Raw genomic sequence first — 72,089 nt, 5'->3', positions numbered from 1 at the left:
CCGAAGCTCCCACTCCCACCAACCAGGCCCAAGGTAGTACACAGTTCCAGGGCACACAGATCCCTTGTTCTTGTAATTCAACAGTGCTGTGTCCCGTTCAAGCATCTCACCCTTCCAGGCTCCCAGACCTCAGCTATGAAGCCCATGCATGCCCGAAAGATAGCAGGTAGAAGTTACCAAAGCATTCAGTCTCCTTGTTACCACTCACTTCTACACACACACACACACACACACACACACACACACACACACACACACACACACACACACACTCACACACACACACACACTCACACACACACACATCCAGACTGGTGACAGAAGACTCATCCATGCAGCACCTGCAATTTGCCAACTGATCACTCACCTGAGCACAGTCAGGCGGTACAAGGAGAAAGATGATCTCTCTCTCTGTCTCTCTGTCTCTCTCTGTCTCTCCGTCTTCAGGTGAAAGGATGATCAAGCACAGAAGACAAGGGTTCACACAGACAGGGGGGTCTATCTTCTGCATCCAAAGCCTCCCATCCCCAGAAAAAGGGAAAAGACCCCAGAAGGCAGGTGTGGACATGCTGCTCCCCACCAGGTTCCCACCAGGGAAAGGAAGGGTGCAGATGTGTGGCTGTGTGTCTCCCACTGCTCCAGGTCAGGGGCTCTGTGGCGTCCACTCCTCACCCAACCCTGCATCTCCCCATTTCCTGGGACACTAGACACTAGATATGGGGATGGGATCCTCGGGTCAACACCCACCCCCACTCCTGGGGTACATTTATGTCAGGGCGTGGGCCAGACTGTGGGGCCCAGAGGAGGCGCAGGTCCTGGTCAGGAGGGGGGGTGATATGGGGTCGCAGGGAGTGGGCCTGTGTGGCCACCACTCACATGTGCTGCTGGCAAAATCTGTTGGCAGCTGCTCCAGGTGGGGCGAACAGCAATGGCAGTGATATGGTTGACATCAGGCCCAGGAGCAGAGGACAAGGTTGCCAGGACCAGGTCAGGGCAACAAGCTGGCTAGAGGTGCACCATTGCACCATTGTCTGAGGAATCCAAGAGGCAACATGGGTTTTAGCCAGCAGCACCAGGTTTGAAATGCTGTGCCACAGGGAAGGGGAGGAGGGGGTTGGAGCACATGCGGGCACATGTTGGGCCTCAGCAAGGCATCTCCTCCTAGGCCTCGAGTCTCTTGCTCATCACTCAGCTACCTCTACCTCAACTGCTGGTAGTGGTGTCAACCAACAGACAGAATCCCAGCGCTAGTGGGTAGTATGGAATATGGGCATGGCCACCATTCTTGTATCCCATTGGTCAGAAAGAACCATGAAAGAATGAGGGTGTGGCTGGAATCCTGTGATGCAGGCAGAATGGGTGGAGTCAAGATGATGGCAGCCCCTTTCCCAGGTTCAATCCACTTGGGGACAAGAAGGTTACCTGCTTTAGCCAGATGGCTGGACAAATTGTTGTGTATGTCTGTTTGTTCCCAGTCCCAGACCTTGAACTCAGGATCTGGGCACAGTCTGTGAGCTGCTTTTGATCCAGGCTAGCCCTCTACCAATGGAGCTACATGGCTTTACTTCTGGTTTTGTTGGCACAATTTGGACAGGAGTCTCAAGGACTTTCCTGCCTAGGGTGACTTTGACCATGATCCTCCTATCACAGCCTTGGAACTATCAAGGAGGACTGCTGAGAGCATTTTTATATCATTAACATTTTGACAACTGAAACCTGTTAGGAACTTTAGCACTTTTGAAAAAAAATAGCCTTTGTGTCATCACAGTTCATTTGCATATGTCATTGTGATTTAATTCTCATATCCACACTATAAACTCATGGCAATTAAGATCTGACTTGCCACTGTGACATCACAAACCCTTTGTGACATCATCACCAATGTGACATCAGACTGTGGTTATGACACCTTCAGCTCATGGTGATATCACCAAGCTACACTGACATCATGGCATTATGACATTGCATTGCCATTTTGCTGTCATAGCCACATTGAGAATGTATATCCTATGATTTCATTCTATTTTAAATGTGGCATATCAGTTGATATCAGAAACATATTGTGACCTCATAACCATTGTAACATTATAAACCATGTGTGGCGTCATAACCAGTATGATATCACATTGTTGTTATGATATCTTTAGCTTATGGTGACATCACAAAATGACAATGACATTATAGCATTTGCCATTATGTCATTGTGACATCATAGTCACATTATGAATGCCTAATCTGTGATTTCATTGTATTTGAAATGTGGCATGTGGGTGGATATCAGAAACTCATTGTGATGTCATAACCTTTGTGACATTAATATCCCTTTGTGACATCAATTTGGCAATGTGACATCACAATGGCAATGTGATGCTACTAAGGCACCATGATATCACAATGGTGATGAACTCACAATGGGTTTCTGATATCAACCAACATGCCACATTAGATATAGAATCAAATAACATAAAGGGCAAACACAACGTGTCTATGATATCAGAATGACAATATAATGTTACAGTGCTATGATGTCATTGTAGTTTTACATGTCAAAATGAGCTGATGTTGTCATTATGGCAACATGATGTCACAATTATGATGATGTCAGAAAGAATTTTTTGGTATTTTAATGGTATGTCTGATGTCAGTTGTCATTAGTTCCCCATGAGGATATGGATACAAAAAATGTTCTGTGATGTCATAGAAGCCATGTGTGTTTTCAAAGGTGGTAAGAGGTCATAATAGCTTTGGATGGCACACTGTGATTCATAATATCACAATGGAAATGAGATGTCCCATTGGGTTTTTGATGAAGTCACAATGGTTTTGTGATGTCACAGTTTATAATATCAGAATGATATATCCAATTTCAATTACTCTTAATTCAATATGAGGATACCAGGTGATAAAAGAAGCTTCATAGTATGAGGTCATACTATTTGAAAACCCAATGGGACACTGATTTCACAATGACAATGTGATATCTCAACATCATGTTATAATAATGTTTTGATGTCACAATTGGTGACACCATACTGATGAAGAGGTCTCAATAGATTTGAGATGTCCCAAGGAGTTGGTGATGTCACAATGGCATGTGGGACCTCAGTTGTCCTACACCATGAGTATATGGGTTTGGGAAGGGATTCTGATGTCCCCAAAGTATATGTAGTCAAAAAGGTGAAGAACTAACAGTTCTGAGATGTCACAAAGTGACACAATTGTTATGATGTCCAGTGGTGTAATATCATGATGTTACACTGGATTTTAGATATCTCATGTCATATCTGAAATATGAAGTCAAACACAGATTTTCAACTCACAAAGGGCCTAAAATATCACAATGACAGGTCACAAATGTTGTGAGGACAGGAGAAGTATTTGATTTCACAGTGGGTTAGTGATATAACAAAGGTAATGTGGTATGACAAAGAGATTTTGATGTCACAAAGGTAATGAGTTCACAATAGTTTCCTGATATCAACCCACATGGCACATTTGAAATAGATTGAAATCAAAGAATGGCATTCACAATGGGTCTATGACATCAAAGTGACAATGTAATGACAAGGCAGCAATGTTTGATAAGATATGTACTCATTACCTTACTCATGTAACTCTAATCCCTCTGTACAATATATTTACAATAAAAACATACAGAAGAAAAGAAAAGAAACAAATGGTATAGTGTCATTGGGGTTTGGTGTTATCACAATGAGATGATGGTGTCATGATGACAATGTGATTTCACAGCTGTAATTATTGCACAAAGTATTTGTGATGATACAATGCTATGTGTGATCAAAATTTTCACTATGAGAATATGGGTACACAAAGGGTCTGTGAGGCCACAGAGGTCATGTGTTTTTTTAAATGTGCTAAGACTTCACAATTGCTTTGTGATGTCACAATGTGATTGTGAAGGCACAACAATAATGTGATGTCACAATGTGTTCGTGATGTAACAGTGGTGATGAGATCACAATGAGTTTGTGATGTCACTATGAGTTTGTATTATTACAAAGACATGTCCAATTTCAATTTCTACTAGTTCACAATGAGGATACAATTTCAAAGTAAGAATCTTAAGATCCAAAGACCATGAGTTTTTAGTCATAACTTGTGTGATATGCTGCCCTTAGGATATTTTAGGCCATTAGTAAGCTTATATTCTGTTTTCAAACTCATAATAATTCAGGTATGATATATGATATCAGAAATTGACTCTGAAAGTATGAATATTGTGACATCCCATTGATAGACATCCAGACCATGGTGTCACATTGTGAACTCACAAATCTGTTAGGATTTCATCACATTTGTGCCAACACATGACTTTGGTGACTACACAGTCCCTTTGTGAAATCATATCCTCATTGTGAATTAATGATATTTGAGAATCGACATGCCATTGTGACATTTCCAACCAATTGTGACAGAACAAACCTATTAGAGTAGAAACACATTGTGATCTATTAGCCATTGTGGTAGCACAATCTCTTTGTGACCCTACATTTCCATAGTAATATCACTAATCCACTGTGAAATTCCAATTCTCTCATACTCAATCCAGGTATGAAATGTGATACCCGAATCCAGTGTGACATTTAGATCATGGTGACATCACACTGATAGATGATATGAGCATTTGTCACATTCTGATAACACGCACATTAGGACTTCATCACTTTTGAGACAACGCATGCCTTTGGAGACATCACAGTCCCTTTGTGAGCACATATACTCATTGTGAGTTGACAATTGAGATCACATATTTGTCATTTTGATGTCACCAACCCATTGTGACATCACCTCTTATAAACTCATTACTAGTGTGGCATCACCAATTGTGGTATCAAAATATTTTTAAGTCATCATATTGCAACATCACATTGCCATAGTGATATCACTGTTTCATTGTGTTTTCAATAACCTAGTATGTCTTCATAGCATTTTAGAAAATTCAGGGCCTTTTATATTTGTCTTCTTCTGTGAACTCTTATCCTCATTGTGAAATAGTAGCAACTGAAATTGGGCATGTGATTGTGAGATGTGACTTCACAAAACTTTGATTTCATCACCAGTGTGACATCACAAACCCATTGTGAGCTTTCATAGATATTTGACATCACTATCACATTGTAGAATCCCAAACTTATTAGGACCTCTTAGCACCTTTGAAAAACAAATGGCCTTTTTGACATCACAGTCCCTTTGTGTAACTATACCCTCATTATGAACTGACAATTGATATCAGACATGCCATTTTAACATCATGAACACTTTGTGACAGCACCAGTGTGACATAACATTCTCATTATAACAACATCAACTACTTTTGACATCAGAAAACTATGACAAGATAGTATTATGAGATCACATTGTCATTGTGATGTTATAAACAGATTGTGAATGCCTGTTTTTATTCTTTTTTGTTGTTGTAGTTGGTCATGGGACTTGAACTCTGGGCTTGGGTGCTGTCCCTACTCTACAGCTCTAGGCGAGCACACTATCACTCAAGCAACAGCACCACTTCTCATTTTCTAGTGGTTTTTATTGGAGATAAGAGGCTCATGGACTTTCCAGCCTGAGGTGACTTTGAACTGCAATCCTCAGATCTCAGCCTCCTGAGTAGCTGGGATTACAGGCATGAGCCACCCGTGCCAGGCTTTGCATTCTATTTAAAATTTGACATGTGTGTTGATAGCAGAAACATAATGTGACCTCATAACCGTTGTAGCATCATAAATCAGCAGTGACATCAAATTGTCATTATGACACCATCAGCTCATTGTGACATCACCAAATGACAATGGCATCATAGCATGATAAATCACAGTGACATCGTTATGTCATAGACATAACAGTGTGAAGGCTTATTCTGTGAATTCATTCTATTTCAGAAACCCATTTGACGATATAACCATTGTGATATCACAATCCTTTGTGACATCACATTGCCATTGTGACATCATTAACCTGCTGTGCCATCACAAACCAGTCCTGTCCTTATAAGTTTTGTGACATTGTCATATGTTAGACCCTTTGTGAGCTCATAACCTGTTTTCAATCTCATATTTCTTATAGGACATGTGATATCAGAAATCCCCTGTGACATCATACTGCCAGATATCATGGCCATTGTGTCACATTGTGACATCACAAACCTGTGAGAACGGCATCACATTTGTGACAACACATGCCTTTGGAGACATTACAGTCCCTTTTTGAACTCATATATTCATTTCCAAATAATGACCATTGAGATCTGCCATCTGACATCATGAACCCAATGTGGCATCACAAACTTATTGTGACCTCATCACGAGAATGGCATCAAGAAATAATTCTAGTATCAAAGCATTATTTTGACATTGTATTGTTGTTGTGATATCACTGTCCCATTGTGTTTTTACAAACCTATATGGCCACATCACATCTTAGAATATTCATGGCCTTTGAGACTTCAAGCTCTTTCTGTGAACTTGTGTACTTATGACCTCTAAGACAAGGAGAAAAACCATGTAGTCACATTTAATATAATAAAACAATTTACAATAGCAAGAGGACTGTGATTACCTTATGCCGGCCTGGATAGCCAGGTCCAAAAGCAGCCTTGACCACCAAACCTGAGACCTCCAATGGGCAGCCCCACCCTTTCTTAATTGGTCTGCAAACCACCGGCCAAAAAATTATGATCTCCGAATCTCCAAACCTCAATGGGCAAGGCTTTTTACTTTTTCATTCCTTCCTCCTTCACTACAGACCTGTCCTTCCTTCCTGGTCGTTCCCTTTTTCCCTTCCACCATTTCCTTATTCTCTTTAGGTCTCTCCAGTCTCCACAGGCCTGCTCTACTCTGACCCAGTGACCACTTGCCAAACTTCTGCTCTCCTTCATCTTCCTCTCTTCTCAGGTTTTTTCCTTCCTGTTGTCTCATCACTTTCTTCCATCCAGGTAGCTCCTATTTTATCCCCACTTCCAATTCTCTGAAAATGCAACCTATATATAGCTTGTACCCCTCCTCACTCTAACGGGTCTCCTGCCTAACAATTTTTAATCGTCTCTTCCCAATCTGCCCAATGCTCAATCACTTCTTGACAGCTCACCATGTGAGGCCTGACACCTCCACCTTTGGCGGCATTCACCACATTCTCCTGTGGGCCAGGCCAAGAATTTACAATGATTATAGGCTCCCACAGATAATTCTGGCAACACTGGTTATTACAGTATTCTAATAATGAATTAGAAGAAATTGAAGTTGTATATGTCATTGTTATATTAAAACTTGATGAGATATCATTAATGCATTGTGACCTCATCACAGCGGTGACATCACAAACTCATTGTGATATCACATTGCCATTGTGCCACCATGATCATATTGAGATCATATGACCTCAGAATCTTTGAAAACATGGCCTTTGTGTCATCACAGGCCCTTTGTGTACCCATATCCTCATTTTGAGCTGAGATCAGACATGCCATTTTAACATCGCAAAACTTTTGTGACATCATCACCAGTGTAACATTACATTGTCATTATGACACCATCAGACCATTGTGACATCATAAAACAACAATGACTTCATAGCATTATGACATCACATACTCATTGTGATGTCACAGATACATTGGAATGCCTATTCTGTGATTTCATTCTATTGCAAATGTGGCAGGTGGGTTGATATCAGAAATAGATTGTGACAACCTAACCATTATGACATCACAATACCTTGATGACACCACATTGCCATTATGATATCACTAACCCACTGTGACATCACAAAACTGTCCTATCCTCATAAATGTTTTGACATGCTGCCAGTGTGATCTCTGGCCTCCCTGAGCTAATAATTGTTTAATTCATAATATATCAGGTATGACATGTGATATCAGAAATCCAGTGTGACATCACAACTACTGTGACAACACATTGCCAGATGTCATGAACATTGAGTCACATTGTGACATCATAAACCTGTTAAGACTCATTACACTTGTGCCAACATATGCCTTCGAATACATCATTATCCCTTGTGAACTTATATATTCATTGTCAATTAGAGACCTAGCATGAGATTATGACATCACCATCCCATTGTGAAATCACAAATCTATATGACCTCATCACCTATATGGCATTACCAACTATTTGTGACTTCAAAACAATACTATCTCATGTAATGGTAACTTTATATTGCCAATGGGATATCTCTGTCCCAACGCATTTCCACCAATCTATTATGTACTCATAATATTTTACAAAATTCATGGCCTTTCTGACTTCTAGCTCCTTATGTGAACAACTATCTTCATTGTGACATCACTATCGAAGTGTGACCTTATCCCCACTGTGACATCACAAACCCATTGTGGCATCATAGTTCCACAGTGATATCACGATCACCTTGTGATATACCAAACCTGTTGTGACCTATTAGCACCTTTGAAAAAGCAAATACTGTCTGTGACATCACAGTCCCTTTGGGTAATTATATCCTCATTGCGAGCAAAGGACAACTGATATCAGACAGGCCGTTTTACCATTACAAATGCTTTGTGACATCATCTCCAGAGTGAGATCACATTGTTGTTAGGATAACATCAGCCCATTGTGATATCCCAAAATGACAATGACATCATAACATTATGACATCACATTTTCATTGTGAGGTCATAGAGACAATGTGCTTGCCTGTTCTGTGATTTCATTCTATCTCAAATGTGGCATATAGTTTGATTTCAGAAACCCATTGCGACCACATCACCATTGTGACAATACAATCCCTTTGAGACCTCATATTGACATTGTGATATCATTAATGCAATGTAACATCACAAACCTGCCTTGTCCTCATAAATTTTGTAACAAGCGACTACCTTGACCTGGGCTGGATGCACAGAGCTAAATTCAGCCTCAACCATAAAACCTCAGAACTCCAAACAGAAGCCCCGGCATTTGTTAACTGGTCTGCAAACAACCATCCCCCAAAATAATGATCTCCAAAACTCCACACTTCAAAGGACAAGGCTTTTTCCGTGCTCTTCATCCTCCTTCTCTCCAGACTTGTCCTACATTTCAGGTCTTTTCATTTTCTCCTTCCACCATTCCCTTCTTCTCTTCAGGCTGCTCTACTCTTGACAGTCCTGCCCTGCCATATCCAGGTGGCCAGCTGCCATCCTTCACCTCCTGCTCTCCCTCAATTTCCTCTACTCCCAGGTCTTTACCTTCCTACTGGCTCATCACTTCTTTCCTTCCAGTCCTTTCCCCTTTTTCTCTCCCCTTCTGTTGCTCTGAACCTGCAGCCTATATATAAGCTGGGCCCTTCCCCCACTGTGATGTTTTCTGCATAACAGTTTTCAATCATCACTTCCCAAATGTTGATGCCCAATGACTTCTTGGTAGCTCACCATGTGGGGCTTGACATCCTATCTCCTTTAGCAGCATGTCCTGCCCCCTCCAGTGGCATGAAGCCACCCTCTCTGGTGGTCGAGACCAAGAGGCCATGATGAATATCTGTTCCCGTGGATTATAAGGACACTGCTGGTTTTTACCGTGTCCTCATGGTGGTCTAGTAGCAATTGAAATTGGACAAATAATTGTGATATTAAAAGTCGTGGCATAAGTAATCCATTATGATCTCATAACCAGTGTGACATCACAAACCCATTGTGTCATCACATTGCTGCTTTGACACCAGGATCACATTGTGTCATCTCAAATCTATTATGACCTCCTTTATCCTTTGATAAAATACATAGCTTTGTGACATCACATTCCCTTTGTGTACTCAAATCCCCACTGTGAAATATTGACAATTGAGAATCAGACAAGACATTTTAACATCAAAAACAGTTTGTGAGTTCATCACAATTGTGACATCACTTTGTCATTTTGACAACATCTGCTCATTGGGGAATCACAAAACTAAAATGATATGATAGATTTAGAACTTCACATCGTCCCTGTGACATCATAGACACATTATGAATGCCTTTTCTGTGATTTCATACTATTTAAAATGCGGCCTGTAGGTTGATATCATAAAGAAATAGTAAACTCATAACCATTGTGACATTACAATCCCTTTTTACATCACGTTGCCACTGTAATATCACAATAACCACATATCACAATATCACATAACACCCCGTGATATCACAAACCTATCCTGTCATCATAACTTTGTGTTATGCTGCAATTGTAATTCTAAGGCCGTTTTGTCCCCATAATCTTTTGTTGACCTCATTAAATTTCACATATGACATTTTTAAAAATTAATTTTAATATTTATTTTTTGTGAACATATTGTACAGAGGGGTTACAAATACATGGGCAAGATAATGAGTACATTTCGTATCAAGCATTGCAGCCTCCTCCTTTGTTTACCTGTCACATCCCTTCCCAACCTCTCCTCACACCCCACCCAATCCGCCCCCCCCCAAAAAAAATTGTAAAGTTCGTTTTTGGCATGACAACTTGTACTTATACCTGCATCGGGTTCACCTGTATCCTTAAACGACTTGTTTTTCCCCATCTCCTCCACAAATTATACCGACATCAAAAATAGTGAAAGCAGGGGTTGTACTGAGGGGTGGGACATACAAAGCTACCAGGAAATAATCTTATAAATGAGTTAGAAACAAATGCATGAAAAAAAAACATTTAAATACTTATATAAGAGTTCATTTTCCAAACATCACATTATCTGACCTTTTCTGCTTGACTGATACATATACTAGATATTGCAAATAAGGGAAACCATGGAGCTTTGTTTCTTTAGGCTTGGCTTACTTCATTTAATATAACTTTTTCCAAGCCTTTCCATTTCCTAACAAGTGGGGAAATGTCATTCTTACTGATGGAGGCATAGAATTCCATTGTGTATATATACCACATTTTCTTTATCCATCCATATACTGAGGGGCATCAGGGTTGGTTCCAGATCTTAGCTATGGTAAATAATGCTGCAATAAACATAGTTGTGCTGGTAGCTTTAGTGTGGTCTTGTTTGAAAACATTTGGGTAAATGCCCAAAAGTGGGATTGCAGGGTCATTAGGACAGCTCGATGTGAAGTCTTTTCAGGAAACTCCATACTGCTTTACAAAGTGGTTGAACAAGTTTACACTCCCACCAACAATGAAGTAAGGTTCTCTTCTGTCCACATCACCTCCAGCATCTGTTGTTGTTAGAGTTCTTGATTATAGACATTCTAGCTAGCGTGAGGTGGTACCTCAAGGTTGTTTTGATTTGCATTTCTTTTATGGCTAGCGAGGTCGAGCAATTCTTCATATGTCTGTTGGATATCCTTCTTTCTTCTTCAAAGAAGTTTCTCTTCAAGTCTTTAGCCCACTTATTTATTGGGCAGTTGTTTCTTTGAGGATTTGTTGTTGGGGGATTTAGTTTTTTGAGCTCCAAGTATATTTTAGATATGAGACCCTTGTTCGTTGTATGGCTAGTGAAGATCTTTTCCCATTCTGTGAGCTTTCTATTGATATTGCTAGCTATGTCCTTTGTCATGCAGAAGTTCTGCAATATCATGCAATTCCATTTGTCAAACCTTTCTTTGATTTCTTGTGTTTCTGGGTCTCTATTAAGAAATTTTCATCCTCAGCCAACGAGGCCTGGGGTTTCTCCTATTCCATCCTGTAAAGTTTTCAGACTGTCTGCTTTGACTCCGAGGTCTTTGATCCTTTTGGAGTTAATTTCGGTGTGGGGTGATATATAAGGATCTAGTTTTAGTTTTCTATAAGTAGTTAACCAATTTTCCAGCACCATTTACTGAAGAGGCTGTCTTTCTTCCATTCTATTATTTTAGCTCCCTTATCGAAGATTAGTTGGCTAGAGGTCTGTAGGTTCATTTCTGGGTTTTCAATTCTATTCCATTGGTCCTGAGGTCTGTTCTTATGCCAGTACCAAGCTGTTTTGATTACTATGGCTTTATAGTAGAGTTTGAAATTTGGTATTGATATTCCTCCAGCACAGTTTTTTCTGTTGAGCATCGTTTTGCTATTCGGGGTCTTTTATTGTTCCATATGAATTCTTGGATTGCCTCTTCTATTTCGTTGAAGAATGAGGGTGGAATTTTGATAGGTCTCACGTTGAATTTGTAGATAGCCTTGGGAAGTATTGCCATTTTCACGATGTTTATCTTTCCAATCCAGGAGCATGAAAGGTTTTGCCATTTTCTAAGTTCTGTTTTGATTTCCTTTTTCAAGATTTTAACGTTTTCATCATAGAGGTCCTTCACTTCTTTGGTTAAGTTAATTCCGAGGTATTTTATTTTTTGAGGGGCTATTACAAATGGAGTTACTTTCCTAATTTCAGCCACACTTTTTTCATTGTTGGCATACAGAAAAGCCATGGATTTTTGAGGGTTTATTTTATACCCTGCTACTTTGCCAAAGTTTTGAATCAGCTTGAGTAATTTGGGAGTGGAGTCTATTGGATTCTTTAAATACAAGATCATGACATCTGCAAAGAGGGAGAGTTTTATTTCTTCTTTCCCTATTTGGATCCCCTTTATGTTTGCATCTTGTCTTATTGCTGTAGCAAGGCTTTCTAATACTAGATTGAAGAGAAGTGGAGAGAGTGGACATCCATGTCTTGTTCCTGAGTTAAGATGAAATGGCTTTAGTTTTTCACCATTAATATAATGCTGGCTGTAGGTTTGTCATATAAGGCCTTTATTGTATTGAGAAATGTTCCATGGATTCCTAATTTTTCCAAAACCTTCATCATAAAGGGGTGTTGGATCTTGTCGAATGCTTTTTCTGCATCTATTGAGATAACCATGTGCTTCTTATTCTTGCTGCCCTTGATGTGATGAATTATATTAATTGATTAGCATATATTGGACCAGCTTTGCATCCCTGAAATGAATCCTGTTTGATCGTGGTGTATGATTTTTTGGATGAATTGTTGAAGTCAATTGGCCAATATTTTGTTGAGAAGTTTTGCATCAGTGTTCATCAAAGAAATGGGTTTATAGTTCTCTTTCTTGGATGAGTCCCTGCCTGGTTTTGGGATGAGGGTTATGATGGCTTCACAGAATGTGTTCGGTAGTGAAATTTCTCTTTCAATTTCATTGAACAGTTGGAGGAATATTGGTGTGTGCTCTGCTTTGTAGGCCTTGTATAATTCCACTGTAAAACCATCTGGTCCTGGACTTTTCTTAGCTGGGAGGCCTCTTATTGCTTTTTGTATTTCAATGCTTGATATGGGCTTGTTAAGATAGTTTAACTCATCTTGGTTTAGTTTTGGCATATCAATATTTGCTAGGAAAAGGTCCATTTCTGTCAAGTTCTCAAACTAATGAGCATAAAGTTTTGAGAAGTATTCCCTTATAATGTTCTGAATCTTGGTTGTTTCCGTGGTGATGTTTCCATTCTCATCTCTGAGTTTATTAATTTGGGTGTGTTCTCTTCTTTTTCTGATAAGATTTGGTAGGGGTCTGTCAATTTTGTTAATTTTCTCGATGAACCAACTCTTTGTTTTGTTGATTCTTTTTATAGTTTTTTTTTGAATTCTAATTCATTTAATTCTGATTTAATTTTAATCATTTCTTTCTGTCTACTGGATTGGGGTTTATCTAACTGCTCTTTCCAAGGAGGTTTAGATGTGTCATTAAATTGTTGGTTTCAGATCTCTCCAATTTGTTGATGTAGGAGCTCAGAGGTATAAACTTGACTCTGAGTACTACCTTTGCTATGTCTCAGTGGAGCTGGTAATTTGTGTGTTCATTTTTGTTGAATAGTATGAGCATTTGAATTTCCTTTCTAATCTCTTCCATGACCCACCCGTGATTCAGCAGTGTATTGTTAATGCATTCCATGAATGCCTTTAGTGATCTTTTTGTATTCTTTTTCTGCTCTCTCAATTCCTGTATTACTCTTTGATTAGCTTCCTCCCATTCGTGGGATTCCTGTAGTTCTCTTTGAGTGTTCTCAGCCTGCTCACGCCATTCCTCCCTTTCTCTTTGAGTATTCTCAAGCTGCTCAGACAAATCCTGTATCAGTTTTTGAGTAGCTTCCTCACACTTATGATATTCCTGTATAAACTTTTGGATTGCCTCCTCTCTCTCCTTATCATGCTCATACAGAGTCCTTTGTAAGTTTTCAATCTTTTCATTTATCATGTTTGCCAACAGTGTTTGTAGAGCTATTTGGGAACTCTCCTCTTGATTATTCATTACCTGTTCTATCCCCTCATTATCAAGATTGGGAATTGAGATACTCGGACTTGCCATTTTTCTTGTGTTTTTCTGGCTTACTCTGCCCATTTGAGATGAAAATAGCACCAGTTTTGTGCTAGAACACTCTCTTAAGGCAAGCATCAACCAAATTCTGAATTTGCACAGTCAATAGTCTACAGATACAATAGTTCAACAGATACAATCTAGTTCAACAGATAAATCTATTCAATATCAAACAACTATATGTTAATGGGCTATGAACCGCAAAGAAGAATTTGGAAAACCAGAAATTATTAGGGTTAGGGAGCGATGTGGGTAAAAAATAGGAATAGATTGATGTCGGAAATCACAGGGAGTGTTAACTAAGTCCTAATCTCAAAGCAGGAAATAGGTTGGGTAGGATGAAAGTGGAGAGAGAGCAAAAATGAAGAAAGGGAAATGGAAAAGAAAAGAAACCAGAAAAAATAGAAAAATAAAACTTAATAATATTATGCAGGAATTCGACAAGAATCTATTTAAAGAAGACTGTGAATATAATGAGAGAAGGGGAGGGATATAAAGGAGATGTGAAAACTTAAAAATAAAATGCTTAAAATATTATATAGGTATAAAGAAGTATTACTGCTATTAAGGAATTTATGTCTCAGAGGTATTGAATTGAGTAATAAATTTGTGGATTAAATGTGTACACAATGGAGGATAGGGTCTAATATTCAACTCCAGGTTTATCTGAGGATGTGCAGGACAAGAGGTACATTCCATAAAGAAGAACGAAAGAGAGGAAAAGATGAAAAGGATAAGAAAGGAAGAAAAAAAGATCCGAAGTTCAGTAGAGCTAAACAAAAAACAAAAAGATAAGTAAAAAAGAGAAAGACATCAAAAAAGAAGGAAAAATGCACACATGTATCCCTAAAATAAAAATTGTAAGAGGGAAAAAAAAGTTACTGGAAAACATTTTTTTTTCAATCAAGACAAAAATTAATGATTAAAAACAGTTTTAGAAATGAAATTTTTTTTAATATAAGGTACCAAAAAAAAAAAAAAAAAAGGAAGAAGAAGAAGAAAAAAAAATCTTTGATTTTTTGCAGAGGGGTGGGAAAAAATCCTGGATCTCCCTTGTGTCCGTAACCAGCCTCTTGTTGGAGTCTCTTGTCTGCTTTTGGTCCTTTGGCTTGGTTGGTTTCTTAAGTCATTTTATTCTAACAGGCAGAAAAATGCTCTGCTTTACCCAGGATTTTGTGATTCTCCTCCCAGGCTAGTTCAATGGGAGTCAGATCTGCTTTGAGTATCACAAAAGTGGGAGATGCAGTGATGAGGCTAGGTTCTGGGTAGAGTTGAGGCCTTTCAACAAGCAGTAGCTTTTTCCTGGTGGCTAGTTTGTGAAAGACTCACAAAGCCCAGCCTGGAGCCATTCTCGGGTTTCTGTTTACTGAATTTCAATTGATTGTCGAGGCTTCTGTAGGGAGGGCCAGCCTCTGGCTCTGATTACCCAGTGAAGAATGCCACTACTAGGGCTGGCACCCAAGCTGGGTGACTTTTCCCTGGGTGGAGCTGAGTCTGGCAGGTCACAATGCCGTTAAGTTCTTGTGACCTGCTAAATGATTCATTTTATTCCAAGGCTTGAGTTGGAGCTCTTTGTCAGTATCCAAGATGGAGATCTCCAGTAGGGGGGGAGGGGTGGCATTCCCTCCTCTTCTCCCTGAGAAGGAGTGAGGACATCAGGCTTCTACTCACGCTGAGTCTTGGTTCCTGGGTCGTCTCTGGTCTGTGAACTGCAGGATGAAGATATCTGCTCCTTGTCGGTTCTTGCTGGTTTTGAGTAGAATCCGCTCACCTGCTGCATCTGGCTCCTTTGTCCCGGACTTTGTGTGGCTCAGGTATGGCGCCTGCAGTTGCAGCTGCCACTGCTGCCGCCACTGTGGCAGCTGCTCACAAGAGCTCAGATCTGTCTCCTTGCCTGGATTTTCCCTCTCTAGCCTGACTCTCTGTCCTGTGATGGCACAATTGGTGTGATTCTCTGGCTTAGGACTGTTCACTGGAACTCTAAAAGTGCTTTCTTTGTGAGAGCTCGTTTAGACTCCAGCTTCTCCACCATCTTCCCAGGTCTGACTTTCTTATATTCAAGTACAGTGATCTTCTCCTTCATCCACATTGCTGCAGATTTACCCAGATCCTGAGTTCAAATTTAAAGCTTGGAAGATTAAACATCACGAATTGCAAGCCAGTGAGTTAATTTTTTATTTTACTTTTCTCAGTATGGGCTTGAAGTCAGTTTGTGGCAACTCTGCCTCAACTTGGATCACCCTAGGCTGGGGTGCAGCGACTAGACCTACAGCTGCTTCTGGGATCCTAGACCCTCAGGTCTTGCAGGGAAAGCAATGCACAGAAAAATGTGGCCTTTTTATATTTCTTTCCTTTGCAAGGTGACCCTCATGGGTCTGAATGACACTGTTGCAAAGGGTACTTTACCTTGCATTGCTGAAGGCTGCCAGACTATCTGGGAACCCATAGGCCCACTTGGCAACATAGGCCCTGATTTCGAATCCCCCTCCTAACACCAACCAATGGCAGGATATACTAAGAAAATTGTTCCCAACCATAGGAAGAACAATGGAATGTTATCAATGTCAATGTTCAATGAGTTGATCATGAATGATGCTACTATAAATTTAGGCAGCATCATTTCAGGAGGCTAATTGATTTTTATTTAGTATTTATGAAGCATAAAAAGAATATTATTACTTACAGGAATGCAATAATTTCAGGACACTGATTGATTTCATTAATAGTATAAGGATGAAAACAATAACATTAATGACATGGACGCATTATTAATACCCAAGAATTGGTAGGAATGTATTCTATATAACTGAGTAATATATAGACATCTTTAACACTCTATATAAATACATAGAAATATATATAAATACATATAAATACTTCCATCTGCAGGTCAATCTGTTCTTATTTTGCTAACACCTGGGGCTTGATCTCAGGTCCTGGTTATAGCCTTTCAGCTCAATTTGCCCCAGGATGGCGTGCTGACACTCACCCATTCATGAATTGGGCCTAATAGGCTTGTGGCTGTGAGATCAGTTGCCAGCATTCCCTAAAAATGAATTGTGGAGTAAGAAGTTGATGGCGACGCATGTTTTCCTTTTCTGTGAAAGTCCTGAGTGTCGGGTATGAAGTGGAATACATATGCTGACCTATATCTTATGTAATCAATGTTTTATGTGCCATAATAATCAAAATAAATTGTCAATACATGAATAAAACAAATAAAATAATTGCACTGAATGCAATATGGAGTCAACATATGTATGTAAATATGAATCATATATGTAAATTGTACATGAATAGGATGTTTTCTAGTGGTGGGGATCTATTTCAGGCCTAAAGAACCGACATGTATTTCTTGACTTCAAGGAGGCCAGCTTCCCCTTCCCACACAGTGCAACAGAGTTACCAAGACCATAGGTTCCAATCCCAGTCCTGGCAGAAAAATGTCACCTTTATATTATGTAATAGTATAGTAATTCTTAGGTATTTCATTATGCCTCCATTTTATGAATGTGATTGTTTAAATGCTTCATAAAGCATTAACTAACATCGATCAGTGTCCTATAAAATAATTCTATATAAATTTATCCTAGAATCATTCAAGGACTGCTCTTTCAATCATGACATACATCATATTCTATTGGTAATCATATGGACAAGAATAAGTTTCTTAGGATCTCCTTCCATTTTGAGGTGGCTGGACCAGGATTCCAACTGTGGGCTATAGCTCCTGCCACTTAAACAGGAGGATAGGGAACTTATCAGTCTGTCCAAGAACATCAGTAAGATCAATGATTAGGCAGGCACCAGTGGCCCTCAACAGTCTTCCTTGATACTTACAAGGCTGTGATGGGTGGATCATGGTCGAAGTCACACTAGGCAGGAAAGTCCAACTTCAGTGCCAATAAAGCCAGAATCCCTTCCCTGTGGCTCTAGTGTGGATGGCCAGCCTTGAGCAAAAGCAGCTCACAGACTGTGCCCATATCCTCAGTTCATGGTCTGGGACTGGGAACAAACAGCCATACACAATGATCTGTGCAGCCATGCGGCTAAAGCAGGTCACCCTATTGTCTCCAACTGAATTGGACATTGTTCCCTGGGAAAAGGGCTGGGGGAGCTGCTATCTTCTTGACTCCGCCCATGCTGTTTGCATCACAGGATTCTGGCCACACCCCCATTCTTTCATTGTTCTTTCTGACCAATGAGATACAAGAATGGCGGCCACGCCCACATTCCATGCTGCCTGGTAGCACCAGGATTCCCTCTGTTAGTTTACAACACTACCAGCAGTTGAGGAAGGTATAGATGGTTGAGTGGTGAGAAGAGCCTCAAGGCGACTGGAATAGAGAAGGAAATTGAGATGCCTGCCTAGTCCCCAGCCCCCCGCCCCCCGCCTTCCCAAGGTTCAGAATTTCAAACCAGGCAATGGCACCCTGCCAGGCTGTGTAAAGCCCCAACTTGGTCAAAGGCCTTGGTTCTCTGAGGACATGTGTCTGCAATGCCACTGCCATTCCCATTCGCCCCACCTGGAGCAGCCTCAAGCAACTTCCCCCAGGAGCACATGTGAGTGGCTGCCCCAAAACCACCCCTACACTGGGTCAGACACCCCTCTGAGGGCACCAAGACCCGCTACTTGTTTCCTCTCCCTGGCTCTGAGGAGCCACCTTTCTGTTTTGGGCATTTCTAAAACAGAGCCTCTATATGCTCTGGCTGGGCTGGATTGATGTCCTCCTATCTGTGACAGGTATGCTCCACCGGGCCTGGTCATCTGTAGTTGGGGTGGTAGACATGTAGCAACATGCACAGTCATCAATTTAGATGGATTATCTCAAACATTTCCTCCACAGCAGCCGAGTTTTTTTTTTAATTGTGAAAATACTGTCCAGAGGGGTTAAAATTACATGGGCAAGTTATGAGGACATATCTTATCAAGCATTGTAGCCTCCTCCTTTGTTTCCCCTTCCCATCCCATCCTTCCCCCACCCCCTATCCGATCCTCCCCCTCCCCCTACCAAAGTTGTCAAGTTCATTTTCTACATACCACTTCTACGTCTCATTGTTGCAATGGGTCCAACTTTAATCCCTATTTCAAAGATTTGTTTTTTCCCTTCCCCTCCATAAATTATAACAACATCAAATACAGTGAAAGCAGGGATTATACCGTGGGGGAGGGATATAAAAAGCAACAAATAAATAAATCTTATGAATGTACTAGAAACAATCGTATGAAAGAAAAAAAATTGAATAGATATCTTAGGGTTCTTTTCACTAATATGTATTTATCTGAACTTTTATGCTTGACTCAGATATATACTAGTTATTGCAAATAAGGGAAACCATGGGACCTATCTTTCTGTGGTTCTGGCTTACTTCACTTAATATAATATTTTCCAAGTCTTTCCATGTCCTAACAAATAGAGCAATGTCATTCATTCTGATGGAGGCTTAGAATTCCATTCTGTATATATAACCCAATTTTTTGATCCATTCATCTACCGAAGGGCATCTGGGTTGCTTCCATATCTTAGCTGTGGTAAAAAAGGCTGCAATAAACATAGTTGTGCTGGTAGCTTTAGTGTGGTCTTCTTTGTAAATATTTGGGTAAGTGCCCAAAAGTGGGATTGCTGGATCATAGGGGAGCTCTATGTTGAGTGCTTTGAGGAACCTCCATAGAGCTTTCAAAAGAGGTTGAACAAATTTACACTCTCACCAACAATGAAGTAAGGTTCCCTTCTGTCCACATCCCCTCCAGAATCTGTTATCAGAGTTCTTCATTATAGCCATTCTAACTGGGGTGAGGTGGTATCTCGATGTTGTTTTCATTTGCATTTCTTTTATGGCTAGAGAGGTTGAGCATTTCTTCATTTGTCTATTGTCCATCCTTCTTTCCTCTTCAGAGAAGTTTCTCTTTAAGGCTTTAGCCTTATTTATTGGGCAGTTGTTTCTTTGAGGATTTGTTGTTGGGGGATTTAATTTTTTGAGTTCCAAGTATATTTTAGATATGAGACCCTTGTCTCTAGTATGGCTAGTGAAGATTTTCTCCCAATCCGTGGGCTTTCTATTGATCTTGCTAACTATGTCCTTTGACATGCAGAAGCTCTGCAACTTTGTGCAATCCCATTTGTCCAACCTTTCTTTGATTTCTTGTGTTTCTGGGTCTCTATTAAAAAAATTCAACCTGTGCCAAGGAGACCTAGGATTTCTCCTATTCCATCCTGCAATGTTTTCAGAGTGTCTGATTTGTCTCCGAGGTTTTTGATCTATTTGGAATTGATTCTGGTGCAGGGTGATATATTCGGATCTAACTTTAGTTTTCTATAAGTAGTTAACCAAATTTTCCAGCACCCTGTACTGAAGAGGCTGTCTTTCTTCCATTCTATTATTTTAGCTCCCTTATTGAAGGGTAGTTGGCTATATGTCTGTAGGTTCATTTCGGGGTTTTCAATTGTATTCCATTGGTCCTGAGGTCTGTTCTTAAGTCAGTACCAAGCTGTTTTGATTACAATTGCTTTGTAGTAGAGTTTGAAATTTGGTATGATATTCCTCAAGCACAGTTTTTTCTGTTGAGGATCGTTTTGCTATTCGGGGTCTTTTATTATCCTCTATGAATTATTAGATTGCCTCTTCTCTTTCTTTGAAGAATGAGGTTGGAATATTGATAGGTATCGCACTGAATTTGTAGAGAGCCTTGGGAAGGATTGCAGTTTTCACGATGTTTATCTTTCCAATCCATGAGCATGGGAGTTTTTGCCACTTTTTAAGATCTCTTTTGATTTCCTTTTTCAGGTTTTTAAAATTTTCATCATAGAGTTCCTTCACTTCTTTGGTTAAGTTAATTCCCAGGTATTTTATTTTTTGTGGGGATATTACGAATGTAGATGCTTTCCTAATTTCAGCCACACTTTTCTCATTGTTGGTATACAGAAAAGCCATTGATTTTGAGGGGTTAATTTTATACCCTGATACTTTGCCAAAGTTTTGAATCAGCTTGAGTAATTTGGGAGTGGAGTATATTGGATTCTTTAAATACAAGATCATGACATCTGCAAAGAGGGAGAGTTTCACTTCTTCTTTCCCTATTTGGATCCCTTTATGTTTGCATCTCGTCTTATTCCTGTAGCTAGGCATTCTAATATTAGATTGAAGAGAAGTGGTGAGAGTGGACCTTCTTGTCTCGTTCCTGAGTTAAGAGGAAATGGCTTTAGTTTTTCACCATTAAGTATAATGCTGGCTGTAGGTTTGTCATATATAGTCTTTATTGCATTGAGGAAAGTTCCATGGATTCCTAATTTTTCCATAACCATCATCATAAAGGGGCGTTGGATCTTGTCAAATGCTTTTCCTGCATCTATTGAGATAACCAGGTGGTTGTTATCTTTGCTCCTGTTGATGTGATGAATTATATTAATTGATTTGCGTATATTGACCCAGCTTTGCATCCCTGAAATGAATCCTGTTTGATCAAGGTGTAGAATTTTTTGGATGAATTGTTGAATTTGATTGGCCAACATTTTGTTGAGAAGTTTTGTATCAATGTTCATCAAATAAATGGGTCTATAGTTATCTTTCTGTGATGTGTCCCTGCATGGTTTGGGCATGAGGGTTATTATGGCTTCATAGAATGAGTTCAGTAGTGAACTTTCTCTTTCAATTTCATTGAAGATTTGGAGGAGTATTGGTATGAGCTGTGTTTTCAAGGGCTTATAGAATTATGCTGTAAAGCCACCTGGTCCTGGGCTTTTCTTAGATGGAAGGTGTGTTATTGATGTTTCTATTTCAATGCTTGATATGGGCCTGTTAGGATGGTATAACTCATCTTGGTTTAGTTTTGGCATGTCAATATTTGCTAGGAAAAGGTCCATTTCTGCCAAGTTCTCAAACTTATTAGCATAAAGTTTTGAGAAGTATTCCCTTATAATATTCAGAATCTTGGTTGTTTCTGTGGTAATGTTTCCATTCTCATCTCTGAGTTTATTTATTTGGGTGTGTTCTCTTCTTTTTCTTATAAGATTTTCTAAGAGTCTTTCAATTTTGTTAATTTTTTGGAAGTAACAAATCTTTGTTTTGTTGATTCTTTCTATGATTTTTTTTGGATTCTAATTCATTTAATTATGATTTAATTTTAATTATTTCTTACCATCTACTGGATTGGGGATCATCTTGCTGCTCTTTTTCAAGGAGACTCAGATGTCATATTAAATGGTTGGTTTCAGATCTCTCCAATTCGTTGATGTATGAACTCACAGCTATAAAGTTGCCTGTGAGTACTGCCTTTGCTGTGTCCCAAAGGAGCTGGTAATTTGTGTTTTCATCAACATTTGAATTTCTTTTCTAATCTCTTCAATGTCCCACTCGTGATTCAGCAGTGTGTTGTTCCAGTGTGTTACAGGATTTTCTCTGGTGGCTTTTCCTTTTGAGTTTTAATTTTTTTCCCTTGTGGCCTGAGAGAATGCAAGGTATTACTTCAATGTTTCTGAAAAGTGATAAAATTATGAGAGGAAGAAAAAAATTAATAGAAAAAAATTAAAGTAAAAAATTAAAAATTAAAAAAAAAACTTTTAGAAAAAAATTGTAAAAGGTACAAAAAAAGAGTTCTTTGATTTTTTTGTGGGGGATGGGAAGATCCTGTATCTCCCTTGTGTTCTTAACCTGTCTCTTGTTGGAGACTCTGGTCTACTTGTGTTTGATTTTCCTGTGGTTTAATGATTTCTTAAGTCAGTTTGAGCAAGCAGAAAAATCACAGCAGACGATTCTTGAACCACTGGTGAAGGTCTGGGTCGGTTCGTAACAATCAGACCTCATTCTCCTCACAGGACAGTTGTGAGGAAACAAGGGATTTATACAGAGGGATCTCTGGAGCATGGCTAGGAACAGAGGGAGTAGTCTTCAGATAAGGTTCTCGGCAATTCTGTGAGGAAATGACAGGAAGATAGCCAGAAAGGGCTCAGGCAGGGCCTGTTATTAATTGTGCAACAGATGTGGGATTATGAAACAAAACATGGCTCTCTCTCATCATTACCCTATCCCCATGAGGAAGAGGATCCTTCACTGTGTTGAGTTTTGCAGCTGGAGATACCAAGGCAGAGAGAAGCCAGGTGACCTACTTATGACTTCAACTTCAGAGGAAGCTCTGCCTGACTTTGCTAAAATGCTCCCTAGGACAATGGGTGCTATTCAGTCCGCTTCTTGTGGTAGGAAGTCCACTTCTTGTCAGTCGTGGGGCTAGAACTCTAGGCATGGGCCATGTTCCCAAAAGCCTCAGCAAAAGGCTAGTGTTCTACCACTTGTGCCCACAACACTACTTTTGATTTTCTGGTGGTTCTTTGGAGATAAGAGTCTCACAGACGTTCCTGCCTGGGCTGGTTATGAACCATGATCCTCATATCTCAGCGTCCTGTGTAGTTAGGATTAGAATTCTGAGCCACTGGCACCAGACTTAATTGTAATTCTGACTTTTTTTCTCTCTCTCTTTCACAAGAACTGGTCAAATGGGTGCTGGAGGAGGGGGCCCAGCATCCCCATGTGGCTGGAACCCAAGGTTGGCCCTCTCATTCTGGAGGTTGGCTGTGGGTCAGGAGCTGTCTCCTCAGCTTGTTGAAACAGCTCCATGAGATAAGCCCTTCTTTTACCTGGATAGAGGGTAACAGTTATTCATTGTCCATCCAGCCTTACTAGACTTATTGTATTGCATTGCTTTCTACATCATTTTCTAGCACCTGGCCAAAATTATGATATGTATTTACAGAATGAAAATGTAATGCCATCTTAAGAAAGTTATTTAGGGCTCCGGGAATGTGGCTTCATGGTACGGTGTTTGCCTAGCATCCATGAAACCCTGGGTTCAATTCCTTAGTAACACATACACACACACAAAACCACTGGAAGTGGTGCTGTGCCTCAAATGATAGAGAGCTAGCATTGAGCAAGAGAAAAAAAGCTCAGGAAAATTCCCTACCCCTGAGTTTATGCCCCTCTACTGGCAAAAAGAACAAAAACAAATCAAATCAAAAGAACACAAAAACATTCAGTTAGTAAATGCAAAATAAATAACCCACACTTGGAATATATAATTGCTCCTTCCATACTGACCCCTGACAACAGTTCCTAATTCATGTACTTTACTTATATGAGGATACTGTGTTGAAAAAATCTTGTTCATTAAGTCACAGCAATTAATGCCAGGGATGTGCTTAGATGTCAGGTAACGTTTAATTCTGGAAATTCAACCATTCCAGGATTTGTGTCGTCACTGTTAATCACAAAGGGAATGGTAGGCTATGTGTGACTTTGAAATCTTTTTGGACAGTTATGGCACCAAAAATGCAGAGGTTAATTAATAGTTGTGAAAGAAAATAAGGAATAACTCCAGATAGAAGGAATAAATGATAGTAATTAAGGTATACCAGAAACTGTTCTTGAGAACCATTTTTGGTTATTGTAGAACTAATTGTTAGCTAGGCTGTTCCTCATTGCCTTTAGCATTCTAAATCTCTTAGGCTAGCTCTTAATCTCTGTGTGATAAATGTATCTCCTTCTAAGCTATTCTTTCATACCTTATCTCCTTTGCTTTCTAAAAATCTTATTCTTTCTATATTTCTCTATGAACATTTCCTGATACTAAATACACCTATACAGATGGCACAGGATGCTAATGTAAGGGTCCCATAGCTCATCAGTCATTAATGTAACAAAATGGAAAGGAGGACATATCTATTGCTACTTCAATTTTTCTGAATTGCTGCAATATCATTTGGTTAAAATTTCCATTCTTTTTCTACACAGTGTCATTCAGTGCACATAAATGCAACTATCAGCCAGGTGCTGGTGGTTTACTCCTGTAATCCTAGCTACTCAGGAGGTTGAGACCAGAGGATTGTGGTTCAAAGCCAGCCTGGTCAGGAAAGTACACGAGACCCTAACCTTCACTTAACCACCAGAAACCCGGAGGTCATGTTCTAGCTTAGCACCCAGGATCAGAGTTCAAGCCCCACAACCAACAAAAAGGTGAAATATGACTTTAAGTTTCCCCAAAAGGAATGACAAGTTCAATAATCTTCCCAAACAAAAAAATTCCAAAATGATTCAGTGCACCTACTTTTGCTGAGTTATGTTATGGATTCTTTTCTGGACATATGCTCTAAAAACAAATCATTTAACTAGGGATACAGGTGGACCCATTTCAACAATGAGATTTACAAGTCATTATGTCGAAAAACGAACTTTACAACATTGGTGGGGGGGAGGATCGGGTTTGGGGAGGGGGGAATATGGGAAGGGATGGGAAGAGGAAACAAAGAGGAGGCAACAATGATTGATAAGAAATGTACTCGTTATCTTGCCCATGTAATTGTAACTCCTCTATACTTTATGCTCACAATAATAAAGAAAGAAAAAAAACTTGTAAAATATTAGCTTTACAATAAACTTCATCTAATATTTCTCGTTTGAAAAAAGAAGTCTATACAGTTGATGTCACTTGGCTTTCTTACTATCTTAGTTTAAAGCCAAACCAGGCAGGAGAGGCTGTCAAACTCTTATTTGTAATTACACAGCAAAAAAGCCAGAAGTGGAGTTTTGGTTCAAGCAGTAGAGTACTAGCTTTGGGGGTAGGTGAGCAGGAAAGAAAACTGTTCAGGGACAGGGTTCAGCCTCTGGGTTCAAGCCCCAGAACCAACACAAGCTAAACACAAAAGCAAACAAAAAAACAGATATTTCATTGGACCCTCCTTAAAGGAGTATTGGTCTGAGAAATGGCTCCTTTTGCTGATCATACGCACTGGATGCTTTTTTGGAATCCTTATTGCTCTGGAGAACTCAGGACCAAACTAAAGTAATTGATAACTGACTTCTGCAACAAAAGAATCATCTCGGGGTGAAATATCCATCCAAAAAACACTATAAAACATCGATGTCTTTGTTTCATTGCAGTAGAATTTTTTTTGGGGGGATCCAGTCTTGGGCCTGAACTCTGGGCCTGGGCGCTTTACCTCAGCTCTTCAACTCAAGGCTAGCGCTCTACTACTTGAGCCACAGCACCACTTCTGGCTTATTTTTGCTTATGTGGTGCTGAGGAAGTTTACCCAGGGCCTCAGGCATGCAAGGCAAGTGCACTACCACAGAGCCAACTTCCCAGCCCCTGAAGAAGAACATATTTAAAACAACGTTCTTTCTTTTTGTTCTATGCTGGCCATCAAATGGCACATTATATCTTTTTGTAATACTCTCAACTAGAAGTTTACAGAAAAATTATATATAAGTAAAAACACACTAGAAAAATTCAGGGACAAAGTTTCCTTCAAGCCTTCAGATTCTCTTCGTTTACAGTATAAAGGAAAGCACATGTTAACTTGAACTTTGTCAATACTCTATGTTCCATTCCTCTACTGGGATCAGTTTCCATATCCAGTAACAGTTACTTCCAGGAACAACCTATGGTGCTGCTTGAGGTATAATGAATGATTTCTGGCTTCACCGAAATAACACAAGAACACATTTGGACCTGATGTAACACGTATTTCAGAGACAACTTAGTAAAGAGAAAATATGAAATTTATATTTCTTATAAATACATTATTCATGAGTATATTGAATTCAAAATTTGTAAATTCTCTGTAAATTAAGGCGAATTTTAAAGAGGAAGAAGGTTCCTAGATCATTTTTTTGTGAGTATATGTGCTGCACATTATTTCCCAAGTGTACATGAATTTGTTAACTCGTGTTAACTATAGCAATAATAAGAGAAAGAGAAATTCTGTGTTTAAGTATAAAGGTTCAATACACTATAGAAGACTCTACAAATAAGACCACATTGAAACAATAAAGCCAAGTCCAATATGTAGATTTATGAGAGTGATATAGAGAAAGCATTACTCCTACGTGGAACCCGAAGTATGAGGCCACTCCCTTCCTAATCACGCTTGCTAATGACACAACTTTGTAGAAATTAGAATGGAAGAATAATTCTGTTTCCAATGCAAGTCAGATATGGATTTAATAAGGAAAAAATTCCATCTTGAGAGAGCAGGGATTATACTAGCCATCAACTGGTGGATAAGATCACATTTTTTTCTTTCCTTTACTTATATATTTTTTGTTGGTGGTGGTCTTGGCACTTGAATTCTGGGCCTGGGCACTGTCCCTCTGCTATTCCGCTCAAGGCTAATGCTCTACCACTTTATCCACAGTGCGGCTTCCAGTTTTCTTGCAGTAAATTGGAGAAAAGAGTCTCCTGGACTTTCCTACCTGGGCTGGCTTTGAACCCCAATCCTCAGATCTCACCACCACCCAGCTTAAGATCACATTTCTAACCGTGTACATTCAACATATGTAATGTGTATGTTCATCTATCTTTATATGAATTCTTGAGTTAAAAATCTGGGTTACAGCTTAGACTTTACACTCACAAAAATGTTTGTAGTTTAAAAGTTGTTTCTACTGGATAAATGAAACCTAAGTATGTAAAGGAGTCTGGGAAGTTCAGATTGCATCCAGCCTGGGCAGAACAGTGTTTGAGACACTATCTGTAATTAACCAGCCAAAAGCTAGATTGGAAGAATGGCTCAGGTGATGGAATAACAGTCATGAGCAAGAATGATGAATAAGAGCTTGAGGCTTTTGCATACATACATATAAACATACACATACACACAGAGGCACTTATATGTGCACACACATATACACAAATGAAGCAACTCTCAGAATATGTAGAAAAGTTAGAAAATAATAGAAAGTATGTCCTGAGTGAGACTAGAATCAAGTGGTAATTTTTAAAATTAGAAATTAATTTTTAAAATTAAAATACTAAAGTGAACTTTCTTCAAAAAAGTTTGAGAATATTACATAAGTAGGGACCAGAGATAGTAAGAGAGTCAAGTAATCAATATTAAAGGGATAGGATCCATGGAGGAATGAATCAGAGACCCGGCAGGTGCATTTGAAAATGTTCATACCCTGTGTCAAATGTTAGAACATCTTTGAAAATAGTGCATGAACAGTCTGAGAAGTCTAGTGGATAATATCACTGGAAAAGTTCAGAATTGATAGTCTGTATCTAGATTAAATAAACCAAGAAGGGGCTGGGAAGGTGGCTCAGTGGTAGAGTGCTTGCCTTGCATGCATGAAGCCCTGGGTTTGATTGCTCAGCACCACATAAGCAAAAAGAAAAAAGCCAGAAGTGGCTCTGTGGCTCAAGTAGTAGAGCACTAGCCTTGAGCTGAAAAGCTGAGGGACAGCATTCAGGCCCAAATTTCAGGCCCCATTACTGGACCCCAAAATAAATAAACAAACAAACAAACAGATAAAGAAATAAACCAAGAAACTATGGTGGGGCAATGTGATGTAAGCCTTGAATTCTAGCACCCAAACTGACAGGAGATTAGAGACTGGAATTACTACTGAGAACTTCGCTGGACCAGGTAGTATAATTTTGTCTTAATGAAACAAACAAAACAAGAAAGGAATACACAGTTGGAAATTTGGGCTAATTTTTTCATTATGTTTTGAGAAGCCAAGTTTTCTATTGAAATACAACTAATCCTCAGTTTTGTTTTATTTTATTTTTTATTTTTTTACTCTTTTTTTTTTTTTTTTTGGTTCCGGTTGTGGGGCCTGAACTCTGGGCCTGGGCACTGTCCCTCATCTCTAGAGCTCAAGGCTAGCACTCTACCACTTGAGCCACAGCGCCACTTCCAGCTTTTTTTTCTTTTTCCTTATGTTGTGCTGAGGAATTGAACCCAGGGCTTCATGCATTCGAGGCAAGTGCTCTACCACTAAGCCACCTTCCCAGCCCCTCCTCAGTTGTGTTTTAAATGCGCTCTTCATTACAGAACATTCCTAGATGCAAAGTGGTTCATGATTCCCATCCAAAATTTGAAAAAGTAAGTAATCATCATTCTGTTAGATTCCAAGGAAAGGATGAAGGATTACAAAAGCTTAAGCCTGGAGGAATAGCAAAGATTACCTAATGTAGGTCTTTATAGATCTTGCTAAATTGGAGTTTAGACTTCAAAAAATATTTTGGTTTCATTTGTAATTTCATATTCTATAGGATACTACAAAATTCTTTTTAGGTAGAGGGTTTAATTGACAAATTTACAGATGTTTCTTGCATTCTATTTACCTAGCATATTGTTTCAAGCGAGTTATAATTAGAACTCAGTTAATAGATAATTCTAACTTCATGTAGAAAATGATAATGTGAATAATTTAGACAGAGTTGCCAAGAAATTGATGATATTAATTTATAAATTTAGAAAAAGCAATTTTTGAGGCTTTAATATAACATGGTATGAAGAGAATAATTGTGTGACATCTTCTTTCTTCTACCTGTATGTAACCCAGGAAGCAATTTCCTTAATTACGTGCCTTTGTATACAGTGAGAAAAATGCTAGGATTTGGGTTTGTTTTTATTTTTGTTTTTGTTTTATTGCTTTGTCATAGGGCTTGAACTCTGGACCTGGACACTGTGTCTGAGCCTGTTAAGCTCAAGGCTTGTGCCCTACCACTTCAACCTCAGTACCACTTGTGTCTGGCTTTTGCTGAGAAGTTTATTGGAGATAAGAATCTAGGGAACCTTCCTGCCTGGGTGGGCTTTGAACTGTAATCTTCCAATCTTTAGCATCCTGAATATCTATGATAGTAAAAAAGTATAAATATAAATAATATTTGCAAGAATATCAGTGGAGGAAAAATGATGCAACCTAGTATGTTGTGGTGTTCTTTCTGGAACACAGAGGGCACCACATTAGCAAGGTGTAATATTTTTCCCAATACAGATAATCTATTTGTGATGTGAATTAAGGGAATTTTGAGGTGCACCCTACAAGTTGGAAACTGTTGGTCTAGGATGACTTTATGGCATAAATTTTGGGATTGATGTTCATAGAAATAATAGCTTAATCTGATAAAAAAAATTGCTTACTCTTGAAGAATTAATTATAACCGGTGCTTTATAGTTTTATCCTATACCAGAATGTGGCTATTTTTCTGTTCACTTCTCAATCTGTAACACCCCATTGGAAAATGCATCTATTGCAGAATTACATAACACGGAAACAGGAACTATTTTGAATCTCTCAGGTATGGAATGTTGAGAATTTGAAAGTGAGTAGTTATTAGTCATAGGAATTTTGAAGAACACACATATTCTGTCCTCTTAACAACTTATTTACTTTTAAAAGTTATGGGTTTCCATAGAATTAAATGTTTTCCGGTTTTAGTATGAGAAAGTACTAATTTATTCTTTTTTGAAAATATTGGCAAGTATATTGTGAAAAAATTTTCTAGTTGGATAACATTCAAGTTGATGGCCTCTGATAAAGAAGGGGTAATTAATTCAAATTATATGCCAAATAGCACTGAATTTTTAAAAAGTTACTACATAAAGAATAATATTTACTATACCAATACAGTGAAATTTTATTTCATGCAGCTTATTTTTTAAATTTAATTTTAATGTGAAAGTGATGTGGGTTAGCAATTGTAAGGCAGTGAATACATAACTTTTCAAACTTGTTATGCCCTCTCTCATTTTTTCTCACGTTTTTCCTTCACACCCAAACCCCTCACACGTTGTAATGTACATTTCCAACATATTGTCTTTTGAGTATTGCTATTGCATTGGTTTGCTTTTTGTCCTTTATCTCGCCATTTTGTTGTTTCTCTTCCCTTCCCTAATTAAGGTAAATGTATACACAATACACAGGGTACCAAAATCAAACACAGTAGGAGTTATACCATAGGGGAAAAACCCAAGGAAAATAGAAATCACATAGTACATTAAAAACAACAACTGCAAATAAATATCTCTTTCCATATCTTGGAGTTCATTTTGCTCCGCATCAGCTTATACCTTCATATATATGCGTAACAAAGCCACTGGAAAATAATAGTTTCATGGATACTATATCATGAAAACAACATGTTAACTGTTTTTGATGATAAACGTGGAATTAGGATTGGTAAATTTGAGATTCTGATAAAGGAATTTCAAAAGTGTTTTAAAATTATGACACCTAAATTTTAATTGTTCTAACTTTTAACTTAGCCTATTCAGAAAATTTAAAATTTCCTGGGAAAATAGGCTTTCATGCAAAGAAATCCATGGAGACTTAGCTGAGAGGGAGCAATGTGGGTAAGGTGGCTCATTTTCACAGTAAACAAACAAACCTCTCAAACCTTGCTGTAAATCCTGTATAGGTTCCCATGAGAATTGTCCTTACCCAGGAAATATACTCTTACTGTGTGAAACAAGGTTGTAGTGGAATTTAAATTCAAAGTTTTTTTTAAAATAAGACATCAAAATTTGTGAATTGACCTTTAATTACTAAACAGCAATTCTCTTAAAAAGCTTATTTGGGTCAAAATATTTAGGGAGAAAGTGTCCTGCACAATGAAAGAACGTATTGAGTTTACACTTCTCTGTTTTAATACTTTCCACAATGTCTTTGCACGTGAAGCACTGAAACACAGAAAAAATTCTGATTGGATACTTCAATGATTTCACATTTCTAAGTAGCTCAAAAATATAATATCCTTATTAACATGAGATAGTGAAAACTTCTATTTCATAAGCCCAAAAGATCGGGGATCAGAAAAGATTCGAGCAAATAGAAAAGGTAAGAAAACACGATATTAGAAGACCTAGCTAAGCGTTTTGGTTTCAGCAATGGAGGGGGCCAAAACTATTCTATATAGTGATATAGATTGTGTTAATCTTTTTGCTACCTAAAGTAATTTTACAGAGCTTATTTGGTTCAGTATAATGCAGAATAAATTGAATGAAGACATGAAAATAAATTCCACCTCCAAATAAAAGAGTTTTCAAAGAGAAACCATGAAGATGTAGCAGTGGGGGAAGCCTTATGGTGCTTCAGCTTCTCTAGAATTGAAGCCAAGAACCTGTGATTAATTGGAAATCAGGCAAGAGCTAAGAAGAGGACATAGAAGTAGGACATAGAAGTATTGTCCTTTGTAACAGACAATATCATCCAAGGAATTGGTGATTTAACTCTATTCTTCTCATACATCTTGTTGAGCAAATACAAGACCAAGAGGAAAATAACCTATTGAAATAATTTTGCAAAGAATAACTTCACTGTTCCTGATATGGTATCTAAGGAGATTCTTACGAGAGAAGATAAAAGTTTTAAGAGAGAAGATAAAAGTGGAGTATTCTTAGGATTCCTCTAAGCATCTTGTTAGCAAAATATCTTTGAGGTTAGAAGTGATTGAACCAAAAAGTGGTGGAATACTTATTTTTGTGGGCACTTTAGACACAAGAAGATTTCAAGGTAAAAAAAAAGAAAAATTATAGCTAAATATTTGTGATTATAGGTTCTTGGACTGGATTTTTGGAGACAAAGTTTTGCATTAGCGTTGGTCCGCATTAACATAGTTGTTGGATTTTCGTGGCAACCAAATGAAAAGGGGAAGTTTAATGGACTCGCTTGAACAAGTAAACAGCATGATAGAAAATAATGGCAAATAATATTTAATGAATTATTTTGAACAATTACTTTGTGAGAACAAAGAAGGAAAGATATAATTCAAAATTACTTGACGTTGTTAAAAGTATGAAAATAGAGTAGTGAGGAGATTGAGAGAAAACAGAGAGGACTGTTTTCTCTCCAGTGGAGAAATAGGTTCTTGATCTTGTTTCTTCCATTCTGTCTTCACAAGCTATCAAGTGTGACTCAGGACTGGAGTATCCAGTTCCGACAAAGAGCACTCGCAGAAGAAAATATTTGCAGAAGATATAGGTGATTTATAACCTTAGACAATCTTTCTAAATCTGGTCAAAATTCTCCCCTACCCCAAACTGCCCTCTTTGAACAGATTGTTTGCTTTTCCAAAGACTGCCCTTCATCAACTGCTTAAAATTTTGAGAGGTCATATTCATACTCTCTAGAGATTGCTGTTTGGTTGTCATTTTTGTGTGTTGTTTTTTTTTAACTGAATTTCAAAAGGTTGTACAAGTGTTTTACAATTAAATATGTCCATCTGATTGTCTAATGCTCCTGGATCAGAGTCACTCCTTCTATCAATGTCAACCAACTCTTTCTCCAAGATTGAATTCAGATTTAGCACTTCCTTCATTACATATGTACATTGAGTATTCTAGCTGTACTTGCCCCGTGTTCCATTTTTCATTCATTCTATTTCTTTATTATTGTTCCTCTCTGGTTTCAATTTCCTGATAGTCATTCTGTTAAACTGCCTGTTAATACTTTGAAACGTTTATATACATTCCATGGAGTTTCACTCCCACATATACTTGAACTGATGTCAGCTTATATTTCCATAATTCATTCATCTGCAATAACAACTAGCAAGACTGGAGATGTGAAGCACTTAGACATGATTTTATATCTTTAGTCAACAAGAAAATTTAAAAATGGCTTAGAATTTATTTCTAACTACCAGTTTTTATAAATTGCTTTGTAAAATGGTGTATGATTATTTTATTTTACATAGGATAATTTTTTCTACTACCTATAAGTTTTGGAAAAAGAAGAAAACTAAAATTTACTACTTAGAGGAATATGATACAAATAAAAGACAGATTTTATTTTTGTCACATTTCTCATTAGTACCCATATTCAAAACTTAAAGTCATATTTCTTACTATGTTAGACAGATAGGGAAAATATAAAACAACACATGATAAGGCAACTATTAGTGACTTTTTAAAATGTACCTTCTTATGTGATAAAATTTACTTTATTAGCTAATATTTGGGTTTGAAATATGGGAGGCTGATCTATTTAACACATTTCTGGAAGGCACCTACTGAACAACACAAATGGTGGGGAGTACTATTTCTACACTTTGATGAATGGTTGAACTTGTTTGCTATTGGTGCTGGGTATGTAAATCAACTCTATTGTAACTAGCTCCCTACACTTGAAATCCTGGTAATGTCACTATCATCTACTTGTCAAGTGCTATTTTGGCAAATGTGATTTTAAATAGTTTATTTGAAAATGAATATACTTTCAGGAGATTAAATATAGGTTATCTTTGGTTTGAGAATGACAACATTTTTTTATACTACAGAACCTCATTTTACTGAAGTACCAGTGTTTTGAAGCACTAAGGATCTTCTCAATTAATGTTTTTCTAAATTATATTTGACCTCTAAATCAAGTATTCCTAGCCTTGTTAGGCCACTTATGGATCTATCATTACAGAATCTATTTTTTGGCTGCACTAAAATCTTTCATTAATCATTAGGAGAGGGGTATTAAAAATAATCTTGTTCATTTGTAATTTTGTTGACTCATATGGGCTGATCATCTGTAAATTGAAAGTTTGAATTATAGTACTTTCTCTCAGATTTTGTGATCTCATCTTTCATTTTAACTTGCCTTGCATTTCACAATTGAATTCTGCTAATTCTTGTAAGGAAGTGGGGTCCTGAAATATTATAGGAAATGAGAAATTGAGATGTCTTCAATTATTTTCTGTTGGCATGTTGCATGGGCCTATGTGAGAAGTCTTGCCCTTGTTATCTGATGATACAGATAACTAGGAACTGGTATCCTTGGATCCGTGGGTCCTTCAGAAAAATAATAGATTTTAGACATCATATCAGCAAAATTTGGGTATAATCTGTAAGAATGCTTCAGAAATATGGAGAAAAACACTTTGGGACCAGCGAGTTAAAACAATAAACAGAGCATCAGAGTAAAATCCGTTATAGATTAGCAGAAAACAATATTGTTATTTTACCATGTGATTTCAGAAGATCACGAACACATAGAACGTATCACAAGTTTATACCGAAGATATTGCATTGATACTTTTTATATTCTAATATATATCCTAAATCTAATTATTTATATTCCATTCTATTTATCAGAATAAGTGTCAATATATTTGTCAAATTATCAATTCTAGTAATATTCAATGTGTGAAATTTAAAATCAGCACATACTTTATATTTATAAATATAAAATATATAAGTATATATAATATAAAAATTGTTTTGCATTGTTGTGTTGTGGTTAGGGAATCAAAGGCAACTCTATTTTAAAGTTTTCTTCCATTATCTCCACCTCAGTGTTTGGTAGAGTTAGACTTAAAGCTTTACCATTTGTAGATTTACAGCCTAGAGGCAAGAGGAAACACTGTGATTAAAACATTACCAATTTAAGGGCTAATTTCAAGGAGAAACATATGGACTTTTCCAGGAGCTATGGAAATATTTGGTGATAGAGAGTCAGTAGTGTAAGTTCCTGCCTGGTTGGATGATAGACAGGCCAGGACACTAGGTAATCATGCATATGAAAATTTTTTCACCTTCTTGGCTTTAGCTACTTTTGAAATGATAAGTATAATAAACAATTATATTTTCATAAAATACCTTCTATTCTGAAGAATTCTGTCTGAACTGTTCATCTCTCTATGATCCCTTGTAACTAAGATTAATTTTGTTCCAGTAAGACAATCTATGCTGTCAGGGTGAGATATTCTGGTTGGTCTGTTCCTACAAGGAAGAAGGGTAAAGGTTCAGGTAGACATTTGTCCCAGCAAGACCTAATTTGGGAAATTTTAAGCTGCAGAAGTTTAGAAGTAGCTCTCAAGCAAGGCTTACTTTGAATCAATTAGCTCTACAAAGCTAACTCAGTTGATAAATAAGTACTTGAAAAGCCATCACCTTTGGACTTAGCTTTAAAGGCTTCAAAGTATGATCAAATTTAAAATGAAAACGACAAAATAGTCATTGACAAAAAAATTGTAAATATGAGCAATCGACCAAATGATATAAGCTTTTCCACTATACACAGAATTTTAGAGAAATAAGATCAATCGCAATTTAAGGAACAATAAGTGTTCCTTGTTACAAATAGGCAACCATGGATATATGCCTGTATAAAGATTGCATCATTAAGTATTTAAATTTAGAGGGTACTTCATGCTTCAGCAGCAGGTCTACCCAAATTACAATAACACAGAGATGAACATGGCACTTGCACAAGGATTATATGAAAATTTGTGAAGTATTCTATAGTTGTCATTCTTCTGATGCAAGAAATATAAAAACAGTTATTAAAAAGTTGATTACAAAAATACAAGTGTAACAATACATGTAATTCATAGAATTAAAGGTTAGTTTGACATCAGTATATTAAATCTTCACCTTAGAAAGGCCTTTACATTGCATAACCATTACAAAACTGAAATTAGACAACATTGTCATGTTATCCCAAAGAAATAAAATAATATAAGGACCTAGGATAAAAAGGAATTTTAAACTTCTTCTATATGGAATGCAATCTGAAAGGACACATTTATTAATGAAACTATACATTATATAAAAATGTAGAATTCAAAGTATTATATCTAGGAGCGAATGAAATAGATTATGGATATTGTACAAACATAGATATACTTGTTTCCCAAAAGCACCATTTCAACAGATAAGTTAAAATTATTTCTGATAAAAAAATCACAATCTCTGCAGAAATCATTATAGATGTATACAAAAAACTCTTGAATGCATTTTGACATCAGAGTCAGGCAATTCACTTGGAAGAATACCATGGAATCCATGAATTTTAAAAGTAAGATATTGCTGTTGCTTTTTATTGTGAAAAAATGTGTAGGGCCACAGAGGATGGACTGGCATTTTTGAAATTTAATAAACTTAACCAAACCATTACGACTTATGAGAACAATTTGTACAGCCTTCCACAACTTCAAAGAGGTAGTGATACATACTTTTCCTTTTGGCAATATTAAATGCAATTTCTTCCAAGCTGTTCTTCAAACCTGGTTTGATATAATGGTTCAACAGAGTATCATTTCGATTTATATTCCCAGCAGCAACATGCAAGGAGGACCAGAGGCCTTTAATTTGGGGATTGGTATCTGCCACTCTGGTATTATTCCACATATAAGCACTGTGCAGGGGTGTCAGCCATTCAGAGTTATTGCATGAATATCTGCCTTGAGCTACCAACTCATGGACAATGTCTAAATGTCCATTCTAGGCTTCCATATGAAGAGGGCTATGCTCATCCTCATCCCTAGTATTCATCTGGGTGGCCTTTTTGGAAAGTAGTCTTCACACCATAGTAAGAAATTTGCTTGGATCCTACTCCATTTTTTTTTCTTGAAATTGATACCATTCCTCACTTTTTCATCTTGTTCCTTGTCTGAACATGAGGACCCTTGGTGTCTTCATGTGCAGCTTATTCTAGGAATGAGAAAATAGGAAACAATGCCTTCTTTGTAAATGATTTGGGAAATATCATGTTATAGTGTAAGAGAACTCACTATTCAACATATGGGCTTTAAGAGCTTTCTAGTAGCTTTCTAATGTTGGTATCCAACATTAGAAAAAATGTATAATGCAGTAGTAAAATAGAAGTCCTTGGTATGACTACCTAAATTCTTGTTTTTTTATGTTTTTTTATTTTTATTTTTTTAAATTTAATTTTATTTTATTTGAGAACATACTGTACAGAGGGGCTACAATTACATGGGCAGGATAATGCATACATTTCTTACCAAGCATTGCAGCCTCCTGCTTTGTTTACCCTTCACCTCCCTTCCCAGCCTCCCCCCTCCCCCCACCCAATTATACCCCCCTCCCCCCCCACACCGACATTGTAAAGTTGGTTTTGACATGACATTTTGTACTTCTCATTGTTGCAACAGGTCCACCTGAATCCTTAAACGACTTGTTTGTCCCCATCTCCTCCACATGTTATACTGACATCAAATATAGTGAAAGCGGGGGTTACACTGTGGGGGAGGGACATACAAAGCAACAAAGAAATAATCTTATAAAAGACAGTTGTTTTCATCTAAAAATAGGCCTGTCTATTGCATTCAAGTTATTTTGATTATTGAAGATGCTTAATGAGAAGTCAAAATGTATTAATAGTCCTTTACTATCAATTAAATTTCACTTTTTCTTCTTGGAAAATATAATGATCAAAGCAATAGTTCAGAATCAGCAAGCAATAGTTCTGATTCATGCTTCAAGTGCAAGTGAATCACCAGTAAGTAGTCCTCGATTCCATTTTCCACAAAGTTTTGTCACAGATACATTCTGCCTGCCTTCTGTAGCTGCTTTCCTAGCCTGGACCTATTCCTTCATTCTACAGGAAAAATGTGATTCAACTGATTTCAGTCAGATCTGTTAGTAGAATTATCAAGTATTTAGATTCTTTTTTTAAATTAGTTGTGGGGCCTGAGCTCGGCCTGGGCACTCTCCTTTAGCTCTTCAAATCAAGGCAAGCGCTCTACAACTTGAGCCACAGAACCACTTCTGGATTTTTCTGTTTATGTGGTGCTGTTCTGGGAAATGGCAGAGCAGAAAGTGAAATGATGAAACTAAAAATATAAAAGCAAAATAAATTAGGATAATTATGGAGCAACCATATTGTCTATGAGAACCATGAAAGAGAAAGAGGAAAAGAGATACATATGTGAAATGACATAGCTAGCCACAAAATCCATGCATCTAATCAATTTACAGAGCAAACAATTTTTTTTTATTTTTTAAAAGAGATGGAAATAGAATTTATGTATTTACTTGAAATTAGTAAATACATTTTTAGTCGCCTATGTAAAGAGACATAGCTTTGACCAAATTACAGGCAAGAACCTTAATCCTTGGGCTGGGAAGGTGGCTCAGTGGTAGAGTGCTTATCTTACAGCTTACTACAGTGTGGAGAGTACTTTCCAAAAGGGCCACTTATATGAATACTAGGGATGAGGATGAGTATACCCCTCTTCATCATGAAGCCTAGAGTGGACACCTAGACATTGCCCATGAGTTGGTATCTCAAGGCAGATATTCATGCAATAACTGTGAATGGCTGGACACCGCTGCACAGTGCTTATATGTGGAACATATTGCAACAGCACACACACACACACACACAAACACACACACACACACACACACATGCACATATACACACACAACATCAGGTTTCTTCTTAAGTATTTTTTGTGTATGGTCTTAAGAAGAAATTTACATTACTAACTTGAATTTCTGACAGGACAATATCATCACTGTACATCTTGCTTCTATGCTCTCAGTTTTAAATTACTATCTAAGTATGTGCATTACATATGTACAGGAAAAATTAAGATCCACACGGGTGGTTCAGGTCTTTAATCCTACCTAATCAGAAAGACGAAATCTGATGACTGTGCTTTGAAACCAGACAAAAAAGTTCATTAGATTCTGGTTTGAAAGTAACCAGCAAAAGCTAGAAATGGACCTGTAGTATAAGCAGTAAAATGCTAGCATTGAGAAAACTAAAACAAAAACATAACAAATTCTGGGACAGAGCCAAGCCTTGAGTTCAAGCTCCAGTATTGGCACCAAACTAGTGAATGATGAATAAATGAATGAACTAAAAATAAATTAAGTGGTCACATGTGGAGAGACAGGTAAAATGTAACAACCGTGGTGATTAGATTATGTATTATTTTGTAATAAGTCAAATTATCATTTTTCTAATCACTAATATTTTAATTGAACTTTTATGTACAATAAACCCTGAATTTGGCATTCATGTATATGTGTGTGTACATGTGCACACATGTGTGTGTGTGTGTGTGTGTGTGTGTGTGTGTGTGTGTGTGTGTGTGTGTGCGGTTGCAATGTTGCTTGCCAATGTGGACAGTGAGGCTGAAAAGAGCTATGTTGCAATATTGTTATTTATCAGTGTTCCATCCTGTCATTTCAGTGGAACCACCCTTCTGTACATTTTATTTGTAAAATAATAACATCATCATAATCAAAGCATTTACACCATTAAGTTAGATAAAAGAGATCACTTTAAGCTCTTAGTATATGCTAGGAAAGAAAATACACATATAATTATGTAGTAAGTCATTGCTGTAATATGACTCTCAGTACAAAATATGTATTTGACCTCTTAAATTGGATATACTTTTAAGATATACTCATAGAGTAATTTTGACCAACTTGACCAAACAGTTATTACTCTCCAGTTATTCCTGTGAAACTCAAGGTGGATAAACTCTTTCCGGATTTCTGTTGAAAATAACTTTCTTTGTAAGTTTGAATCTATTCACACTAAGATAATAAACCCCGTATTTTTTAGGTTTGAATATCCCATCATATTTACTGAAAATCAGTATTGTGGATATGTTTGTTAGATATACATTGCAAAAACAAACAAAAAGCATGTGTCACCTCCAGATTGTGGATGCATTTGAAGTTGTATTATACATACAAAGGTTTCTTCATTAATAGTACTTTTGTGGGAGTAACTATCACAACTTTAACAAATAAGGCTTTTTGAATATCCTTTCCAATATAAATAACATCACAGAGCGAGTCTTGCAATTTCTGAAAACCCTTTGAATATTTTAGTGTTATTTCAGTTCATTGACTATACAGCTAAAGACATTTCTGAAATAAACATTGTTAAAATCTGAAAATGTAAGTGGGTATATAGGCTTTTTATGCATCATTTTATGAAAAGCCAGTTTTTATGAAAATAAAAGATATAGAATAAAAGAATGGAAGTGAATTGGCTGAGATAATTATTAGTATACATTTATTTTCTATTAGCAAAGTCCTTTGAATGTATATGATGAAGTTAAATTATGTCTTTCGTTACACTATGCTTCAGTTATTTTTAGAATCTTTGTAGTTACGAGAGTGAATTTGTAGTATAAATAAATGTCTTTGAATATGATTAGGATTAACCTTGTGTTTTGTTTCCTACTCCCAAGAAAATGAATTATTTTCAAGTGTTAACAGTTTACAATTGAATCTTCAGTATCATAAGAAATTTTGAACAAATATAGTAGTATTGATATCTTTTTTTCGGGGGTGGGGGAGTCTGGTAGTGGGGCCTGAACTCTGGGCCTGGGCGCTGTCCCTCAGCTCTTCAGTTCAAGGCTAGCGGTCTTCCACTTGAGCCACAGCACCACTTGCGTTTTTTTTCTTTTTGCTTATGTGGTGCTGCGGAATCGAACCCAGGGCTTCATGCATGCAAGGCAAGCACTCTACCACTGAGCCACCTTCCCAGCCCTTAATGTCTTTTTAAACCAATTGTATTCACAAGTTGGAGAGGCTTTAATTCATGCTTAGGCCTTCTTGTCTATGATTTTTTATCCCCTCATTCCTAACATTAATAATAGGTCAGACTGCATTTTTGGGTACATGAAAGGCAAATTATTTATCTGGGGTCAAAGGTGATTTTTATATCAGTGTTGCTTTAATAGCATTTTAAAGTAGTACCTTTGTCTCAAAATGTTGGGTATAAAAAACTATCAAAATACTTCTAATGGTAAACAACTTACTTGAGCTACAATGTGGAAATGATTGGTCGAGAAGACCTGCAGTCTGTTTCCATCAGGAATTGGGGAGGTCATTCTTTCAGTAAGACAGTGTTAAACAGAGTTAGGCTCCCCAGGCAGTGCAGTGTTGAGTGAAGGGATAGAATATGATTTCTGCTATTTTGACCTAGAAATCAAGAATGTTATATTTTAGCAGTTCCTTTCACCAGGGAGGTATACATTGATTCTGAACTTCAAGTTTTCATATTACAGTTCCCTATTTTCTAACAAAGATAAAATGTAATATTATGAGTGTACACAAAAATTCTAGGAATTTTTCCTAGAATTTTAGTCATAAAATAGAATGAGGTTAATTGATACAGTCGGGGATGGACCTCAGGCTAACACTTACATGTGTGCAATGTTGTACTAGTAATTACAACTCTGAAGACTTCAATATCATCATCAGAGAATTAAAAATGTAAGTAGTTCCACTTTATGGAATTATTCTGAGGATTAAATTAGATACCATAGGTAAAGTACTTGGAAAAATAATCAATTAGCATTTGGCACATTCTACCTGTTATTTTATCATGTGGTGAATTCTAACATTTTTACTGTGATTTTTATTGTGTCTCTTTCTGATGTGCAATGTGATGTATTGATATTCATTGCATTGATCATTTTTCTGTCACTATGAGGAAAATACCTGCAAAGAAAATTTCTGAGGAGGAAACTATTATATTGACTCATGGTTTAAGAGAACACAGTTTAAGATCAGATGTCTCCATTCTTTTTAATTATATTTTCATTATGTTAACTAGTTGTACAAGGGAATTTCCATTAAATAAATCATGATTTAAGTGTAATGGATCTTTATATAACCTTTCCCTATACTTTTTTCTTTTTTATTTCTTTTTTATTTTATTTTATTTTTTTGTGAACATACTGTACAGAGGAGTTACAATTACATGGGCAAGATAAGGAGTACATTTCTTATCAAGCATTGCAGCCTCCTCCTTTGTTTACCTTTCACATCCGTTCCCAGCCTCCCCCCGCCCCCTCATCCAATACTCCCCCCCACCAAAGTTGATTGAAATTAATAGCAATTATCCATTTTGTTAAAGTAGAGATGGTTTTCCCAAACTGATTCTCACAATTCATCTTCCATTCAACAAGTAGTAACGTGTAAAAATTCCCTTTGTTTTGCTCCTTATTAAATTTGTTTCCATTTTATTTTATAATGAAGGATGATTTCATAAATCTACTGTAGATGCAAAAATATGTCAATGTATTTCTAACTGTATGCATTGATCTATATATACACATATATTTCACAGGTTACAATGATAATTTATAACTTCTGTAACTATACAATTTACTGAATTATTAAAAACGTCAACGGCTCATGCCTGGAATCCTGGTTACTCAGGAGGCTAAGATCATGGTTTGAAGCCATCCTGGGCAGGAAAGTCCATGAGCCTCTTATCTCAAAACAACTAACAGAAAATCAGAATTGGAACTGTGGCTCAAAGTATTAGAGAAGTATCCTTGAGAGAAAAAGCTCAAGGACATCACCCAGGCTCTTAGTTCAAGAACTACAATCTACCCAAAAATTCTAATTTACACCTCTGTAAGTAGAGTATTTCCATCACCCAAATGTACATCCATGCTCATTTGCAAGGTAACTCTGTTTTGTCTCAAGTACCACAAAATATTATCACTAAAGTAGATTGGAACATGGGTTCATTCTATCTCTCTAATGGATTTTTCTCCACTCAAATACTCAAGTATTACAATTGTTCTAATTATTTAAATCATAGCTTTTTTTTACCCCTAATACTAGAGTTTGATTGAGTGTTTTGTGCCCCTTAAATGGATGTTCTTACCATTTTGTCATGCCCCCAGCCCTAAGTTATCCTGATTATTTTTCAGCTAGAAACTTGCTTCCTACTTGTGTATGAACTTGGTCTCAGTGCACTTCATGTTATTCTTCCTGGAATTTAGAATAACAGGTGCATGGCATTGTGTACAGAACTTTCTGTTCAGTCTGGGCTTTAGCCACTATCCTCCCAACTGCACTCCCATGTAGTCACGAATTTCATAAGCTTGTCATAGCTGATTTTTTTAAATCTTTCATTTCCTGCAGGTTCTTGAGTACTGAATTAATTTTTGTTTTCTTGGGTTGTTTTGTTTCATTTGAATCTATGTGTTGAGTTGTTCCTCACTTTTCCTTTTGTTTCTTTCCCTCAAGTTCTTACTTAAAGTGCTAAGAAACCAATGCTTCTTTTTCAAGATAGTCAGGGTGAACATTATTTATTCCAAAGCAATTTCAGTATCTATGAATGGTATACACATGCTAAGCGCAGACTTTGGCATACACAGAGAGATCATGAAATATATGAAGAAAATAAAACTACAGATGAATGCCAGGAGGAGAATAAGCTATTATTAATTGTTTGACAGAGGTTTCTGTTCTAGTAAAAGAAATATATTGCTTGATGCAGAATTTCAAAAAACCATATTGCTACGAGGAACCTAAACAATCATCTAATACTATAGACTTGAGAGTGATGAATTGACTTCCTGAATAATTTACTTTTGGGACAAATAAATGCAGGCTTCCAAAAAGAGAGTAGATTTTAGAGAAACATGATGAATTTTATGTAAATAGGTCCTTAGCTGATTTTGTTAATTTGTGAACTAATACAGGGAAATAAAGTACAGCAAGGTAAAAAAATAAATAACTTCACATTGAAATATTCATTTGTGTTTGTATATGTGTGCATGCATGTACAAGTACACACGAACATGTGCATATGCTCATGCTTGCATTCATCATTCTTGAGGCTTGATAGTCCCTGGGAACTATTCCTCACCTTTTGTGCCCAAGGATAGTGGTCTACTACTTCAGCCACTGCTACAATTCTGTTGTGTGTTTTTTTTTAGATAATCGCTTGTATTTTCATGATTGAACAGTGGTCTTCAGATCTCAGACTCCCGAGTAGGTAGCTAAGCTTATTCAGCCTCTGAGTAGCTAGTTAAAATTCTACCTATCCTCTCTGCTTCACTGCTCTTTTATTCTTTTCCTGAGGTATTCACAAGCCTAAGTTATATATATATATGTCTACTTGCTTTAAAAATATTCTTACTGCTTGGCACCAGGGTATCACATGTGTACTCTTAACTACTTAGGTGGCTTGAGGACAGAACCCAGGCCAAAATTTAGTGGACTTATTTCTCAATCTATAGCTGGGTGAATTGGATCATTTCCATCATCCTGCGCTATCTAGAAACTAAGATTGGAAGGACTGAGGATCCAGGCCAGGCAAAGTAGCAAGCTAGAAAAGTTGGTGTGCAACTCTGATGCCATTGATGATGGGAAGGCTAAAAGGACAGATCAGGTGCATGTTCTTGTGGAAAGGGAACTACTATCCTAAAATTAACCACAGATATGATGCCGGCCTGCAAGAACAATATACCCCAAGTTGAAATCCCCACATTTTCCACAACCAAAATAAGTATATACATTAACATCCAAAATCTTAATAAATCTGTTCTTTGTTCTAATATCAGCTTTGATTATCATATGATGTGACAGAATAATTTCTTCATTAAACTTATGATAATTTTAAAAGACCTAGAAAATTCTTTTCACTTATTAAGTGCAAATGAATGGCAAATTGCCTCATTTCTTACATACTTGACTAACACTATAAATTCATCATATGATTATTATTAATGGTAATATATTCTGATTTATTACTTTACTTTGTAACAGTTTTTAAACTTTTTGCTTTTCTGCTGAAGTTGAAGCGTTTAAATAGTATCATCAAAGTATATTTCTTGGATATTTAGGGAATTTTTTACAATGTTTTTCACCAATGGCTTCTAAGAATTCTTAATTGGTATATTATTTGGTTTATTTTTAATTTCAAATTAATTTTATTGTAATGGTAATGTACTCAGTGGTTACAGTTACATAAATGAGGTAATGAGTACATTTCTTCGGGAAGGAACATTGTTATATATTCCAACGATATTTTTTTACACTCAAAACAAGAACTATTGATGCTTTTGCTGTTGCCATTGATCAATGGGTACTTTTGCTGTTTTTGTTCATTTTTATTATAAAATTGATATACAGAGAATTTACACTTAATTAATTCAACTAAAGAGTATACTTCATTTTCTTTACTTTTTTGGGGGGGGGCAGGGTCCGGTTGTGGGGCCTGAAGTCTGGGCCTGGGCCCTGTCCCTCAGCTCTTCAGCTCAAGGCTAGCGCTTGAGCCACTTGAGCCACATCACCACTTCCGGCTTTTTTCTTTTTTCTTTTTTGGTGCTGAGGAATCGAACCCAGGGCCTCATGCTTGCAAGGCAAGGGCTCTACAACTGAGCTACCTTCCCAGCCCCTACTTCATTTTATTTTCTAAATTTCAAATTTTGAGCTTAAATATTTCTTTTTCTTTCTTTAGAGTAATTCTTTTTTCAAAGTTTAGGATCAGTTAATTTAATTTTGCATGATTTTTACCCATGTAAATTATTCAGACACATATATTTTGCTTTTATAATATTTAACATGTGGCTATTTAAAAATTAATTTCTTAATTTTACATGGTTAGTGAATCTAAATACATTTATTTTCTTATAGTATAAAAATATTTGTGCAGGTAACAAATACAGTATTTTCAAGAAGCACATACTTTACTAAGAAAGGCTTCATTACTTGGTCACTTTTTGGAAGTACGTTTACTTTGAATTAAAAAAAAAAAGCTTTGAGCTCGGCATGGTGATTTGTGACATCCATTTTCCAGCTATGGTGGGATGTGTAAATAGAGTTTGTAATTCGGGAGAGACTGGTAAACTATGAGGCCTTAGAATAAAAATATTCAGAGTGAAATAATTATGGATATAACCATCCCTAGCGTTATATACAGCACCTCGCTATCATATTCTAAATCTTGAGTTAAAACACCAGTAATATCAATCATTTGTTAAAATAAAAGGACACATGTTTCAAATGTTTATTGTTTAAAACTTATTTGCAAAAGTTCTCATGTCTTCTATTAATTCTCAATTTACTTAATCTATTAAAATCCAAGTATATTGTGACTATTTTCTTTCTACCAAACTTTTAAATACTACGAGCAATATTATTATTTCATATATTAACATACTTTTACTGTTTGTGATAATTTCCTCCGTTTAATATGATAATATCAATATTGCAAATATGTGTAGGTGGTGTGTGTGTGTGTGTGTTTATGTGGTTTTTGTGTGTTTGTGTGTGTGCTTTCTGTGTACTTTGTAATGCTTGGGAGTTCACACCGTTGCTTCACATATGCAAAGCCAATGGTTTACCACTGAGCTATACTGTCTAGTTATAATCCAAATAGTGTTTTAAACCATGACTTTCATTCCTAGTATGCTTTTTCAAAATTATATATAATAACATGTCATCCATATTCTATCCACGCTAGCAATTTTTATTGTAATTTAGAATATTTCCACTTCCAAACTGTTGTGTGTGTTATTGATAAAGGTTTAACTTTGCTTCTTTTCTCTCTTCATTCCTTCTCCCTTTAGAGTTTAACTATTCTCTCTCTTATTTCTTTGAAAATTATCATATTCCTATTACAACATATATATACAATGCTTTAATTTCTATTTTAATTTTTCCCATTTCCACTGATTTTAGTACAAGCTATTAGATGGATTGAAAAGAAACTTGTCTCAGGACACTTTATTTTTCTCCTTCTCTACTCTGAAGTCTTTCTAGTTTTTGAAACACAATAGCAATCACATATAGCTCCTACGTGGTCCATCATTTTTTCCCCTCTCACTTTCCTCTGTTGTACAGCTCAAGTTGTTATCATTCAGCTTTGTTATGCTACAGTTTTATCTAAATCTTAACTAATTCCTGAGTTAATTTTAGTTGTTTCAAGTATACTCTGAAGACATTTTTCTATATATAATATCTGGGATCTTGTGTTTTTTGAAGGTACAAAATATGAGTGACTATCAAACATCTAGATATCTCTGTAGAATATTGGTCCACCTGCTCAATAAACTCCTATGTAAATTCAAGGAATACAGGTCAGTCAGAACAATCTTGTAAAATGGTGTAGCTTCACCCTGCATACTAGCTTTGAATCTTTTTATCATGTTTAGTAGTGGAGGCAACATAGTTCTACTACAACAGCAGACACATAGAAGAATGTAACAGATATGTTAAAAATAAATTCTCAGTTGTATGGTCAATAGATTTTGAAAACTATCCTATGACTTTATGAAATAAAAATAGAATCTTAAATGGGTATATTGGCACTATTGTCTTTCGGGATTTACAGAATGATCTTAGACTACTACCTCAATCCTTTTTTTTTTGTTTCTTTTTTTTTTTTTTTGTCACTCATGGGGCTGGAACTCTGGGATCAGGAGCTGTCTTTGTGCTCTTCAGCTCAATGTGAGCACCCTACTACTTGAGCCACTGCACCACTTCTGGATTTCTATTGGTTTATTACAGATAAGAGTCTCATGGACTTTCCTGCCCAGGCTGTCTTTAAACCGTGGTCCTTAGATCTCAGACTCCTGCCTAGCTAGGATTACAGGAGTAACCTACAGGTGGCTGGCCTACCTCAATCCTTATACAAAAATTTATAATAAAAAAAGATTATCAAACTAAATGTGAGATGTAAAAACCTATAAGAGATAAACGTAAAAATTCATGACATTGTATCAATAAAGGTTTCTAATGGAAATCATTAGTGGCTAAAGAAAGGCAAGCATATACTGGATTATATCAAGTGATAGTATTTCATAATTCAAAGGACACTGTACTCATAATTCAAAGGACACTATAACCGAAGTGAAACATATCCAACAGATAGAGGGTACATATTTGTTAATGCTACAATGTGAATGCTACAATGATTCCGAATCTTAAGTATTATTCTTCCATTCTTGTTTTTACAAATTTGCATGATTAGCTACCATGATTTAGAGCTAGTAGAAGAAAGGGAGTGGCCTCATCCTTCATGTTCCATTTAGGAGTAATGCTTTCTCTATGTCACTCCCATAGTTCTAAATACTGGCCTTGGCTTTATTGTTTCAAAGTTGTCTTATTTGCAGAGTCTTCTACAGTGTATTGAACCATTATACTTAAACATAGAACTTCTCTTTCTCCTATTCCTATTGTTTATCCTTCTGTTAATTTATGTACACTTGGGTAATAATGCACAACACAAACACTGACAAAAAAATGTTTCTGAGAACCTACTTCCCACTTAAAATTGGTCTTAATTTACAGAGCATTTAGGAAATTTGAACTTAATGTACTCCAGGATAATTTTTTTTCATGTTTTTTTTAATTGTGAAAATGGTAGACAGAGGGATTAGAGTTACATAAGTAAGTTAGTGAGTACATTATCTAACGAACATTGTTACCTCCTCTTTTGTTTTTCCCTGCCATCCCTTTTCTCCCCACCCCCCCAACTCTCACCTTTCATTCCCAACTAGTAAAGTTCATTTTCAACATAGTGTCTTGTTCATCTCATTGTAACAATGGGTCATACTGTGTACTTCTTTCAGCATTTTATTTCCCTTCCCCTCCCCACATTAGAAATTTGTATATGCAAGTTGGAGCTCACAGACCTCAAATACAGTGGAAACGGGTTATACCATGGAGGAAGAAAATAGAAGAGAAACAAAAAATCACATAATATATGGTAGATTGGCAGTTAGGGTGGCTTTGCTAGGGCATGTTAGCTTGGTGAGGAGAGGAAGAAGTCTCGAGTCCCACCCAAACAGAAAATGAAAAATGAGACAACCAATGGCTGAAGAATTTCAAGAACAAAGGCAGGGACTTATAGGTAACCTCTAGGGGCAGTGAGGACAGCAAGGCTGGGCCTGTGGTTGTCATGCCTCTCTCGATGCCTTTGGAAGTGAGGGCCAGCTCTGCTGTGGGCTAGGCCTGGCTCTTGCCTTGAAGCAGGCACCAGGCAGGAATTGTCAGCACAGCTTCAGCCTGCCCCAAGGAGGTGGCCTGTTGTGGGTGCTGTAGCCTGGGCAGCTGCTAGGATGCTATACTCAGCAGGGCAGAGGAAGCATGGCTGGTAGGCTCTGCTCCAGCCCAGCCAAGCTCAGGGCCACTTTGGAAGTTCCAGCTCTGGATCAGGACCAGGAACTGCTCCCCAGACAAGTAGGGCCTCTGGGGACCTGTGCAGTGGCCACTACGTGTGGGTTGTGAACCTCCTTAGAATGACCGAGGAGTTTCAATGGAGAGGTGCATTTGCTTCTGTGCCTCTCACATCTTCTGGATTCCTGCTCTCCTCCTGCCTCCTGCCATGTGCAACTAAAGGAGTCAATTTCTCCAAGCCACTGAGAGGCCATCCCGGAGATGTTCACAGGGCTTTCCAGGCTGCTTCACCATGCATGCAGGGCTCACAGGGTGCCACCCTCCAGGCAAAGTTTACCACCATTTCAGCTTGGCTACCCCTGCCTAGAGGATCACAAACTGCTTTCTTACACATAAATCCAGGGGTACACAAGGCTGTCCTGCAGTCTAAGGCATCCTTTCCTTCCTCCTGCTCAGGTGTGGAGCAACTGTGGAGCCAACTGCAACATCATGATTGATTATCTAAAAAGAAGAGGAAAAAAGCTTCATTTTTCCAGATACAGCTGCCCCTGGGGTTCTCTGTGTACACTAGCCTTGTGCTTAGATAAGGATCCCCAAAGACCACCATGGAGCCAGTTCTCATGTGACCACATTAGAGTCATTTATTGCAAGGTCGAGCCTGGACTCACAACTGTCACCATTGCAGTGGGTCAGAGTTGAGATCCCCGACCCTTCTGTTAACTGGGTAATCATATAAAAATCTTATGGGCTAGCGAGTGCAGGCTAAGCAAAAAGAAATAATTTGTGGAGGAGAAGGGGAAAAAAAACAAATCGTTTAAATAAGGATACAGGTGGACCCATTGCAACAATGAGATGTACAAGTTCTTATGGAGAAAAACGAACTTTACAACTTTGGTGAGGGGAAGTGGGGAGCAGGATTCGATGGGGGGGCGGGGGGGACAATGGGAAGGGATGGGAGGGGGAAACAAAGGAGGAGGTTACAATGCTTGATAAGAAATGTACTCATTATCTTGCCCATGTAACTGTAGCTCCTCTGTACAGTATTTTCACAATAAAAAAGTAAAAAAAAAACATTAAAAATTAAAAATAATCTGTAGCTTTAGGTACTTCCTGTCATCCGCTGATGGCTGTTGCTAGGGGAGTTATAGGCAGAACTTTATTGTGACATTTCACGGTTTTTCCAGGAACCTGAGTTCTAACTTTCAGTAAATGTCTACTTACAATGGGTACTTTCAGTAAAGGCCCTCACAGTGGATAGTTTCGGAGTATTCGGTGTCTAAGTCCAGAATGCCTGTCCTTTGGCAAAGATTTCTCACTAGGTGTGTGTGTGTGTGTGTGTGTGTGTGTGTGTGTGTGTGTGTGTTTGTGTGTGTGTGTGCCTGTGTGTCTGTGTGTGTCTGTGTGTGTGTCTGTGTGTGTTGTGTGAGAGAGTCAGACACAGCTGAGGTTTGCGGTAAAATTCTCCTTCCCTTCAGCATTGAGCTTTGGTATCTATTGTTTGTCCCACCTCCCCAATTTTGAGTTCTAATGTTGTCCTTCTAAATACTTTTATCCTTTGATCTTCTTGATATTCAGTTTCCTAAGGTATGCTTGTGAACTTCAACATTTGCTTAATGAAGGGGATGCCTTTCTTCGATCTTTTATGAAGCTCTTTGCTCTCTTTAAATGCAGTTTATACTTTGTTAGTGGTTTTACTTAGGCCAGACTGTGGTGGCCCAGGCTCTGACTGTTAATTCTGAGATTAGTTTAGGCCAATATGAGATACTATACTTTCAGTATATCAATGAAAGAAGTTCAGCATCTTTATTGAAACAATTTCCTGGCTGTAAATACAAACAAAACATCCAGTGATATAAATGTACAATCTGTTGTTTTTAGTTAATTGTGCACCACTGTAATGAAAAAAAATCATTTTACTAACTGAAATGAGTATTTGTAATGGGAAAAAATCAAATGTTATAAATCTTAAAAATTGATCAAATACCAAAGAAAAAGAAAGACACTAATCAGGAATGAAGTATAAATGTAAGTATTTAATAAATAAATGAAATTTTTGAGATTCATATCCACATAGCAAATACGAAGGAAAATAAAGAGGAAAGTCACTGAGATCCTATCTTACACACCAGAATAGCTACCACCACTCAAATAAATAAACTGCTGGAGAGGTAAATAAATCAGGAACTATATTTGGTTTTGTGGCATTGTAAACTAGTGCAACCCATAGGGATATCTTAATGGAAGTTTACACAATACCAAAAAGACAGATATGTTGATGACGTTTACTGCAATTGGATACATATTGAAAGAATATAAATCAACATGAACATACATGTTCATGGCAGCAATATTCTATAGCAACCAAGCTGTGTAATCAACCTAGATGCACCAGAAAGAGGGAATGAAGAAAATGTGCTATTCATAGCTATAAACATGTTCTGGTATATGAGAAGTGAATGTTTCTACTGTATCATTGCTAAATATTTTGAATATATACCTAATCCTACTTTCACTAAATTTTGTGGCATTGTGTTTTTGCTTTAATGAGGAACATCCATATTGATTTTCAGACCAATTACAATAGGTTGAGATTTCCTATAATATGTAGATATTAGATCAAAATTTAAATATATCAATGAACACATAGAGGACCATCATATATAGTTTATAATTTGAAGCAATTTTAAGAAGGCAACTGTTGGGGGAAAAGACGATGTTAGAAGCTTAAAAAATACACAGACATGGAAAAATACCAAAAAAATGTGCAACTAATTACTGGTAATAGTAAAATATTTTTCTCAAGTATTAACAATGAAACTATTAAAATAATACTTAATAACATCAAATAAATATGCCATAGAAGAAAATGTACCATAGATATACGTTTCCCCATAATTTGTTTTCCTTTATAGCAAATGGATTAGAAGATGATAACACATTCAAGTGTCATTGATTGCATGCAGCAAAGGAAAGTAACAGAGAAGTAGAGAGTAAGAACAACCTGGGGTATGGATAAAGATACTCAGTAGAACTTTGTTAGGAAAGAATGTGCTCTGTTTTCCTGATCAAAATAGAGCTAGGACAGCTAACTTTTGACAGAACACTTGTAATGTAGAGTAGTGGAATTAGTAATTTCGGTAGTAATTTATTACATTTATTCCCTAATCTTATGATGTGATTCCCTAATGATGTGAGTGATCTTAGATTTTCTTTTTTTGGGGGAGGGGTGTCCGGTCCTGGGGCCTGAACTCTGGCCTGGGCACTGTCCCTCAGCTTTTCAGCTCAAAGCTAGCGCTCTACCACTTGAGCCACAGCGCCACTTCCAGCTTTTTTCTTTTTGCTTATGTGGTGCTGAGGAATCGAACCCAGGGCCTCAGGCATGCAAGGCAAGCTCTCTACCACTGAGCAACCTTCCCAGCCCCTTGATTCTAGATTTTCTGAGCCCTATTTTTCACCCAAAATCTCTAAATTCCTCACCCTGCCAATGGTTCTTCTGCTTCTCTCATTTCTCCTTGTTTCTGAACTAAACTCCTGTAACCTTTTGGTTCATGAGAAAGAGCTAGAGAAATATGAGGATGGCTTGGAGTCTGAGCTAACATCCACTCCAGCTTGGAGGATCTGGTAAAGGACTTTCACCTGGGTCTCAGAATCAGATATTAATTGACCTCTTTGGAAATGGAGAAACTCACTCACTCAGACAGAATCTGTCATTCCTTGACATTCTTTGAAGAGATTCGATACTAGGGCACAATGAAGAGAATGAGCTTTCCCATTGTCAGAAGGAACAGGTTGAAAACTAAAAGTGGCCTCAGGTCCCAAAGGGCCAGTCAGAAGCCAAGAGATCACACTTTCCTCCTCATCAGGGACCTTCTAGTAGGAATAGAGTCTGAGCAAAGTCTGACATAAACTGAGACTGGGCCTAAGGTGGAAACAAAAGGATGACCCTCTCTTTGATTACAAGGGAGTTATGTAGTGAGACATGACAACTTCCTTCATATAAGAAAATTAATGTTATCTCATTGCCATTTTGCAGGAAGTCAGTTTCCCCAAAGGAGAAGTTGTTAAATGTTGTGACTGCCAGTTTGCTCTATAGGCTGTTGTCTCTCTCACCCCTTCTCATGTCAGGAATGCATTGCTTCTTTCAGGCACTCAACTACCTGTACTGACTCCTAGGCAGGAATACTGTAGGCTGTTCTTTGGCTAACCTCTTGCATTTAAAGTAGATTAGGCCCAGGCTCTGTTCATGCCAAGAGGTAGATGCAAGAGGTTAATATAATCTCAGATTTGTACAGAACCACGATCATACTGAAAAAAATTAAATGAAATTAATAGTTGAGTAATTTAGGGTTTATAGCCACAAAATTTAGGTAATTATTAGTAATACATCTAGAATCATGGATTAGGAAGAGAACTGTGAAGTAGGTTCAGAATACAATGAAAAGACACACAATAGCCATAACAGGAGATAAGAGTATGAAGGAACTATTGGCATATGTCCATTTATTATCTTAGGAGTGACCTTGGATAGGAGGCTTTTAGAATAATATCTAAAAGAGAGGGACTTGCTGGGCGCTGGTGGCTCACAACTGTAATCCTAGCTACCAGGGAGGCTGAGATCTGAGTATTATGATTCAAAGCAATCCCAGGCAGAAAAAGCCAGAAGTGGTGCTCTGGTTTAAGTGGTAGAGCACGAGCCTTGAGCTCAGGGACAATGCCTAGGGTTCGATTCTTCAGTGCCACATAAGCCAAAAAAAGCCAGAAGTGCTGTTATGGCTTGAGTGGTAGGGAACTAGCCTTGAATTGAAGAGGTGACAGAGAGTACTCAGGCCCAGAGTTCAGGCTCCTTGTCTGGTCTAAATAAAAACAAAAAAATAAAACAAAAAAACTTCCAAACTTATCTTTTCTCATGATTGAAGAGAGGCTGTTTTTACAGAAATTCTCCTTATCTAGCTCAAGGTCATCAAAACTTCAATAGAACTTTCCTGTTGAGATGTAATGCACCTAACTCTACTGAACCTAATCATGGCTGGGAAAGTGTGGACATAGATACTTTTGTTGTATTTTTCCTTATTAATATATAATACTCAGTTATTATATATAATATATATTATAATATAGAATATATTATACATTGTATAAATATATTAAATAGATTATAACATGTATTATGTATTAACAGACTTCCTCATTTTAGATGTAGGAACAGGCAACATATTAAAAGAAAAATGTTCTAATCTCCGAGTTATTTCTCTACCAGAGAACAATACCAGGTTTCATTCTTTTTTTTTTAATTTTATTTTATTTTATTTGTGAACATACTGTACAGAGGGGTTAGAATTGCATGGGCAGCATAATGCGTACATTTCTTACCAAGCACTGCAGCCTCATCTTTGTTTACCCTTCACATCACTTCCCAGCCTCCACCCTCCCCTCACAATACCCAGCCGTATCCTTCCCCCACCCCCACCACACCAACATTGTAAATCTCATTTTGGACATGACAACTTGTAATTCTCATTGTTGCAACAGGTCCACCTGCATGCTTAAACAACTGGTTTTTCCCCATCTCCTCCACAAGTTATACTGACATCAAATATAGCAAAGAGATAATCTTATAAATGCATTAGAAACACATGCATGAAAGAAAAAAACATTAAAATATACATCTAAGTGTTCATTTTCCTGACATCACATTATCCGACCTTTTCCGCTTGACTCATACGTATACTAGATATTACAAATAAGGGAAACCATGGGACGTATGTTACTTTGGGCCTGGCTTACTCACTTAATATAATTTTTTCCAAGTTTTTCCATTTCCTAAAAAATGGGGCAATGTCATTCTTTCTGATGGAGGCATAGAATTCCATTGTGTATATATACCACATTTTCTTGATCCATTCATCTACTGAGGGGCATCTGGGTTGGTTCCATATCATAGCTATGTTAAATAAAGCTGCAATAAACATATTTGTGCTGGTAGCTTTAGTGTGGTCTTCTTTGTAAACATTTCGGTAAATGCCCAAAAGTGGGATTGCTGGGTCATAGGGGAGTTCTACGCGAAGTCTTTTGAGGAACCTCCATCCTGCTTTCCAAAGTGGTTGAACAAGTTTACATTCCCACCAACAATGAAGTAAAGTTCCTTTCTGTCCACATACCCTCCAGCATCTGTTGTTGTTAGAGTTCTTGATTTTTGCCGTTCTAACTGGAGTGTGGTGATATCTCAATGTTGTTTTGATTTGCATTTCTTTTATGGCTAGCAATGTTGAACATTTCTTCATGTGTCTATTGCCCATCCTTCTTTCTTCTTCAGAGAAGTTTCTCTTCAAGTCTTTCTCCCACTTATATATTGGGCAGTTGTTTCTTTGAGGATTTGTTGTTGGGGGGTTTAATATTTTGAATTCCAAGTATATTTTAGATATGATACCCTTGTCCGTTGTATGGCTAGTAAAGATCTTCTCCCAATCCGTGGGTTTTCTATTGATCTTTCTAGCTATGACATTTGCCCTGCAGAAGCTCTGCAACTTTATGCAATCCCATTTGTCCAACCTTTCTTTGATTTGTTGTGTTTCCGGGTCTCTATTCAGAAAATTTCGGCCTGAGCCAAGGAGACCTAGGGTTTCTCCTATTCCATCCTGTAATGTTTTCAGAGTGTCTGCTTTGACTTTAAGGTCTTTGATCCATTTGGAGTTGATTCTGGTGCAGGGTGATATATAAGGATCTAGCTTAAGTTTTCTACATGTAGTTAACCAATTTTGCCAGCACCATTTACTGAAGAGGTTGTCTTTCTTCCATTCTATTGTTTTAGCTCCCTTATCGAAGATTAGATTGCTGTAGGTCTGTAGGTTCATTTCTGGGTTTTCAATTCTATTCCATTGGTCCTGAGGTCTGTTCTTATGCCAATACCAAGCTGTTTTGATTACTATGGCTTTATAGTAGAGTTTGAAATTTGGTATTGATAGTCCTCCAGCAGTGTTTTTCCGTTGAGGAGCGTTTTTGCAATTCGGGGTCTTTTATTTTTCCATATGAATTTTTGGATTGCCTCTTCTATTTCCTTGAAGAATGAGGGTGGAATTTTGATAGGTCTCAGGTTGAATTTGTAGATACCCTTGGGAAGAATTGCCATTTTCACAATGTTAATCTTTCCAATCCAGGAGCATGGGAGATTTTGCCATTTTTTAAGTTCTGTGTTGATTACCTTTTTTAAGATTTTAAAGTTTTCATCATAGAGGTCCTTCACTTCTTTAGTTAAGTTAATTGCTAGATATTTTATTTTTTGTGGGTCTATTACGAATGTGGATGTTTTCCTAATTTCAGCCACACTTTTCTCATTGTTGGCATACAGAAAAGCCATTGATTTTGGGGGGTTAATTTTATAACCTTCTACTTTGCCAAGGTTTTGAATCAGCTTGAATAATTTGGGAGTGGAGTCTATGGGATTCTTAAATACAATATAATGTCATCTGCAAAGAGTGAGAGTTTTATTTCTTCTTTCCCTATTTGGATCCCCTTTATGTCTGCATCTTGTCTTATTGCTGTAGCTAGATATTCTAATATTAGATTGAAGAGAAGTGGAGAGAGTGGGCATCCTTGTCTTGTTCCTGAGTTAAGAAGAAATGGCTTTAATTTTTCAACATTGAGTATAATGCTAGCTGTAGGTTTGTCATATAGAGCCTTTATTGTGTTGAGGAATGTTCCAGGGATTCCTAATTTTTCCAAAACCTTCATCATAAAGGTGTGTTGGATCTTGTCGAATGCTTTTTCTGCATCTATTGAAATAACCATGTGGTTCTTATTCTTGCTCCTGTTGATGTGATGAATAATATTAATTGATTTGCGTATATTGAACCTGATTTGTATCCCTGAAATGAATCCTGTTTGATCATGGTGTATGATTTTTTGGATGAATTGTTGAAGTCGATTGGACAAAATTTTGCTGAGAAGTTTTGCATCAATGTTCATCAATGAAATGGGTCTATAGTTCTCTTTTTTTGATGATTCCCTGCCTGGTTTTAGGATGAGTGTTGTGATGGCTTCATAGAATGTGTTCGGTAGTGAGCTTTCTCTATCAATTTCATTGAAGAGTTTGAGGAGTATTGGTGTGAGCTCTGCTTTGAAGGCCTTGTAAAATTCCACTATAAAAACATCTGGTCCTGGACTTTTCTTAGCTGGGAGGTCTCTTATTGCTGTTTCTATTTCAATGCTTGATATGGGCCTGTTGAGCTGGTATAACTCATCTTGGTTTAGTTTTGGCATGTCAATATTTGCTAGGAAAAGTTCCATTTCTGTAAAGTTCCCATACTTATTAACATAAAGTTTTGAGAAGTATTCCCTTATAATGTTCTAAATCTTGGTTGTTTCCGTGGTGATGTTTCCATTCTCATCTCTGAGTTTAATAATTTGAGTGTGTTCTCTCCTTTTTCTGATAAGATTTGCTAAGGATCTGTCAATTTTGTTAATTTTTTCGAAGAACGAACTCTTTGTTTTGTTGATTGTTTCTATAGTTTTTTTGGATTCTAATTCATTTAATTCTGATTTAATTTTGATTATTTCTTTCTGTCTACTGGATTGAGGTTTATCTTGCTGCTCTTTTTCAAGGAGGTTTAGTTGTGTCATTAAATTGCTAGTTTCAGATCTATCCAATTTGTTGATGTAGGAGCTCAGAGCTATAAACTTACCTCTGAGTACTGCCTTTGCTATGTCCCAGAGGAGCTGGTAATTTGTGTGTTCATTTTTGTTGAAAAGCATGAACATTTGAATTTCATTTTTAATCTCTTCCAAGACCCACTCTTGATTCAGCAGTGTGTTGTTCAGCCTCTATGATATACCGGACTTTCTTTGGTGGCTTTTGGTGTTGAGTTCTAATTTTATTCCCTTGTGGTCAGAGAGAATGCAAGGTATAACTTCAATGTTTCTGAATTTAGACAAGATTGGTTTGTGGCCTAAATTGTGGTGTATTTTGGAAAACGTTCCATGTACTGCTGAGAAAAACGTGTATTCTGATGCTGCTAGGTGAAATGTTCGGTAGATGTCTGTTAAGTCTAGTTGATCTATGCAGCTGTTTAGATCTGCGGTTTCTCTGTTGAGTTTTTGCCGAGTTGATCTATCTAGTGGGGAGAATGGTGTGTTAAAATCCCCAACAATTAATGTCTTTCGATCTATATGGGATTTGAGGGAAACTAGTGTTTCTTTGATAAATTTGGGTGCTCCATTGTTTGGCGAATAGATATTTAGAATTGTAATATCCTCCTGAAGGAGAGATCCTTTAATTAGTATGTAGTGACCTTCTTTATCTCTTCTCACGAATTTTAATTTGAAGTCTATTTTATCTGATATTAGGATTGCAACTCCCGCCTGTTAATGGGGGCCGTTTGCTTGGTAGATTTTGTTTCAGCCTTTAACTTTGAAAATGTGTTTGTTTTTACGGGCAAGATGTGACTCCTGCAGGCAGCAGATAGAAGGGTCTTGTTTTTTAATCCAACTAGACAGTCTATGTCGCTTAATTGGAGAGTTCAGTCCGTTAACGTTAAGAGATAGGACTGAGAGCTATTTGGGAGTGTCTGCCATGTTATCCACCTTCTTGGGGGCTGCGAAAACTGGGTTCTTCCTATGGCTCTTGGATTCTCAGTTTGGGTGCAGTTTCTTGGCCTTTGTTGCGGTCTTGTTGGTTTTCTATGTGTAGGACATCTTTAAGAATCATTTGTAGGGCTGGTTTGGTGGAGATGTATTGTTTCAATTTTTCTTTGCTATGGAAGGCTCTTATTTGGCCTTCAGTTATGAAGGAGAGTTTAGCTGGGTACAGTATTCTTGGTTTATAGTTGTTTGTTTTTAGGGCATGGCATATGTCATTCCAGGCTCTTCTTGCTTTGATTGTCTCTGCTGAGAAATCTGAGGTGATTCTAATTGGTTTCCCTTTATAGGTGATTACCCTTTTCTCCTTGACAGTTTTAAGGATCTTTTCCTTGGTCTGAGTTGATCCTGTGTGGATTATAATGTGACTGTGTGATGTCCTATTCTGGTCTGGTCTATTTGGGGTTCTAAAAGCTTCTTGTATCTGAATAGGCCTATATTTTTGTATGTTTGGGAAGTTCTCTGCTAGGATCCTGTTAAATAAATTTCCTAGACAATTAACTTCTGTTTCTAGGTGCTCCTCTACACACATTATCCTTAGATTAGGCCTTCTGATGGTGTCTTCCAGGTGTTGGATAGATCTATATTTCTTGGACTTGTCTTGGATGGTTGTATGTTCTTTCTCTATAATATCTAGGCTGTCTTCAATCCCTGAGATTCGATCTTCTGCATGGTCTAACCTGCTGTCAAGACTCTCTACTTTGTTTTTTATCTCTTTTCCTTCTAATTGGTCAGCTTTGATGGCTTCAAGTTCTTTGTTGAAGCTCTGTTTTAGGTCTTGTAGGAATTTCATTACTTCCTTAATTTGGTGTTCAGTGTTTGTTCTCAAATCACTTAGTTGATTGGTTATGGTTTCTTTGGACTCCCATTCCTTCTCTTGGGTTCCATTCAGCATTCCCTTTGTGGTCTCCCTGACTTCCTTCAGCTCTTTGTTAATGGATTCCATGAATGTCTTTAGTGATATTTGTGTATTCTCTACCTGGTCTCTCAATTCCTGAATTACTCTTTGATTAGCTTCCTCCCGTCTGTGGGATTCCTGCAGTTCCCTTTCTTCCCATTCGGGGGATTCCTGCAGTTCTCTTTGAGTGTTCTCAGCCTGCTCATGCCATTCCTCCCTTTCTCTTTGAGTATTCTCAAGTTGTTTACGCAAATCCTGTATCAGTTTTTGAGTAGCTTCCTCACGCTTATGATATTCCTGTATAAACTTTTGGGATGCCTCCTCTCTCTCCCTTTTCACGCTCATACAAGGTCCTTTGCAAGTTGTCAAAATTCTCATTTATCATGTTTGCCACCAGTGTTTGTGGCGCTATTTGGGAACTCTCTTCTGGGTTGTTCATTATCTGTTCTGACCCCTGATTATCAAGATTGGGAATTGAGATACCCGGATTTGCCATTTTTCTTGTTTTTCTGGCTTACTCTGCCCATTTGAGATGAAAATAGCACCAGTTTTGTTCTAGAACACTATCTTAAGGCAACCATCAACCAACGTTTGCATTTATACAGTCAATAGTCTACAGATACATTCTAGTTCAACAGATACATCTATTCAACATCAAACAACTATATGTTAATGGGTTTCAAACTGCAGAAAAGAATTTGGAAAACCAAAAATTTTTAGGTTTAGGGAGAGATGTGGGTAAAAAATAGGAATAGATTGGTGTGGGGAGGCACAGGGAGAGTTAACTATGTCCTAATCTCAATGCAGGAAATAGGTTGGGTAGGATGGAAGTAGAGAGAGAGAGAAAAGGAAGAAAGTGAAAGGGAAATGAAAAGAGACCAGAAAAAAATAGAAACGTAAAAATTAATATTATTATGGAGATTAAAAGACCATCTATTTAGAGAGGAATGTGAGTATATTAATAGAAGGGTAGGGACATAGAGGAGAAGTGCAAAACTTAAGAAAATGCTTAAAATATTATATAGGTATAAAGAGGTAGAACTGCTATTAAGGAATTTAAGTCTCAGAGGTTTTGAATTGAGTAATAAATTTTTGGATTAAGTGTGTACACAATGGGGGATAGGGTGTAATAGTCAACTATGGGTTTATCTGAGGATGTGCAGGACAATAGTTAAGTCACATACAGAAGATCAAAAGAGAGGAAAAGGTGAAAAGGATTAGAAAGGGAGAGAAAAAGATCAGAAGTTCAGTAGAGCTAGACAAAAAAAAACAAAAAGATAGTTAAGAAAGAAAGAAAAAGAGAAAGAAGACAAGAAAAGAAAGGAAAACGCACATTCATGTATTCCTAAAATAAAAATTATAAGAGGAAAAAAAAGTTACCGGAAAATAATTATTTTTTCAAAAAAAGGCAAAAATTAAAGATTAATAAAATTTTTAGAAAAGGAAAAAAAATTATATATATAAAAGGTACCAAAAAAAAGAAAAAAAAGAGAAAAAAAAGAAAAGAAAAGAAGAGGAAGAGAAGAAAAAAAAAGTTCTTTGATTTTTTTTTTGATTTTTTTCGGAGGGGTGGGAAGAATCCTGTATCTCCCCTTTGTCTGTAAACAGCCTCTTGTTTGAGTCTCTGGTCAGCTTGAAGTCATGTGGCTTGACTGGTTTCTTAAGTCAGTTTGTTCGAACAGGCAGAAAAATGCTCTGCTTTACCCAAGATTTTGAGATCCCCCTCCCCGATTAGTTTAATGGAAGGGTGATCTGCTTTGAGAATCACAAAAGAGGGGGATGCAGTGGTAAGGCTAGGTTCTGGGTAGAGTTGAGGTCTTTCAACAATCAGTAGCTTTTTCCTGGGGATATTTTGTGAAAAAAAAAAACAAAACTAACAGAGCCCCGCCTGGAGCCGTTCTCAGGGTTTCTGTTTTTCAATTGATTGTTGAGGCTGCTAGAGGGAGAGGCAGCCTCTGGCTCTGGTTAGCCAGTGAGGAATGCCACTCCAATGGCTGGTGCCTGAGCTAGGTGACTTTTCCCTGGATGGAGCCGAGTCTGGCAGGTCACTTCGCCGCCGTTAAGTTCTTGTGACCTGCTAAATGACTCGTTTTATTCCAAGGCCTGGGTTGGAGCTGGCAGCTCCTCCGAGCTTTGTCGGTATCCAAGACGGAGATCTCCGGTGCTGGGGGGGGAGGGGTGGCCTTCCCTCCTCCGCTCCCTGAGAAGGAGTGAGGATGTCGGGCTTCTACTCACATGGAGTCTTGGATCCTGGGTCGTCTCTGGTCTGGGAACTGCAGGATGAAGTTGTCCGCTCCTTGTCATTTCTTGCTGGTGTTGAGTAGAATCCGCTCGCCTGCTGTGTCTGGCTCCTTAGTCCCCGACTCTCTGTGTGAGCGCTCAGTTATGGCCCCAGCTGTGCCGCGACCCTGCCGCCGCCGCCGCCGCCGCGGTGGCTGGCAGGCGCTCAGATGTGTCTTTTTGCCTTGGCTTCCCCCCTCTTGTCTAACTCTCTGTCCTGTGATGGCACACTTGGTGTGATTCTCTGGCTTAGGACTGTTCACTGGAACTCTAAAACTGCTTTCTATGCTAGAGCTTCTTCAGATTCCAGCTTCTCCTCCGCCATCTTCCCCCCAGGTTTCATTCTTATTACCCAAAGAGCAACATAGGAAAGCGATGCCCATGGATGTGGTTCTCTGGATTTTGGAAATTGTGATCATATATATATATATATATATATATATATATATACATATATATATATATATAAAATGAATAATATTGAATATATAAAACTATAACAACAGATAAATAAGTGAATAACTATGTGCACACACTCCCAGTCACTTTCATGTATAAGACTTTTTTTCTTTGCTCTTATTCACCTACATAGAGAGTACATGAGTTGCCCTTGAATTGTCCTGGAAGTTCTTTATTGGGATACTGTAACTTCACATCTTTTGTTCCCTAAGTAGTCAGATGCTATGTATTCAATAACAAAACTGTTACAAGCAAAAGTATCCACCCTGACACACAGAGGAACTTGGATTTCAGAAATGCCACAAATAAGCGGGAGGTACAGCAGTACTTTTCAAAATTGAATAGACTACATATTTATTAGAAAGCTTGTAAGAAAAAAACTTCAGCATAGGATGATACACTTGAAGAAAACTACAGTTTAAATTACATATAGCCGGGGGCTACAATAGACAATAAATAAGAATTAAAAAAAATAAATTACATATGACATCAATTTACAAAGTTCCAGGACATTTCCCTACTCTTGAAAACTAGAGTAATACATATTAAAAATAAATAAATGAAAAGACAAATGTTTTATACCAAATTTCAAAACATACTATATGTTATACAAAGGAAATGCAATAAGCATGCATTTTACAGTCCAGTAAAATCATATGGCATGAAGAATCTGATTAACTGATTCATAAAAGTCAATACAATGCAGTTAAACCTTCCGTTATCTCACGTGGTAACTTAGCAGAATACTTTCAATCTATGGTGTCTATTTTGCATGTTATCCAGCCCTATCCATCCCACAATGGCAGAAGGCTTTTCCTGAGAAAGTCCAGAGACCCGTCTACTGTGAGTGCTCAATGTAAACCTGTTCCAATTCTCTTTTATTTGGGCAAGTGATAGACTGACTATCTGTTAACTTGCCAAAGGCACAATTTGGACAGGTTTCCAGTAGTGATATTTTAGCTCTCAGAAAAAAAGGGAAATTGAAGTCAGAGGGAAAATCTACCAGATCTCTGAAAGATTTCTATCATTGTGCTAAACCTGTAGCTTTCTACTGACAGTTGAACAAACTGCAGTAATTGCCACTCCAACGACATGTCCAAAAATTGGCTTTCCAAATATTGACCTATTTTCACTTTGGTAAATCAAGACACACTATTGTGGCTCCGTTTTACTTAAACTATCAGCTATGGTTGACCCAAAGGATAGTTGAACTTACGAATTTCTTAAATTTTAGGTCTTCACACAATCACTTCATAGCCCTTAAACATTAAAAATACCTACCCATATAAGTCTGCATTACATACTTATTACTGTTTTTCTTCATTTGTCATGTTTTACATATTTGGGTATCCCTGGGCTTAGCTCTGTAATATTCCTTCTCATGTTTTTTTTTTTTTTACCACTGAGTACAGTAATTATTTCTGTAGTTTTTCTCCATCTCTGTTTACTTTAATTCAAGTCCTTAATAGCATCCTGTCTACTGACAACTCCTAACAACTGATTTTAACAAACTCAAAATATCCCAAAGTGAGCTTTGATCTCTATCTACAAACCAATCCCTCATTACTATTTGATTAAGTGATAACTCTCCCAGCTGTCTTCTCAAAATACCTTGGAGTCATTTCAGACTTACATACTTTTTCACACCTCATGTTTAATCTATGACCAGGTTCGACAAATTAACTCACTGTATATTTTAGTAAGCATATATATGTGTATACACACACACACACACACACACACACACACACACACACACAAACACACACACACACACACACACACATATATATATATATATATATGTTATATGAGTGCTAGTACTATGACTAAAATTTGCGGCCTAGGTTCTTTTATTTTTATTTTGTTTGGGGGGGGGGTCCGGTCGTGGGGCCTGAACTCTGGGCATGGGTGCTGTCCCTCAGCTCTTCAACTCCAGGATAGTGCTCTACCACTTGAGCCACAGCACCACTTTCAACTTTGTTCTTTTTGCTTATGTGGTGCTGAGGAATTGATCCCAGGACCTCATGCATTCAAGGCAAGCGCTCTATCACTGAGCCACCTTCCCAGCCCCTTACTTTTCTTTTTGGTTCAGTCTTTATTTGGTATAAAGATCACCTACAATGTCATTACCCACACCCTTTTAATTTAAAAATGTGTATATTCTGTAGCAATGTTATTGCCATTATAACCATAATTAGGAAGATATTGTGGGTTCATCTGCTCCATACATCTTGAAAGGTAATGAATGTGAAACCTACAGAATATCCTCAGATATGCCTGGTGGAAACCTGGATTTGAATTATGGTTCTGCAGCTGATCCGTATTTGGTACTTGGGAAATTTGTTTGGCCTTGTTGCCTACTTCTGTTTTTAATAAAATAGTTAATTCATTTCCTAACTGGAAGAACTATCTTGAGCACGAAAATTACCCTAATGCAGGTGCAGTGCTTGGAATGGTGACTGCACACTGTGTAGTAGGTCCCAAAGAAGTCAGCTTCCATCAACATTGTCAGAGAATCCTTCCTGAAGGCCTTAAGAAATATATACCCAACTGCTGTTAATATCTGTGAAAACTTATCTTTACAAAAAAAGGTCTTGTCTTCATATGAAACAAAGTAATGTTGGGGCTGTCCTGTGGCTTTTAGTCTGAAGGAGTTTTGCCTAAATTTTATTCTTACACGATTAGTAGTAGCAGTAGCATTCTTTAGTGCTACCCTTCATTTTTCTAGTTCTGTGTTGCATTTGGAATACTATTGTAACAATTTATAATCTTTGTTATTAGAATAAATAAACTAAAACTGCTGAAGTTTTAAATAAAGAGACAATTTTAGGTGTGCATTACATTTTATGTGCTTAATACTTTCCTGAAATTATTCCTTTTAGGTTATATATCCCTAACAAACTATTTTTTAACATTTCTTATATGATTTATAGATTTATTTTATGATTCTTATATGATTTCTTAGAGATCCATAAATAAAACATCTCAGAACAGGAAAAAAGTAGGTAAGAAGTTATAAAAATACTATTATGGTGTCTTAATGGCTAAGTGTAAAGAACATGTAACAAAACAGTTGGAAGATTCATTTGCTCTTTTTTCTATTCTCTCACCCTTCATTGTAGAAACTTTCTCACTATGAAGTGCCAAGTCGTCTGGACATTTCAAGACTCATCTCAGTGACAGAAGTGATGGGATTAGGACATGTGCTCCTATGACTGGCTTTTAGGAAGTTCACAATAAAGCAATACCAGTACATATAAAGAAACTTTTGTGAGTGATGTGCATTGACTTCCTCAATTGCCAAAATTAAATTCATATGTCAAAACATCAAATTACTTACATTATAATATATGCAGTTCAACTGGCATTACTAACACTTCCATAAATCAAATGCAAACTAAAAGCTCTATATCAAAAACCAACATCTAAGGCAGTGTTGGAAATACAAGAAGAAACACAATAAATCTTATAGAGTGAGATCTTTAACACTGGCAATGAGCAATGATATCTGAATTTTTCACCAAGCTTGGAAAGTTCAGGTGTCCACTAATGATGTGATTAGAGTTTCGGAGTTGACCTTGGTATTAAGATTAGAGGTAAAATTCAAAGACAGCTAAGGTTGCTGCAGTATTGTAGCTCTATACAATGTGACCCTCCCTGATAATGGTAAAGCACAGAGTAGAAGCTAAGTCAGTAAAATGTATAGGAAGGATTTTCCACTGAGAATAATTGCAGGGGGTGATCATCACTCTTCCATTGAAAATGTACAGCCCATCATTCTACTTTAAACTCTAGAATATTTCTGATCTGAAGACAATTATAACACACCGATGTGCTGTGAGTGCTGACCAGTTTAGGTGTGTATTACTATAATATATGTAAAATCTTTAGAGGTATGGAGTGACCTGTGTTGTTAAGTTTCATGGAAAAATGTTCACAATTATGCAATTCACACTCATCTAAGTCTGAATCAGGCAACTGAGATAAGACATTTGGGTCATCACTCCAGTGACCAGGTTTGTGACCTATGAAATAAATAACATTATTTCACAATGTATATGTGTTTCTGAAAATTTATGCAATACCAAATACCAAATGTACAAAAGGGACAATTGTCCATCTCTTATATATATCCGAAGTAAAGGTACACCAGAATTATACTTTCTTGTTAGAGGATCACAGAATGACTGCTGATTTTAGGTTTCTTTCCAGGTGCTCCTATACATTTGTGAATCTTCTCTGAGGAAGTGTTTTCCATAGTTTGTTTTGAGGTGTTCCGAATATCAGTACTGTCACTAACCACAGCCATGAAACAGCAAAGATGATGGGATACCTGGCCAAAGAACTGAGAAATCACAGGAAGTGATAGGAAAGAAGATACCAGAGGACCCAAAGCCTCATTGCCAGCTTCTGGATCCCCAAATCCTGTTTTAAATGCTTTATATTCATTCTACTACAGGGTGGGGTAATGAGTGGCTACAGGTATGTCCGCAAACTGAGGCATCAATCTAGTTGGTGGTTACAATTATTAACTGAGGTATTGTTTGTATACATAGTGATAATTGAATCCCTTATTATTAAGGAGCAGAAGGGAGCAATAATCATTACAACCATAGCACAGACATCCATCTTGTTTCCAAAGTCTTAAACTTTTAGTGTCCAACAGCTCTAACTTAAATACTTTTGAGGTAATAACCCATACCCCTGTCTTCCCTTAACTGTTTGACCTTTCCAGAGCACAGCTCTCAGCCTTTTGATTACTGTTTGAGATGGCTTCCCAATATATCCCTTTCCAGGTATAACAGTTTGACTCTAGAATCCCTCACAAGTACTATTACAGATGGGTTATTTTGAAAGGGATATTTTTTTCTAGGGTAGGTTCACTTTTTTAAATTTTATTTTATTTAAAGGTACTGTACAGAGTGGTTACAGTTACATGAGTAAGGTACATTCCTTGATGTATAATGTTACCCACTCCATTGTTGTTCTCCTATCCTTTCCCACCTCAACCATACCCCCCACCCCAAAGTTGTAAAGTTCATTGCCGGTATATTGTCTTGTGAATATCATTGTTGCAATGGGTCACTTCTTTCATCATTATGTTATTTCCCTTTCCTTCTCCAAATCAGATAATGTATATACAAGATGGAAGGTACCAGAATCAAGACAGAGATGTCCAGAGATAAATCAAAGACAAATGAAATAAAATAACATCTAGTTACACTTCTTTACCGACATCAAGGTTGATATCTGAAAAAAAAAGTAATTGTTGTTTCCATGTCTTGGAGTCCATTTCAATTAGCATCATTTTGTATGGTCAAATGTACATAGCTCTAGAGCCAGCATTCCCATTCATGGGCATTTGTCGAAATTATCTCTAGATAGCTAATGGATGAAAAATAGAATTGAAAATAGCAAAGGAAAACAAATCACCATTCAGGTATTATGATTTTATAATTCTAATATGAAAGAACTGAAGCTTTTGTTTAATGAAGAAGACAGTTTAGCCTGTAATTTCAATGCAAAGCATCAGTTGAAATGAGTCTAAACTCTTTTCCTCAAAGATATCCAAGAGTAATATACTCATCCTCTAAAGAGTAAAAAAGTAATTATTTTAAATAGCTTTGCTTAATATTAATTTACGTGTAGAAAATAAGTTAAAATATCTTCTCTCAGGCAGGGAAGGTGGCTCAGTGGTAGTGTTGGCATGCAAGAGTCCCTGGTTCAATTCTTCAGTACCACATAAGCAAAAAGAAAAAACCCGGAAGTGGCGCTGTGGCTCAAGTGGTAGAGTGCTAAACTTGAGCTGAAGAGCTGAAGGACAGCGTCCATGTCCATAGTTCAAGACCCACGACCGGACTCCAAAAAATAAAACACTAAAACTACCAGCACAAGTATGTTTTTGGCAGCATTATTACCATATCTAAGATATGGAACCAGTCCAGATGCCCCTCAGTAGATGAATGGATCAGGAAAATGTGGTATATATAAACAATGGAATTTCATGCTTGTATGAGAAAGAATGACATAGCTCCTTTCTTAAGAAAATGGAAAGACTTGGAAAAAAATCATTATGTGAAGGAAGCCAGACTCAAAGAAACATAGGCTCTATGGTTTCCCTCATTTTTATTAATTAATATATACTTAGGATAGTCCTGTAAGATAGGTTCATTTTTTACACTCTTAATATTCGCTGTGTGTGTTTGTGTGTGTGTGCACGTGTGTGTGTGCACGTGTGTGCACGTGTGTGCAGCAATGAAACTGACTCAGAGCCTCAAAATCTTGCTTGTTTTTTTTCACTCATGTCTGACTGAATCTGTACTATTTTAACCAAGGTTTCACTATGTGTTTGATTGAACAATTGAACATAAATGTCTCGTGGATTGCTACCCCAGCCATCTGTGAACCATGGTCTTACAATCTCAGCCTCATGAGATGAGATACTGGCATCTAGCTCTATTGCCAAGTGTCATTTCTTCATTTTGTTTTGTTTTGTTTTTGTTGTTTTTGTGCATCTAAAATCTGTATGGAAAACAAATCATTTATAATCAGGACTAGTCACATAAAATTGTGTGTTGTTTAAAGATTACCTTAATAATGTAATCCTTTTGCATACACATTATGTGATTTGATTTTTTGAACTCTTCTTGTCTTGGTTTTATAGGGTGTTAGGTGTTTAAAAACAGAATTTATCAAGGTTTAACTCTAAACTACTGAAACAGGACCTTTATTATTACTCAATGTCCTGTAAATCATAAGTTTATCACTACTTGAGGCACCATATGAGCACAAATAGTTTCCTATAATACCTACACATATTTTAGACCTCAATGCCATACAATGCACACTTCTGTCAAATATGCAAGGGCATTCTTTGTGATTCTCCATGGATTTTCACTGTTCTTTTCTCTATTCTCCAGTGCTAAGTCTTGTGATGGTCATGTTGATTTTCTCCCCTATTATATTCATCATTGCATCTTGGGAACTACTGGTATGCATTACTATACTTCTGTCCATTCTCCTTGTGCTTCGGCTTGTACCCCTCTGACCTCGAAGGGCTAAGAATTGGGGATGTTTGCTTTACTCTTTATCTCAGACATCTATCTTTACTTTCTAGAAATACATTCATTGAATTCCTTCTGTAAAGTCTAATGTCTTAAAATTATTACTGCATTTTCATGGCTTTGTTACTTGGCATTAGGGAAGAACATAGATCAGTACTGTAACTTAGGTAAAAGATTATTGCAATCATGCTTCACTAGATATTCTTCATTGGATAATGTGTATTTCAAGGTCTGCCTGCCTGCTTCCTTTTCACTGTTTTGTTTATTTTTCAATGTAGTCTTTTCTTCTGGAAAATATTTATGTGCCTAGTGAAGATCAATTCTTACTGTAACTATTCATTAATTTTATTCCAACCTCATTTCACAGATCCCTCTGAGTTTCTTCAGGGTCTGTATAGTGCTTCACATTTTAAAATATGTTTTAACATCGATGCATCCAATGATGAAGACACATTCCTTAAGTCACCATTTTGATGACTGAAAAGAAACCATGCTGCAATCTCACTATATGGCAATTTTCTGGTTTTAAATTCTTTTAGATTAAAATTGATGCTGGACAACAAATATTCTGTGTACAATTTTATATTTTCCTAATTATTTTAATATACTTCCCATATTATATAAATTTAAAACATTATCACTTACTTAGTTTTAGGATTTCTAAAACGGTCAGAGTAAAAGTTCTATTCATTCACAATTTTTTTTTTTTGGGTCCGGTCGTGGGGCCTGAACTCTGGGCCTGGGCGTTGTCCCTCAGCTCTTCAGCTCAAGGCTAGCGCTCTATCACTTGAGCCACAGCAACACTTCCGGCTTTTTTTTTCTTTTTGCTTATGTGGTGCTGAGGAATTGAACCCAGGGCCTCGAGCATGCAAGGCAAGCGCTCTACCACTGAGCCACCTTCTCAGCCCTTCATTCACAATTTTAAGATAATAGAATATCCATTATGACCAAGTGAGATATTTTAATTTTTTTTTGTAGTCCTTAAAGGTTGTGCTGGGGAATACAGCCCAGTGCTTCATATTTCTTGGTCTACTGTGGGCCTCTGAGCCTGATGTGACCTGTGGTTTTATTTTCACTCAACAGGAATTTAAAAAAAAATTCAATAGGAAAGAATTATTACTTGCTTACTTTCTCCAATATCTCTCGCATACATAAAAGTAATATAATTCTACACTGACTGAAAATGGTGTTCCTATTAGAGTAATTGTTTATTTTTTGTAGCCCCACTCTTCACTAAGTCTTGTCCCTTTCCTATCTCCCCTTCCCATAAAACTTGACTGGAACCACTGGAAACCCACTTCCAGTCAGCCTGGTACTTAAAAAGCCAAACCTTAACTAACCTACCCCCTGGTAGTCCTGCTATAAATTTTCAAAGGCCTGACTGCAACCAGAATCCTTCCTGAAAGTCCTCCTCTGCTACAGGGAAATCCTTCTTCCACTCCACCCCTTCCTGGAATCCCTGCTCTGCACCACCAGAAACCAAGCCACATCCATATCTCCTCCTAAGATCCACCTTGCTGCACCAAGAACCCCGCCTACATTGGGCTCCTCCCTCTACTCCTAACTTCATCCACCAGATACCCTGTCCCTAACTACTCTATTCCCTCAGAGTCCCATTACTCCCATATTCTATTACTTCCAAGCTCCTCCCGTCCCTTTCATACCCCACTCCCAACCAAACTTCTCCCTCGACCCCTCCTGGTTTCATCAGAAACTCGATCCATAACTAGTCTAAGTAGCCGAACTTTTCAAGCACAGCCCTGAACCTACCTCTTCCCACAATTCCCTTCATGCTACACCAAAATCCCTCCACCTCTCTATAACTGCCCTTGTAGCCCCCCCTTAGTTGACCAGAAGCTTCTCACACAGCCCATCTCCTGCTTGGAAAGCCAGCCCTGCTCCACCATGGGCCTCTCTACCTCCTATATCTACTCTCTCAATGGCTTCATTGTTCCCGTGATGAATCCTCCCCTTATTGGCTCCTCCCACAGATCCACACCCTACTCAACCCTGCCCATAATTACTCTACACCTTTGTAGACCTTCCACTCCTTCTCAAAGTCCCTCTTCCAATTAACC

At 37.4% G+C, this 72,089-nt stretch overlaps 1 long non-coding RNA gene and 1 pseudogene across 1 annotated transcript; both read left to right on the top strand.

Annotated features, from left to right (window-relative positions):
* The first annotated feature begins 18,534 nt into the window (after window positions 1-18,534).
* Window positions 18,535-66,212, top strand: LOC138822652 (uncharacterized). Its single transcript, XR_011370602.1, has 2 exons — window positions 18,535-18,820; window positions 66,070-66,212. It is a non-coding gene; the product is annotated as an uncharacterized lncRNA (long non-coding RNA).
* Window positions 36,175-36,274, top strand: LOC138822655 (U6 spliceosomal RNA; annotated as a pseudogene).
* Window positions 66,213-72,089: the final 5,877 nt, after the last annotated feature.

Source organism: Dipodomys merriami, unplaced genomic scaffold (assembly GCF_024711535.1).
Source record: "Dipodomys merriami isolate MVZ:Mamm:240054 unplaced genomic scaffold, mDipMer1.0.p SCAF_1138, whole genome shotgun sequence".
NCBI classification, from domain to species: domain Eukaryota; kingdom Metazoa; phylum Chordata; class Mammalia; order Rodentia; family Heteromyidae; genus Dipodomys; species Dipodomys merriami.
The sequence above is the reverse complement of the archived record's forward strand: the minus strand, read 5'-3'. Positions and strand labels throughout refer to the sequence as shown.